This window comes from Hibiscus syriacus, unplaced genomic scaffold, assembly GCF_006381635.1.
Source record: "Hibiscus syriacus cultivar Baekdansim isolate YM2019G1 unplaced genomic scaffold, ASM638163v2 tig00117016_pilon, whole genome shotgun sequence".
In the NCBI taxonomy this organism is placed as follows: Eukaryota; Viridiplantae; Streptophyta; class Magnoliopsida; order Malvales; family Malvaceae; genus Hibiscus; species Hibiscus syriacus.
In genome coordinates, this window is record NW_024063525.1 from 551,819 (window position 1) to 623,907 (window position 72,089).

General features: G+C 34.9%; 2 protein-coding genes and 1 pseudogene across 2 annotated transcripts; 2 read left to right on the forward strand and 1 right to left on the reverse strand.

The window, feature by feature from the left end:
* The first annotated feature begins 7,359 nt into the window (after positions 1–7,359).
* On the forward strand, positions 7,360–8,641 carry LOC120195590 (protein bfr2-like). Its single transcript, XM_039197567.1, has 3 exons — positions 7,360–7,539; positions 7,936–8,161; positions 8,271–8,641. Exons 2-3 carry the CDS (start codon positions 7,959–7,961, stop codon positions 8,614–8,616), a joined length of 549 nt encoding a protein of 182 aa, XP_039053498.1. The 5' UTR covers positions 7,360–7,539; positions 7,936–7,958; the 3' UTR covers positions 8,617–8,641.
* A 167-nt stretch (positions 8,642–8,808) lies between these two features.
* On the forward strand, positions 8,809–10,281 carry LOC120195591 (GATA zinc finger domain-containing protein 14-like). The gene has a single exon (XM_039197568.1). It carries the CDS (start codon positions 8,809–8,811, stop codon positions 10,279–10,281), a length of 1,473 nt encoding a protein of 490 aa, XP_039053499.1.
* Positions 10,282–12,739: 2,458 nt separating this feature from the next.
* Positions 12,740–45,921, reverse strand: LOC120195495 (annotated as a pseudogene).
* Between the last annotated feature and the right edge of the window lie 26,168 nt (positions 45,922–72,089).

The window sequence follows — 72,089 nt, forward strand, 5'->3', positions numbered from 1 at the left end:
TGTTTTAAAACTCCAATAACCGATCATATTTCATCAAACAATTTAAAAACCAATTTTATTAAATCTTTAATAAATCATTAATCTCTTAGTTTTAATCACTCTTTAGCTTCAATTAAGCTTCTATATCACTTAAGGTTTCAAAACCAACCCATAAACAAAAGGAAAATCCAACTTGATGAAACCTTACCTTTGTTATGGAGAGCACTGGGACGACGGGAAGAAGAAGAGAACCAAAATTTTCAGTTTTTCCTTTTTCCTCCTATTCACTCTTAATAAATAACCCAATTTAAATTAATATTAAATTCATTCCTTCTAAAAATCAAAATAGTCACCCTATTCTTCCATTCTTAAAAATAAGTCTTAAACACAATTTCCTAAATCAATCCTTGTAAGTTTCAATTTATTCAAATTAACCCACCAGATTTTTAATCCTTTCACTATGGTCACCAGCCCTATATTTGGGGTATTACACACCCTGTAATCGTGTTGGACAAATGAATTATGAAATGCAATAACCAAGATGTAAATCAATTTTTGATTAAGTGCACAAACTTAGAAGTTGAGAATACTACTTGGGAAAACTATATGGGAAAACTATATTGTGTTGAATTTTAATCCTTGGGGACAAAGTACAGCAGTAGTAAGAGGCATTTTCATGACCATGAATGAGAATGATGGAAAGAAGAGTATAGGGATTGAGAAAATTAAAAATTTAGGTTCACACAATTGAAAAAGGGAGAATAGGAGATTAAGGTGTAGAATAATGGATTGTCTAGGGAGGAGGAAGAGAATTAGGTTTATACAAAACGAGAGTTCAGTAATAATAATGTAGATCAGGCTATTATGTGAGTCTAGTAGTGCCCAACACTGTCAAGCAATGCCTAACATACTCAATGAGCTAATAATAGCCATAGAAACAGGACAAGCAAGACAGATCGTTGAAGGTTGTTAAGCTTGTCAACAGAGAAGACAACTGTCAATAAATAATTTGTAATAGTTATAATAGGGTATATAGAGAATGTATATATACTCTGAATAATCATTTTTTATGAATGAATTTACATATCCGAGAATCAAGGCATATTTTTATTGGTCAGAGTTAAAGATTATGGTCATTACTAATGTCAACAAATGTAATGTTTGTCAACGGATGAAGGATGGGCACTTAGTTAAACCTGGTCTTCTACAACCCCTCTCAATTTCTACGCAAAGTGATTACCGTGAATTTCATCGAAGGTCTTCTCAATTCTATGAAATATAGTTGTATCCTAGACATTATGGATAAATTCACTAAGTACGGGCATTATAATGTTGTGAAAATAGTTTAACACTACCTTGAAAAGGTCTATAAGCTACATGAACCCCCAAAGATAGCCATTTCAAACAGAGATAAGAATTTTCACAAGTCTATTTTAATATGAGCTTATGAAATAGTTGAGTTCTTCTACCATATTTGGTATTGCATACTATCGAAAGACTAATAGACATTCTAGGATGTTGAATCAATGCCTAGAATAGTATCTTAGAGGACTATGCTTTTTAAATTCTAGAGCCGAGAAAAATGACTAATACAGACTAAGTGGTGGTACAACACAAATTACCCTACAATCATAGGTACCACCCCTTTTGAATCTCTTATCGGTATAAACCTCCAATCAATAACTAGATTAGAGATTCAACAGTGTAGGGTATGTAGGAGATAATTCAACAAGAGCATATTTGGCTAAGTTATTAACTAAAAAACTTCAGCGTGCTCAACATAAAATGAACCATTATGCGGATAAACGAAGAACTGAAAGAAATTTGGACCAGGAGACAAGGTCTACCTAAAATTACAACCCTATTGTCAATCATGTTTTGCCTAGAGAAAAATTAAGAAGTTTTCTGCCCGATACTATAGACCCTAAAAGATACAAGAGAAAATTGGGTTAGTTTCTTATAAATTAGATTTGCTTGTAACATCGAAGTTCCACCCAATATTTCATGTGAGCTTAATGAAGAAGAATAAGAAGATTACAAGAACATTACAACAATAGATCATCTATAACTACCATCAGATAGTCAATTACGAGTGCACGCTGTAACACCCAATTCCCGTATGCGTTTCCGTACACGAGTCACAGATGTCACATAACTTTTAAACTTTCCGCTTTTGAAAAACCAGTAAAATTTTGTTTCTAATCATAAAATTTTTTAATGTAATAATAATAAAACGTTCATTAACTTATAGTATGCAAATAAATCTTAAATTTCAAACATATTTAATTTTACATCATCATAAGTAAAATACTTTTCAAAGCATTATCATAAGACTATTACATGCCAGCTAACAACAATAAAAGTAGGCATAGTTGTTGTACAGTTACTGATGAGGCAACCCTTGATTGGCGATGTCAGATGCACTCCTTACTCCACTCGCTAAAACCTACGCGTGAAATCAACACACGCTGAGTATTTACTTAGTGAGATAATACTAATAACGAGGCGAAATTAATACATAAGTATATCATAGTTATCAAAATACGAATTTATTTACTGCAACTCATTATAAGTTCTATAGGGTGCACACGTAGTGCCGATACGATCATTTATAAACTCATTATGAATTCAGTGGGTTGCACACCTAGTGTCGATACGATCGTTCATAAACTTATTATGAATTCTGTGGGTTGCACACTTATTGTCGATACGGTCGTTTATAAACTTGTTATGAATTCTGTGGGTTGCACACTTAGTGTCGATACGGTCGTTCATAAACTTATTATGAATTCCGTGGGTTGCACATTTAGTGCCGATACGGTCGTTCATAAACTTATTATGAATTTCGTGGGTTGCACACTTAATGCCGATATGGTTATTCATAAACTTATTATGAACTTTGTGGGTTGCACACTTAGAGCCGATACGGTCGTTCATAAACTTATTATGAATTCCATGGGTTGCACACTTAGTCCCGATATGATTGTTCATAGACTTATTATGAATTATGTGGGTTGCACACTTAGTGTCAATACGGTCGTTCATAAACTTGTTATGAATTCTGTGGGTTGCACACTTAGTGTCGATACATAAAAAAATGCAACATATGTATTAACCAACATGCACTTATAACTCTCAAAGTACATAATAAATGCACTCATCTGGTCTGCCTCACTATTATGACTTACTGATGTCTGACTATTTGACAACTTTGTCCTTGTCTCTCTGTTTGCTTGACTCGGGAGATTGATTACAATCTACACAAGCATCCATAATTACACATACAATACAAATGTTAATATACTTTCTAACATTTATACAAAATAATAATATTCAAAAGTACTATTATTCTCAAATTCTATTAAAGTTCATCCTAACTTAAAATTACAGGTTGGTTAGTATCGGTACCCATTCTATGATATCGATACTTCTATACTATGGTACCGATACTCCCTTCAATATCGATACCATTTTTACATTGTGGAATTCATTTCTCAATAATAGTATTGATACCTTCCTCTTGATATCGATACCCCACTTTAGTACTAATACTAATTGCATAAGTATCAATATTGTTCATCATGTTCGTCATTTTTCCTCAAATTTAACCCTATAATATCAGTATTATTCTTACAGTACCGATACCCTTACCCATATTTTACTTATTTTACTTCGATTTTTACCCAATTTTTTGCTTAAATCTCTTACTTTTGTCTACAACCATACCATTAAACTCATCATCACTTAACCCAACTAACTTACATCCATAAATCTCCTTATAACATCCAAAATCTCCAAAGAACACTCAAAACTAAAAATCACACCAACTTTTCAAACATGTTTTTAACCACTTCTAAGGCTTTAAATCTCTTATTTACTTCTTTGGCAAGTCAAATATGCTTTAAAACTCCAATAACTGACCATATTTCATCAAACCATTTAAAAACTCATTTTATTAAATCTCTAATAAATCACTAATCTCTTAGTTTTAACCACTCTTAAGCTTCCCTTATGCTTCTATATCACTTAAGGTTTCAAAACCAACCCATAAACAAAAGGAAAATCCAACTTGATGAAACCTTACCTTTGCTATGGGGAGGACGAGGCCGACGAGAAGAAGAAGAGAACCAAATTTTTCAGCTTTTCTCTTTTCCTCCTATTCACTCTTAATAAATAACCCAATTTAAATGAATATTAAATTCATTCCTTCTAAAAGACCAAATTGTCCCTCCATTCTTCCATTCTTAAAAATAAGTCTTAAACATAATTTCCTAAATCAATCCTTGTACGTTTCAATTTATTCAAATTAACCCACCAGATTTTTAATCCTTTCACTATGGTCACCGACCCTATATTTGAGGTATTACACACCCTGCAATTGTGTTGGACAAACGAATCATGAAATGCAACAACCAAGCTGTAACTCAATTTTTGATTCAGTGGACAAACTTAAAAGCTGAGAATACTACTTGGGAAAACTAGATGGGAAAACTATATTGTGTTGAATTTTAATCCTTGGGGACAAAGTTCAACAGTAGCAAGAGGCATTTTCATGACCATGAAAGAGAATGATGGAAAGAAGAGTATAGGGATTGAGAAAATCAAAAATTTAGGTTCACACAATTGAAAAAGGGAGAATAGGAGATTAAGGTGTAGAATAATGGATTGTCTAGGGAGGAGGAAGAGAATTAGGTTTATACAAAACGAGAGTTCAGTAATAACAATGTGGATCAGGCTATTATGTGAGTCTAGTAGTGCCCAACACTGTCAAGCAATGCCTAACATACTCAATGAGCTAATAATAGCCATAGCAACAGGACAAGCAAGACAGATCGTTGAATGTTGTTAAGCTTGTCAACAGAGAAGACAACTGTCGATAAATAATTTGTAATAGTTATAACAGGGTATATAGAGAATGTATCTGTACTCTGAATAGTCATTTTTTATGAATGAATTTACATAATTTGTTCTTTCTCTATTCTTCTTCTTTAACCTAAATTTTTATTTCTGCTATCGATTTCCACATATTCATAATTATTTTTCTTAAATCATTACACATAAAAACTTAAATCTCAAATAAAATATTTAACGATGAAACCCTAAAATCACCTCACCGTAAAATTTTAAACCGATGATTTAAATTAAAAATCATATATGATAAAATCTGAGAAAAACTTATTTTGTAAAATTATTTTTCTTCTATTCTAACATGTCGTACCATATAAGGATAAACGCATCATACAAAATATATTTTCTAAAAGATATTTATAACATTTATAACAAGACACACTCACTCTACATAATATAAAATAGGCTTAAGGGTAACATTTCCACCTCTAATAGATCTAATTTATCATTTTCGTCTCTATCGTATTTCTCGCATCAATTTAACTCTTAAATTTGTTTAATTGTATCATTCTATACCCTAATTCTAACTTAAAATCCTAAATTATAAATCTTAAGTTAGGTTTTAGGCTTAGAGTTTTTGTTTAGAGGTTATGATTTAGCGTTTAGAGTTTATAATTTAAGGTTTTAAGTTAGGGGTAGAGTATAGAATGATGCAATTGAATAATTTTGAGGATATAATTGATTCGAAAATACGATAGAGGCGAAAGTGATAAATTGAATCTACTACCAGAGCAAAAATTACATTTTTGCCTATAAAATATAAAAGAATATCATGTCTATAAATAATTTCTGAAAATCTCATAAGCTAAAAATTTAGTATATTCCAATAATAAATCCTTCATATGCAAACTAATATATAATATTAAAAATCTAAACTTTTACATATTTTGGTGTAATGTATGTAAGAACCATAACCGAATCATAGAATTAACGATCACCTATCTTAAGATACGGGTGTTGACATGTGGCTTGTTATCTGCCATTTATGGAAACAACTCAATAATTTTATTCACTTTAATGTTTAATAAAATTTGCCTCTTTTCGATGTTCACTGCTTTCCAAATTGACACATGAAACCACACATCTTAATATTTTTATGTAATTATAAAAAACATCCAGTTTAAATTAGGCGTGTAGTACTTAAATGATCACTTTTAATTTATTTTCATATTTATTTTTTTTTATTTTTTTAAAATGTTTAATTTTTATTTTATTTTAATACTCGTCGTTAAAAACTTAACGAATGAGCTCGTCGACTGGCCGCTACGTCTATAGTCATCGTCTGCCACATCCATAAGCCAATGAAGCCCAAACTTTCGAGTCTATCCCTTTTCGACCCCCTGAATATAATTCTAGTCTTCGTTTCGTTGAAAATTGCTTCAATATCTCCAAATTGATGAATGACTCTTCGACTTCTTCATCCTTCGATCTCCATCGTCAACCGTTCGATAGGCTTGAAATTGGACTATGTTGGTCGATTCGTCATTATCTCGTGATCCACCGTTCGGATTGATAGTTCTTCCACTAGAGCTATGTGCGGCAATTCGTCTGTTAATTTTTTAACGACAAATACTAAAATAAAATAAAAACTAAACGTTAGATATGATTTTGAAAAAAAAATTAAAAATTTAAGTACTTAATCAAATCAAAAAATTAAAAATTTAAGTACTTAATCAAATCAAAACTGATAGCTTATGTATTAAACACATAATTTACCCAAACATTTATGTATATAATAATTGTTTGTTTATTTAATAAAATGAAATATTAGTTTATCAATTTAAATTCAATTTTCTAATATTAATATTACAACTAAATAAATTAAATTAGAAAAAAAACTGTTTAATAATAATTGTTTATAATACTTAATTCAAATTAATTAATTATATATATATATATATATATATATATATATTCAAGAGGATGAATACATAGAGAATGAATGAGAGATTATCAAAGATTGTTTATAATTTAGAAAAACTACATATAAAATTGTTGATTAAAATATTTAGATGATATTAAATATTTTTTTTAAAAATTTAAAAATGAATAGTAAGACATATAATGTCCTTCAAACACCATTTGTAAAGTTATTTTGTTTATACTAACAATGTATCAAATAACAATTTCTATAAATTATTTAAGCAAAATTTAAATATTTAATTTATATTTCGATAAATTATTAATTTTGATATAAACTGAGAAAATCCAACTCAAAATGTTTTAAATAAAAAAAATTAAAGTATGCTAGAGATATGGACATTTAAAACTGATATTTTAATTAATTACTAGTATTCGATCTATTAACCAACTAATTCAAATTAGATATTACAAAAACGAGTGCGACACTCCCGATCTAACCTTAATCCTCTGTTTGTTGGTTTTAAAATTGATCTTCCTTTCTGAATTTTGATTTCAGTAAAACAAACTTTTTAGGAGCACTCAATTATACATATGTGGTGTTGAAGCCTGTGTTTCTCCATTTCCAGATCCGATCTCATTTTTGCACCGACACGCAAAATTTCTAGTCCTTCAAGTCAAAGACTTCTTCATTTCCTTTTCTTCTTGTTAAAATTCCTGGAAAGCCGTCCGTTCCCGGAATTCCCTAAGAGAAAGTAAAGTGTGCTCTGTTTGGGATCATTCGGATTCTGGGTAAGTCTCTATCAAAGCTTTCTCATTTTAATTTTCAAGTGTTTAAAATGGGTTTGCTTTGACATGCAAGTTGTTTCAGATTATATTTCCACTTGTGATCCTGCGTTTTATTTCTTTCCCACCACTACCACTTGAACAAAATTGCTATTTTTCTTTTCTTTATTGATGGAATTTTCGAGTTGCAACTTCTTTATCGTATCCCATCATAGCATGCATTTTGAACTTGTTTTGTGTGATTTCTGACCTTGATTAGTAGAAAAAAGTTGGATTTATCAACATCGGAGTTCTTCAACGGATGTAATTGTTATATTGTGGTGTTACTAAGTTGAATTATACGAATATGTGGGATTATACATCCGTTGAAGAACTCCGATGTTTTCTGGTGTTTTCCGGTAGGTTAATTGGAAAGGAAGTTCGTCATGTTTCGTGTTTCGCCTAGTAGGAACCAAAGATCGAAAGGGTTGAAGGTAAAGCATGCTCTTCAGATATGTGTTCTTTTAGGTATCTGCATCTGGTTGCTTTACCAAGTTAAGCACTCTGGTGAGAAGAAAGCAGCTTATGGACATCAGGGAATGAAGTCGTTAAGTTGGGGAGAAAGGACTTTCCTCGATAGGAAGGAATAGCTGTTACGGATGCACGGCACAAGGACGATGAGGAGGAAGAAAGCAAGAATGGAGAAGAAGATAACAAGCCTGAGGTAACTGAAGATGAAGGCAAAGAGAATGAGGATGTAACGAAGGTGATAACGAGAAACCTGAGGAGGAAACGGAGCGCCGACAAGATTCATTGGATGGATGGAAGGAAGAGGATAGTGAAGAGAGCAAAGAAAATGGAAATAGTGGGAGCCAAGAGGACACTGAAAACAAAGGGAATGAGGAGGCACACGAAGAGAAAGAGACAGAAAAGAGTGAAGGTGAGATAGAGAATTCAGGTGCCTCGGATGACCGGGTTCGGGATGGAGTTGACCAGAACAATGAAGAAGCAAGAGAAGAACATTACAAGGCGGATGATGCTTCCAGTGAAGTAGTCCATGTTGTCCAAAATGTTGCAGTTGAGAATGAGACAAGTGGTTCGTAAAATTCCGATGTGTCAGAGAAGTTGGAAAACAAAGATAAGAAAGATCAGGACGAAACAAATAGCAGTGAAGCAGACGATGTTCATCGTGATGAGTCAAATGTGCAAGAAAATGAGACTACTGAGAACCAACAAGAAAGCAGTAATGGGAGTAATGAGGCTGAGTCAAAAGAAGATTCACAAACTGATAAAGCTATGGAATCAAATGAGAATCAAACAGGTGGGGAGCAATCTGAGAAATCGGATTCAAGTAGCAGTTGGGAGCAATCTGAGAAATCGGATTCAAGTGGCAGCGGGGAGCAATCAGACTCAAATGCAACTCCAACTTCAACTGAGAACGGGGATGGAACAAATGGAGATTCCACAAGCTCTGCAAGAAACTCTGAATCTATTGAATCAAATGGACAGACTGAAAACTCCAATGCATGGACCAGATCAGACAGCAATCCAAATGCTGTTCAGAGTGAAGAATCAAACAAGAATTCTGGAGGAGAGGGGACACAAGAAAATATTCTGTCGCTAAACACGAATGAGAACTCAAATGCTAGTGAGAACAAAGATGGCGAAACATCCTCAAACACTGATGATAATGCTGCTTCAGGTCAGAATGGAAACGATAGTGGCAATATGAACAATGATGGAAATGCAAATGGGAATGGCAGCAGCACCGACAATCAGAGCAATGCAACAGACAATGCAGCTTCAGATGTTACTCAAAAGGACAACAATTTGAATGAAAATGAACATGCTGCTCAGAGCAACACCGAAAACAATGAAAATGCAGTTCAGAATGAGAACAATGCCACTCAGAGCAACACAGACAATAATGAAAATGCAACTGCAGATGTTACTCAAAAGGACAACAATTTGAATGAAAACGCTGCTCAGAGCAACACCGAAAACAATAACAATGCAGGTCAGAACGAGAACAAGGCCACTCAGAGCAACACCGGAAGCAATGACAATGAAGGTCAGGATGAGAACAAGGCCACTCAAAGCAACACCGGAAGCAATGACAATGCAGGTCAGGATGAGAACATGGCCACTCAAAGCAACACCGAAAGCAATGAAAATGCAGGTCAGAATGAGAATAAGACCACTCAGAGCTACACCGACGGCAATGACAATGCAGGTCAGAACGAGAACAAGGCCACTCAGAGCAACACTGATGGCAATGATAATGCAGGTCATAACGAGAACAAGGCCACTCAGAGCAACAGCAACAGCAATAACAATGCAGGTCAGAACGAGAACAAGGTCACTCAAACCAACACTGACAACAATGAAAATGTAGGCCAGAATGAGAATAATGCTTCTCAGAGCTACGACGCCAATAACAACAATGAAAATACAAGTCAATATGAGAACAAGGATGCCGTTCAGAGCCATACCAACAGCGATGAAAGCTCAAATCAGAATGATAACAACAATGGCATTCAGAGCTTCAATGACAGCAATGGAAATTCTAATTACGATGCAAATTCAGTGCAAAACAAATCAGTGGATTCTTCAAATTCAAATGGAAACACAGATGCAAGCCAGAGTAATCCCGATGGTTCTTCCAATGCTTCAACGACTCTAGAAGTGAAAGAAGCTCAAACAGGTTTGGGAACTCTGCCAGATGCCTCGAATGAGGGAAATAACAGTGGGAATGCAGCTGTAGAATGAAATCGTAATGGTTTGTGGTCCACTATATGACTCGTTACTGTCACTAAATTTTTGTTTTCTTCTTCCAGAGGTGGGATCAGGACATTGTATGTGTCTTAGCTACTTGTGGTTTATTGTGATATTAGTGCTGAAAATATTGTTTTTTTACTTGTAGATATCTATTTATAATAATTGAAGTTCCAAGTTTTCGTAAGTCACATATACTGCTTTGAATGGTGTTGCTTCCGGAAAATATGTAAGTTGTAGGTTAGATTCAAGTTTTTTATGCAAATGGGTCAAAGTTGGTTTTTAAACCATCAAAATGACATAGAATCGCCAGATTTTTTTTTCTTTTTAGCGGAATCCATGAATTTGCAGAGCATTAGGACCAGTGGGGTTGGCGAAGATGGTTCCATAACACCCAATTTTCTTTTGAAAACTCAACCCTCCACCTTATTCTTTTGACATCCTAACCCCCTCTTTGCCATATATTTTCGAAATGACTTGACAATTCATCACCCCTCTTTGTCAGATATATTTTTAATTTACTATCGGCATTATATTTTATTTTAAACTTGAATGTTGTTATTTTTAGAGGATGTTAGTTCCAACGGAATATATTTGTGTTATCTATCATTAAAAAAGATTTTAGATTGATAGTATTATATAATCACCAGATTATTAAAAATAATTAAAATTTAAATTGAATGAATTTTATTATAATTTTAATAGTAAAAACTTATTTAAATTTATTTGCACGAACTAAGTGACCTCCGTGGTAAAGGAATTATTGTTATTTCTGAGGACCCAGGTTCGAATACCATAGATGCCCAAGAGTGTGAGTGTTCAATTTTAAACAGATATTACATTGTACTTACCCCATATTATTTTTTTTTTTAAAAAAGAGAAATAATTAGACTTATTTAAGTAAAGGTTCTTTTAGAGTAATGATCCTCAGTTACTAAATATATATTTTTTCATAAATATAAAACTTTTAATCTTTAGAAATAATGAGAATTATTATACAAATATAATCTTTATTGGATGTATAGTTAAGATATGAGTTTTGTAGGAATAAGAAGAGTTTGATAATATATTGGGTTCGTAAAATATATTAAATGTGTGAGATATACGAAGTTTCATGTATTAGAATTATTTATTATCTTTATATTTATAGTTGATTGTTTTTTATTATCTGTGGAAGTAAATAAGATTTAGACATATTAAATTTACTTCTTGTATGTAATGTATTTTATATTAATTTCATTTTGATTATTTTTATGTTTACAAATTTTTATTAAGTTTATTAGAGTTACGCTTAAAATTGTGGAATTTTAGAGTAATTTGTTGTTACAAGTTCTTTTAGTGATATTGAAGACATGTAAAGTAAATTTTGCTTCAACGGATATTTAATTTTAGTAAGAATTGAAATGGTTAAAGACTTAGAGATATATGGCTTACGTTAGTGAAGATTTGAAGGTCAATGTTCAGATAAAATTTGTGACAATGAGCAGATTGTTACATATTAACTCAAATTTCAATAGATAATTAAGTCAAATTCTATTATAATTTTAGATTACATATACAAATTTGACAATTGGCTCTATCGAAATTATTTTTATTAAACAAAAAAGAAGTTTTATTTCATGATTATCTGCCAAATATGAATTTCCAAAGGCACCCTCTGTATAAAATTCCCTTCACCATAAACAAGTAAACCCCATAACAAGAGCGGCATAATGTTTTGAAGGATAACGGTACACATAGCATTATAGAAACTGATGAAAATTTGGCTTCTTGACATGTGTCATAGATTGTAATTTAAATTTTGTTTTGGTTTAATCTGAAAAGAAAAAATCGAAAGAAAAAATAAAAATTATAAATGATATGATATATATATTATTTTAGAGTTTTAAGTGTTATAAATATTTGCTTATAATTTTTAGTTTTATGAGAGAATGCTCTGTACTATATTTTAAGATTGAACCTAAAAGAAAACTGTATAAAATTTAAGGTTGATTATCTTGCTGGATACGCAAATCCTTCAAGGTTTGGAAGGGACTTGCTTGACATGATTATTCCTTTGCAATGAATACCCAGCTTAGTTGGAGGATATAAATGAAAATAACGATAAGTCTTGGTAGTATTTAAATTAAGTCTAAATTTCACCTAGAGTATCCTAACAAAGGGTAGATTGGTTGAAGTGTAACTCCATGCTAATTAGATGGGAGTAGTAAAAGAATGATGATGATTTGATGGAAGAGACCTCCCATCTCACATTATACCCTAAAAAACACTTCATCTCTTCCACAACAAAGGTGTGAACTGATCCGTCAAAAATATTCCAAAATCCCCCTCTTCCAATTACTAGTGTTTTAACACTCATATCGTTACTAAAGTAATTAACAGCTAAAACTGCAATGAATATAAATATATTAATAATAAAATTACATGCAAAGATCCACAGTGTTCTGATTGATTTCTCTGACAAATCACAAGAATGTGTGGAACTCGGAAAGATACGAGTCAATTAGGCCATCGGTTGCCCTAGTGGTGCTTCTTCACCTCAAACAGGCCATCTGGTCCTGAATACAAAGATAAATATATTGAATCAACCTACACACACACGAAAACACAAAACCAGAACAAAAAACTTATTTCATCCACTTGCAATATTATACCAAATAGGTTTATCATTCAAAACAAGCAATGCTTACTTAGTCAAGGAGAATCGAACCAACTATGCTAACTAATGACATCGACAGGGCCAAAAACTCTCCAAATAGCAATGCACTTGGAATATTACTCTGTGAATAAGAATTGCATAGTATCTTTTACAGTTCATATGCAATATCATTGTGAAACTCTCCAACAGCAAGAAAAAGTAATTAAAATTTCTATTAGCTTGAAAAAATGGAAAAAGAAATTTACATTTAGTTTTTGTACAAAAAAAAATACACAACGGAACAGGAACACAAGCATAAACTTGATTAATAGATCCCTAGGTTGGTACTTAGCTGACAAGATAAAAAAAATATAGACCAGCTAAATTCAAAGAAGTTCCTGTACAATGATTGAATGAAATTAGTTTTAGACCACATCTTATGCTGAATCTAACGCTTGGCAATTTATCAAGGAATTATTAGGCATGAAGAGACAACATGGCAAACAAATGTAAGATAGGCTGAAAGGGAATTTCAAGTAGAATTCGGTGTAGGACAAAAACTAGTGTAATAGTTTGTAAAATATAATCTAACATAAACAGGGGGAAGTATTCGACGTATAACACCATTTCTACTTCACATCGGATATAACATAAGACAGTGAGTGAGCGAGCGAGAAGAAGAATCAGAGAAAAAAATACATTTTTAGTGGACAGATAATGGAAAACTAGTACTTATCAGTAATTAAACTGAGTAAAAAAAAAAAGGGATAATTGGCTAACCAAGATTGGTTGGCAGATGGCATGTATTTCCATATTATTATACGTGAAAAATATCACAATGAGCTGGCAACTTTTAAGGCTCCATATAAATTATCTAAGAATTAAGATAGCGTTTTGGATGCTTAAAAGAGCAATTATTTTGAACAAAATATATAGGATTTACTACAAATAATCAACGTCAATATAAGTGTATTTTTTTTTCTGGTTCCGAACAGAACCCATCTTATCTAAAATTGTCTAGTATTCCTTACATTCGTTGATTTCTAAGCAATTGGCATAAAAGGAAAAGAAAACACAGCTATGTTATCAGCTATAATTTCCATGGAAAGACCTAATAGAGCCTGAAAAATAAAATCTAAATACAAAAAAAACATTCAAATTGAATCAAAAGAAATTGAAACTGGCAACAATAAGAATAACATACCCCATGGGAACTCCTTGTTGCGAATGTGCAAATATGGGTACGCCTGCAAACATTCACGCATCATAACAAATCCAAGAATCAAAACAAATAACAATAATTTTTTAAAATTAAATACATATAAATAAATTAAACCGAGTAACCATAAGTTTACAGGAGGCTCTTCATGGTGGGATGACCTTTTGATAGATTGTAAATGGCTAAAACAGTGCATGAAGCAATACCCAAATATGTTATCTTTTCCCAATTTGCCGTTTCATCTAAAAAGGCAAAAAGATAAATTCATGTTACAAATAATTATATCTGATATTTCTAATGTGTTTGGAGTTTTAAAGAGATGAATTTTTCCCGATTTCCAAAACTTCATTTTTTTAATAATCTAAATTTATTTTACTTATTCTATCTCTAACACATATTCGATTAAAATCAAATTTAAGAGATCGATAGATTGATGTATATAATTGATTCAAATCAGACATAATAATAATAATTCGTACGAGTTGTGTAACCGTCCTTCGGGTAGGTCTGAAATCGGATTCTAACTTAAATTTGATATGATGGAGCCGTCACCGATAATTTAAAATTAGGTTGATCGGATACATTTACCATTTTATCTGATCTGCTTTGAATTGGATCGGATTGGAGAGTAGATTACAGTCAGGGAGGGATTAGCACCCCTGTACTTAGGGATGGCAAACGGGCGGGTCGGATGCGGATACCCCTCCCCCATCCCCATACCCACCTAATATTTTTCAATCCACCATCCGCCCACCACTCATAATGGGTACAAATTTTCAAATCCACACCCGCCCACGCGGGTACATTTTCAAATCCATCCCCACACCCACTACCCACTAGCGACATACCCATCTAGATCCCCCTGACAGCAAACTAATGGGATGTTGGAGTTGGTTCCCAGACAGTTCGTGATGGGGTAGCAGAGCATGCTTCAATTTGTCAGAGGAGTAGCTCTACGAATGTTATGAAGACATATTGTAGGGAGCATGTAGTCGCAGAGCTGGATTGTTGAGTTGCTTTCGATGTTAATGCTCATAATGCGCCTAATATGGGTTTTGAGGGACTAAAGAACATGGAAACTGCTGTTTTTGATGTTAATGCTTATAGTACGGCTAATTTGTGTTTGTATGGGCAGCATGAGCTAAAGAACATGGAAAATGACGTGGTTAGTGGGATTATGAGTTTAATTAAAGAGCCGAATATTTCCCTAATTAAAGACCAGATTAAAGACTAAATATCCTTAATATTTGGTTAAATTATATGTTATATATTATACAATATTAAAATTTATAAATTAGTCTCTAAAATTACACCTAAATTCATTATGATCCAAAATTTAATAGATATTTAATTGGGCGGGCAGATGTGGGGCGGGCGGATGCGGGGCGGGTAATGTCTCAAATCCATTACCCGCCCACCACCCACGACGGGTACCACTTTATAAATCCACACCCGCCCACTACACGCTAAAATTATACCCATCCCCGCTCCAATTGGAGCGGATGCGGTGCGGTATCCACGAAACTGTACCCGTTTGCCATCCCTACCTGTACTGCCCTTTCGGTATTAATTTAATTTATCAGTTGCCTTAATTGAGAAAATTAAAGGTTAAATTAAAATTGAAAAGTTCGATCCGAATTACTTACCATTGAAGGGTTTAAAATTGACCTAAAAAACATAAATCAAATTAATGCTAAATAAAAAATAAAATAAACAAAAGAAATAAAATAGAGAACTAAAAGAAAATTTGAATTAAAAGGACCAAATTGAAAAGAATTAAAAATCAATTATCAAATTATAATTAATTAAAGATTGCAAGAAGAAAATAAGAAGTTATGGGGTCAAATTCCATAAATATAAAAAAAATATAAATAGGGATTAAATTGAATAAATTTGAAATTTAAGGGAAATTTTACAACAGGTGACCAAAATGAATTATGCATCAAAACTGCAGGGATTGCGGAAATAAATTAAGAATTTCATCTTTACACAAAGGTCCTCCCTATAAATACTCCTAAATAAAAAAAAGTAGCATTTCACTGATTTCTCCCAAAATCAAATAATCTCACTTCTCTCTAAACTCTTTTTCAACTTGCCTTCAACCGGCCACGAGCCGACCACCTACCGATGGAGCCCCACCGCCTGGCCCACCACTCCGGCCACCGTCGATGGTGGCCAGAAAACTCTAAGCCTACCTCAAAAGTTTCCTCTCCACTCCCCAAACCCAAAACTGAAGCCTAACTACCCGAAATACACCCCAAACAGAGTAGATCTAACAAAAAAAGGTTTCAACTTTACTTTTTTCAATGAGATTTCCAACGATTGTTGCCTTATCTGAGCCTAAATCGACATTCGCCTCAGCCCCTTTAGATTTATTTTGATATTTTCGAATGCTATTTGCTTCTTCTTTTTTTGTGTTTTGGCTATATGGTTGCTTTCGGTTTCTCTTGGTCGAATATTATTTGGGTTTTAGGTTGTTCTTGTGGCTTTGATTTACTTGGTTTGGTGTTTCGATGCTTTTTCAGTTGTGTTTCTTCTCTGCATGGACAGAGGCTTTTATAGCCCCATAACCGGTCGTTATGGTTCCGAATATTTCGGGGTGTTGTCGATTCTTCCGGGATGGTTCAGTCCCAATGATTTTGCTTGACTCTTATATTTTAATGGTTGGTGGAACGTCTTGGTTCTGATTTTCCTGCGATTTTGGCTTAGAGTGCCGAGGATTTTGGCTGGTTAGTGACTTGACAGGCGTGTGTCTTCCACGCGCTGTTACCGGTCATTCTCGATGGATTTTGATTATTGGATCAGACGGCCATATCTAATTGCCCTTGTGTGATTGTGCATTGGTATGTGTTTCTAGGGTTTTCATAACCCTAACCTGCTTCAATCGTGGCCCTTGATTCATGTCTTGACCTAACAGCTTAAAAAGCGCGACGCATTTTGCTAAGATCTGAAACCCTAGGGGAAACTTGGGCTTCTTTAACTGAGTGGGCTTGCTGGGTTAGGCCTGCCTGCCCGGTTGGAAACCCCACCCCTTATTGGACCTAGACCGAATAAAAATGAAATTAAAATATAATTTAAATATATAATAAAAATAAAAAAATATAATATAATATAATATTTAATAAAAACTATATAATATTATATTTTCAAAAATAATATGTTTTCGAAAATTATATATATGTTTTCAAAATATTTTAAAAACTCTATATATGTTTTCAAAATATGTTTTCAAAACTATATTATATATGTTTTTCGAAAACCTTTTTTTTAAATTATATATTATATGTTTTCAAAATTGTTTTAAAAACTATATATTATATGCTTTCAAAATTATTTTTAAAAAAACTATATATTATACTTTATTTTAAATATTTTTAAAAATTATACACTATACTTTTTCAAAAATTGATTTAAAAACTATATATTATGTATTCAAAACCATTTTTAAAAACTATATATTATACGTTTTCAAAAATACGTTTTCAAAACATATACTATATACTTTCAAAAATTACGTTTGAAATTATTTTATTTATATTATATATACTATATAATAATAAAAAGCCCTTAATGTTCCAGAAGAAAATGGGTGTCTACAGTTGTCCTTTTTTGCTCATTTATCGTGTAACAAAAAAATAGGGCAAAGATAAAAGGACATAAATTTTCGTTCGGTAAGAAGAGAGTCCAAAAGTAAATTTGCTCCTATGATCTAATATCTTTCTCTGTGATTGAAATCCGACTCAATTTCCGTTGACTCTGTTATCGAATATCTTCTGTCGTAGAGTTGAAATTCGACTTGAAAATTCTTAATATATCATGGCTTCTTACTGTTGAGCTAAATTATGAGTGACTCATTCATCATGAAGTTGAGTCGATCTTGGATAGTTTGAAATCTAAACTGGAAAGTGGTTTCTTGTTACCAAATCATAGTTAACCTTGGTCTTCTTCTTAGCTTAAAGACCTCGTTTGAAAATTCGACTGAAAAGTAGTTTCTCCTTACTACCATACGATTGACATACCCTCGAGCTGAATGAAATCGAACTCGAAAGTTTTCGTTGACAGATATCTCTTCTCGCCTTGAGCTATGATGTAAATTAGGCTGGGAGATTGTTTCTAGTTGTTGCAGATGACTCATTTGTTGTGAAGTTAAGTTGATCTATTGGGCACGATATCCTTCTTCGTGAAGTTGAAATCATGGGTGACTCATTCATCTTGAAGTTGAGTCTATATTGAATAAATTTCCCTTGGGCCAGATGTCCTTCATTGTGAAGTTGAAATCTAACTTGGATAGGCTGCATTGTTTTTAATTTTGAGGTTCCTTTGAATTCAATATTCTTGAAATTGACTCTGTCAAAGATCTGTAAAATTACGCATATATGTGATGTTATGGATGCAATGTTCTTATGTATACCTAAATTGCATATGCAACATATGTTATTTTATAGTTTAGAGAGAAATCTCAATCTCTTGATGTCATTCTGGATGGCTCTTGGTTCTTTGCCAGTCTTGAATTTTTGACCCTAGATTTGGACTCTTCAACAGGCCTTGATCCGATATACATTCTATGAACTTACAAAAAGAAGGTTTACTTATAGTCTTTATTTAAACAATGCCTTTCATTAAACTAGAACTTATTATCCCGAGTATGGTGCAAAAAACCTTTGTCGGCTTCTGAACACCTATAGTTTTAGGAAAAACTTTGTACGGTAAGTAATACGCAATTATCTTTTCAAAAGTGAATAAATCATTCCTTTTTAAATTCAATCTAAGATGCTTGAAAAGAATTGAGTTTTTAGAGAAATGACCATATTTATTTATGAGGAAAAAAACAAGAGTATATGGCAAACATTCTGAAAATTCAATACATAAAAGAAATGAAAGTAGATACCCTAGATATCGACAATGTCGACGCCTTTGAACTGACACATCGTTAGATGACTTTTGAGTACAACTTTTGTCAAGGGGACTTCGAAGATGTGAAAACATTCGGGAGAGTGCAAAGTTCCTCCGAATTGTTAAGTCTAAAGAAGACTTGGATGTCGTGATGCTTTACTGCCTTAATCCGGGGCCTTTCCCACATGTGAATCCTGGATCATTATCCAAGTCTCCCTTTCGGGTTTTCAACTTGGATCCATCTTTGGTTTCAAGATGCACTTTTCGGGTTTTCATCTTGGACCCGCCTTATTTTTTTGTTCTTGTTTGTTTTTCAATTTAGAGCGCCCTTTTGGGTTTTCACTCTAGACATTTTTTTTTCTTCAACTTAGGGCGCCTTTTCGGGTTTTAACCCTAAGCAAAATATTTCTTGACTGCATCCGAATTAACGAGATTATATAGTTTTGACCCGTCCATTTCAATCAAGATTAGTGCTCTTCCGAAGAAGGTCATTTTTACGACATAAAGTCATTCCCAATTTGGCATCCATTTTTCTCTGAAGTCTTTTTGAATTAGCCAAACCCTCTTTAGCACAAGATCTCTTTCACATAATACTCTTGGGCACACCTTATTATTATGTGCTCGAATTATTTGTTTTTGGTAGAGTTGACCGTGGTGAATGACCTTCAACCTATTTTCTTCTATTAAGTTCAATTGATCATATCGAGTTTGCACCCATTCTGCATCATCAAGTTTAATTTCCAAAAAAACTCAGAGAGATGGGATCTCCACCTCAATGGGCAACACTGCCTCCATCCCATATGCTAAGGAAAATGGGATTGCCCCAGTCGAAGTTTGTACCGAAGTTCGGTAAGCAAACAAAGCAAAAGATAATTTCTCTTGCCAATCTTTGTATGTCTCATTCGTTTTCTCCACTATTTTCTTGATATTTTTGTTTCTTGCTTCTACCAATCCATTTATCTTTGGTCCATAAGAGGTAGAGTTATGATGCTTTATGTTAAATTGTTCACAAGCAGCATCCATAATCTTGTTGTTCAAGTTTGTTGCATTATCAATGATGATTCTTTCGGGTAAACCATACCGACATATGATCTCCTTTTCAAGAACTTGCAAATAGTGGACTGAGTGACACTGACATATGACGCACCTTCCACCCTTTTAGTAAAATAGTCAATTGCTACAAGAATGAACCGATGACCATTTGAAGCTTTTAGGTGGATCTGTCCAATAACATTTATGCCCACATAGAAAAGGGCCACGGTGTTGTCATCACATGAAGAGGGTGAGGCGGAACATTAATTTTATCCACATAGATTTGGTATTTATGACATCTTCTATCATAGTTGATGCAATCGCCCTCCAATGTGGACCAAAAGAATCCATATCTCATAATTTGTCTTGGCATCATATGTCCATTTGTATGAGTTCCACAAATTCCGTCATGTACCTCTTCCAAGATCATATTTTCCTCTTCTGCATCTACACATCATAACAAGACTTGATCATTGCTTTTCTTGTATAAGACTTTTGATTGTTCTTTTATCAGTTCCGTGGGCTTCTTTTGGATAGCTTAAGTTTTTAATGTATTGTAGAATGTTGTGGTACCAAGGCTTGGTGTCTTTTATCTCTTCGATTTGGTAACAATGAGTCGGGTACTCATACGACTACAGGTCAATTGACATCATGTCAAACTCCCCGCCAGCCTTGAATGTTGTATCCAAGGTGACTAAGGTATCGACCATTTGATTTTCTTCTCTAGGCATGTAATGGAAAGTGACTTCATCAAACTCTTCGAGTAGATCCAATATGAGCTTTCTGTATTCTACCAATTTTACATCTTTTGTCTCTTACTCTCTTCGGAGATGATATATTACTAAGGTAGAATCTTCATATAATCATAAGGTCTTTGTAAGCACCATTATTTCAATAGCCCATGCTACCCACATGAAGGCTCCACCAGTTGACTCCCACATGCACCCCATGTGAAATGCCATTTCCAGCTCCCATACACTGCTACAATTCCAAGCCTGCCCCACACCTCACCAACTCCCATATTTCAACACCAATGCCCATCACACTCTATTTCACGCAGAAATTTACGCAAAAATTTACGCACAACCATCCCATTAGTTTGTATTTTATATTAAACTCATGAGAATTTGGGCTACAAAAGAAGAAAATCAATGTAAAATGGGGGGGATTCGAATAACAAGAGGAAAGTGAAACGAGGAGCTATTTCTCTTGTTTTTTTTGCAAGAAATAAAAGTTTATTTTGAGGTAGATTTGTGGTTTCACTTTTTACGATTATGTTTTATTTTTCGAAAGAACACAAACTTGTTCATGTTTTTTTTCTTCTCGAATATAAAAGCAAGCCACAATATATATATATATATATATATATATATATATAAATCGAGTTTATTTAAGTAAATAGAGAAAGAAAAAGAGAGGGGAGCAAGCGATTACCTTGTGAGGAGGGAGTGAACCGAGCCACGGTGGCCGGAGTGAATAGAAATCGAAGCGTCGACATAGATTCGGGGGTATTTCCAGGTGGTTCTTGGCGTTTTTAGTCCTAAAATAGATCATAGGGGGTTAGAGCATTGTGTTGGAGAGATTTGGGGTATTTTGGGAATTTCGACCACCGTGTGCGGCTGCCGGTGCAGTGGCTGTTCGGCGGTTGGAGACGAGTACGACGGTCGGCAGACAGGGTTGAGAGAATTCTCTCAAGCTTTTTTCTTTCCTTTTTTTTATTGAGGTTGCAAGTGAAGAAAAAGATTGAAATGTTGATATATATAGGGAAACATAATGGTATAATTACGTCGTAAATGCCTCTAACTTTCTCGTGTTTTTACAAAATGGTCACTGTAAGGGATCGTTTTTATAATTTTTTTCACTTTTGTTTGTATCTTGTAATCTTTGGTAAAACCGCATTCCCGGTCCTCTATGTTTGCCATTTTTTTTTACTTTTTAGTCCCCTATCATTTTCTTTTTTTTATTTTATTTCAAATTACATGTCCTTATCGTGCTATTTCCCATATTTATGTTCAATGTTAATGTTTTGGTTTATTCATGTTCATGTCCTCTAATTGGCTGCCTTTACATTTCAGTCATTATTTCACTTTGTTTTATTATTTATTTTATTCGTATAAGAATTTTAATGAGCATGTATATATGACAAGTATATCTTATTTAGTGTGTATAATATGTATGCTAAGTTTTATTGTTTTTAAGTTTTTACCTGATTAAAGTGTGATGTTACTCTTTTTCCTTATATATATATTATTTGTAATTTTGCATGTACGTATATTTCATTCCATGTATATATGTATATTTTAGGTGTGTAAATTTTTAGATTTTAATTTATGTTTGTACCTTAAATTTAGCCATTTATCCATTTATTCATTTCCTACTTTATTCAAATTTATTTAAAGACATTTTTTGCCTTAAATTCTTTTTAGTTCCCTATTTTTTAAAATTTGACCGTATTATGTTTTTTTAATTTTCCTTTAAAGTATTCGTGAATGATGCATTTTATTGTTTTTTTTTTACTGTTTTCTTATTTTTTTTATTATTGTTATTTTATTATTTCAATTATGGTTATTAATTGTTTTGACATTTTCATAGCTTTATTTCTAGACTTAATTTTAAATTAGATTAATATTTGAATCAAACTCATAAATTAGGATGACACTGCAGTTTAATTAGGGGGCAATTCGAGTTGAGTTTTCGCATTATACGCACGAATACTCTAATCAATTGTTCGATTAAAATTAATTAATGATTAATATTTTCTAAAAATTTTAGTTTAATAATTAGGTTAGTCTCTTAACTTTAAGCTAGAAAAAGCCTTAATTTACTTTTAGTTTAATTAGGATTAAATAAGATTTTGCTTGATTGCATTGTTTTTAAAACTTAAGGCAATGTTCACTTATTAAGGAATTAATAGTATATCTCACGCGATCGCGCTCAGGGGGTGACTACTGGTAATTCCCTAAATAAATCGACATCCTTTTCAAAACCACATCACGTTTTCTAAAAGCGAGGCAATGTTTGGTTATTAGGCACAATAGTTGATCTCCCGCATTTACGCTCGGGGGCGAATGCTATCAGTCTCAATAAACGAATACCCTTTTCAAACTCTGCATCCTTAATGATTTTTAAATTAAATAAAGATCGAACTCAAAATTTCCGATTTTAAATATTAGGTAATCAACTAGGTACCAATTTTTGGGCGCTTGTGGGGGTGCTAATCCTTCCCCACGCGTAACTGACTCCTGAACCTGATTTCTGGATTTTCGTAGACCCTAAATTTTGGTATTTTATTAAAATAAAATATTTTATTAAAATCACCCGGTTTTTATGGTGTTCCAATCTCACATTAAATGATTGGTGGCGACTCCTCACATTTTTAAACGATTTTCAAAGAGAATACCCCCGAGTCGGTATCGGTCTTTCCCCGCCCGGGCAAAAAACGATGTCGACAGCTTGGCGACTCCGCTGGGGACTATTTTGTTTTTAAAACAAATTGAGATTCGAGCCACGAGTTGGTTACCCTATATTTATTATTTTGAGAAATTATGAGTTCGTTTTTTTTTAATTTATAGTTCATTATGTTTAAAAAATGAAAAAGAAAAATAGACTTTCTCTCTGGTTAATGCTTACACTTCTGTGAAATTATTGAGAGTCGAGCCACGAGTTGGTTACCCGGTTTATCTAAGTAGGGAGAAACGTCACACCTTAAGAAGAGCATTGGGCTTCCTTGTGTGGGTCTGACAAAGTATCTCTGGAAAGCACCCTAAGTTGCCTATCCGGATATCAGTTCCGAGATACGCTTTTAGTGGTGTGATCCCCTGAGCTGAACCCGATTCGCAAGTCTGTAATGGGCCAGAATCAGGGGTAACCTTAGCTGGTTGCAAAGATGGCTCTAGAACCTTTGCTAGAACCCCAGCCTCATATAGAGAATTTAGTAAGTCTTCCCCTCTAGAGCCATGTGGATAGCCTAGGAGAACTAGAACGCATGCGGTTAGGATTATTAATTTTCTTTGTATGCCTTTTTTCAGTCTCAACTTTGAGTCATATTTATTTATTTTTACCAAGATTACATCTTTTGACTAATCTTTTCAACTAACTTGTATGCTCTTATTGCATTTTTGCATGAACATGACATATCATTCAAAGGTATTGATCCTTAAATAACTGATCATTTAGAAGGTTCTTGAAAAACAATGTCACAACAATGCCTTTCTCTGGGATCGGTAGGATTTTGAAGATGCTCCACGTAGATCGAGTAGTTAGAAAGAGCCTACCTACCAAAAAAAAGAGCCAGACACCTGCCTGCTGAGGTAACAAGTTAGACTCAAGAAGATTCGTCGCTGAAGCCAATAGTTGAATATCATGAACCAGCTCAAAAAGACTTCTGAAAGAAAGAGGTGAGGTAGAAGCATTGAAGACGATGCAGTACCAGATGCTTGCAGGAGCTAGGCAACTTATAGATGAACTAGATTTTCACTTCCCCAGTGTACCGAGACATTGTCGATTTTTTAAGAATTGTTCTAGAAACAGTTATTTTGGGATCAATATCTTTTGCATACATTCATTTTGCATGACATTTGCATTCACCAATACATTGTCGAATCATGCATTAAACCGTTCATTCATTAAAATAATGATAATAAGATAAGGTTTTCGATCGCAGTGATCTGGGTTTACACTAGTAGCGAGAACGCCTATCATCTGCATGCGAAAGAAAATGCTGGAAGAAATAGAGGTTAAGTTAGCCAAAATTGAGAGAGAACAGAAAGAGATGCAAGAAGAAATGAAAACAAGTTGACACAAATGGAAGCTAGTATCACAAACTCTCATCTCGATCTACTAAACAAGGTGGAAGAAATGTTTAGAGGACATTTGACTACTGGAAAGACCACTATGGAAGACCCCATACATCCTTCGGGTTTCACACATGTTCACATTCCAGAGCACACCTCTTCGCGTCAAGAAATCATATCACCAGGCTACTTTACAGTCGAGAACCCACAATATAAGGTCGGAGCTTCATTCCCCATTGATTTTCCTGATGCGTCTGGGCTGAAGCCAGGTGAACGTTGTACTAATATGGAAGTCCCTGACCTATATGAATTAGCTGAAAGGGAAAAGATTGTCCAAAGAGTGAAAAATATAGAAGAGATGGTAAAATCCAAGAAGATGGTCAATGAATTCTACGGGAGTGACGCAAGGGATCTAAGTTTGGTTTCTGACCTCATATTGCCCCCGAAGTTCAAATCACCAGACTTCAAAAATACAACGGGACCATTTGCCCATTGGCCCACCTCACCATGTTCTGCAGGAGAATGACAGGTTATACTGAAAATGAGAAGCTTCTAATACATTGCTTCCAGGATAGTCTGACTGGATCGACGGTCAAATGGTACAATCAGTTGACTTGATCCCAGATTAAATCATGGAGGGACTTGGCACGAGCATTTTTGGAGCAGTATTGTCACGTCACTGACCTGGTACCTGACAGATGGACGATGGAAAACATGGAAAAGTAACACAGCGAAACCTTCAGGCAGTACGCCCAAAGATGGCGCAATCTGGCATCACAAGTACAACTCCCATTGTTGGAGAAGGAGGCTACAATTATCTTTGTGAATACCTTGAAGGCTCCATATTTAGGGCATCTGGTAGGAAATGCTACTAAGAACTTTACCGACCTGGTCATTTCTGGGGAAATAATCGAGAATGTCATTAGGAATGGTAAGATAAGAGGCTCTCACAATACCGACGTTAAGAAAGGAGTTGATGTCAATACAGTGAGTTATTATTCAGTTAATCGTAGGGCCAAACCTTATAAAATGACCCGAGAGAAGACCCCTATTGGTGAAATTCCAATGACATATGAAGAGCTGCTCCCAATACTAGTTGAGAAGAATCTTGTGACTCCAGTTATGTCTAAACCGAAAGAACCTCCATTTCCTGATGGGCATGATGCTAATGCAGTATGTAGCTATCACATGGGAAGCTCAGGGCATACTACTGAGAATTGTGGGGCATTGAAGCGCAAGGTTCAACACTTAATCGATTCAGGGGCATGGACATTCGAAGGATGATAGAGCATTTTGATGCAAACCGAGAAAAATCATTGCAGCCACTACGAACTTTTGATGTACTAGCATATTGTCTTCTTTGAATTTATTTTCTTTATCTTTTCGTTAAAAAGTTTGTAAGTCACTTGACAATCAAACATTTTAAGTAAAATGCTACCTTCTGAGGTTATGAGCAAATAATAATATTCAGACTCGAAATTCTTTAAATATCCACTGGATTAAATGCTCTTTTAAGAATCAGAGTTATAGATCTTTGATAAATTGACAATATTGAAAACTGATAAAACAAAGACCCTTGACCTTACCACAGATGATACACTCGAACCCCATACCCTTCTCTTACAGGGACCACTATAGCCTTCTCCTCTCATGAGGAAACTACTAAAGGCTTGACATTCAGGTATGAATAGGAGCGGACAACATAGGGCATCTCTTGTGTATGACATTGCAGAACTACCTAGACTACACTTCTGCTGAAGACGTTCAGTGATGATACTAATCTTCACAAATGGAATGGTGGAGTGGATGAATTTAGTTTAGGTCAGTTGTTTGGGAACTGAGCTCTAAATATGGAATTTCCTGACAATCAAGGACACCTAGACTATAACAGGTTCTTCTCGATGAGCTTAAGAAATTCTAAATCTGAATACTCGAAAGGCTAATAAATTATTAATATATATTATATAATAAAGATGAGTTATTTTGCTAAAGCAATTGGTTATAGAGGTAACTCAAAAGCCCTGGCTTTATGAATAGATTACATTCAAACCATGACATTGATCGGATACTTGGCAGTTCGGTGTTTGCACCACTGTGATTGTCAGGTCAAAGACTTTATGATGACATGAATCCTTCAGCTAGCCCAATGAGGGAGATTATAAGGTATACACAATAAAGATGGATTCAGCTAGCCATACAATGGCAAATTAAATCAAATTGATCTAAAAATGAGTTTCGATGAAAATGGACTAAGGGAATCAAGGAACACTTGTTATAGTCAACCTCACACAAGCACGCAGGAATTTTATGTTTAGACTGATGTCCCTGCACTACCTTTGTTAAAGGAAGTCTATGAAGCTTGAACAAATGAAAGATTTTAGAGAACCGAAACAAAAGTGTTCTAGAAAGTCTAGTGATTGATTATGCTAATTGCGTCATTTTGTTTGTATCCGATTAAAATCCCAAGCCAAAGAAGAGGGGCATCTCGTAAGGTTCACAAGAACCGAAGAAGAGAGAACATTTCGATGACTGAAACCTTATAAACTTAAGGGAGCTAACTTGAAACCAACCCATCAATTTTGACACATGTCAAAGAGGTATAACTTTGAAAGATTAAAGGAGTTGTTGATTCTTTTAATATTTACTGAACTTATGTTCTGAGATTTGCTTCAATTGTGAGCCTAAAAGAATGACGTTTTCTTAAATTAACTTTCCATATTTTAAAAATAAAAAAAAAAGAAAACATTTTCAAACAGGATAATCTCTCAGGGGAGTTTAGCCTGGAAATTGATAGAGGTCACGTCCCTCAGACCTAGAAGCTCAAAACCAGAAATTAGGGCAAAGAATTTGAATGTTAGGGAGCCAGGAAAGCAGATGTTTGTAAAGAAATGAGATGGTACACCCTGGTGTGAGAGAAAAATGAAGATGAACATATCAAGAAGAGAACCAAGATTGCTTGAGCACATTTTCACTCCTATTAATCAAGAAGAACATGCATTACACATACATGAATTTGCATCTTTGGATCAAACATCCATCATCAGGATAGTTACATCCATTTACATTTTACAGATATTTCAGGAGAATATGAGATTAAAAGACAACAGGACATCCTCAACAAGAGGGAATAATCATCTTCAGATTCAACATTTCCAATATAAATTTTGTCTCGCTTGAGACAGTCTCATTTAATACAGAAGATTTATCTCATTGGAGATTGTTTTTCTTAAAACGGACTTTGTCTCACTTGAGACTGTTTTACTCGAAAGAAGACATTTCATTTGACTCAAGATTGTTTTTCTTAAAACAAGATTTGTCTCTCTTGAGATAGTTTTTACTCGAAATAATACATTTCATTTCACTCAAGATTGTTTTTAAAGAATATTATATCTCGCTTGAGATAGTTTTCCTTGAAACAGATGATTTTATCTCGCTTGAGATAGTTTCCATCGAAACATAAGATTTTATCTCGCTTGAGATAGTTTCCCTCGAAATAGAAGATTTATCTCGCTTGAGATAGTTTCCCTCAAAACAGAATATTTTGTCTCACTTGAGATAGTTTCCCTCGAAACATAAGATTTTGTCTCGCTTGAGATAGTTTCCCTCGAAACAGAAGATTTTGTCTCGCTTGAGATAGTTTCTCTCGAAACAGAAGATTTTTTCTCGCTTGAGACAATTTCCCTTGAAACAAATTTTGTCTCGCTTGAGACAGTTTCTCTTGAAACACAAAATCTTTGAATATGTTTCTCTTGAAACAAATTTTGTCTCCCTTGAGACAGTTTCTCTTGAAACAAAAATCTTTGAGACCGTTTCCCTTGAAACAAATTTTTTCTCTCTAAAGACAGTTTCCCTTGAAACGAGTTTTGCCTCTCTTGAGACAATTTCCCTTGAAACAAATTTTGTCTCTCTTAAGACAGTTTCCCTTGAAAGAATAAATGTATCTCACTTGAGATGGTTTTTCTTAAAACCAATTTCGTCTTGCTTGAGATAATTTTCCCTTGAAACAAGAAATTTTATCTCACTCGATAGAGCTTCTCTTAAAACATATTTCTTATTCATTTTCATCCAGATATTGAACATTTGACATGAATTCCAAAGTTAGCGAGGTTTCATTGCACAATTTCATGTTGAAGAAGATTTCAGCAAAGAATCAATTCACGTCTTCATCTTTGAAAGAAATATATCTCAACAAAATTCGAGGACCTCTGGGTCAATACTTTCGGGTAATTCAAACACCAAATTACTGACACATGATAATCTTTTGCAAGTTTGAAAAATCTTTAAAGAGAAGATAAACCGATCAACATTTCCAGTAGAGAATTCATAATGAATAGATATATCAACTTTTTACTCGATTTTATCACAGAAAGAGATAGATCAACACCGACGTCTCGTTCGATTTCCATCACAGAAGAAGGTGGATCGATATTTTTATTTCGCTCAAATCCATCGCAGAAGGAGTTGGATTAGCGTCAATTTTTTGCACGATTCTACCACAGAAGGATGTAGATCAGCATCGACATCTCGTTCGATTCCATCATAGAAGGATGTGGATTGACATTTTTATTTTGCTCAAATCCATCGCAGAAGGAGATGGATCAGCACCAATATTTTGCTCGATTCTATCATAGAATGAGGTAGATCAGCATCGACATCTTGTTTGATTCCATTACAGAATGAGGTGGATCGACATTTTTATTTTGCTCAAATCCATCGCAGAAGGAGTTGGATCAGCGTCAACTTTTTGCTCGATTCTATCACAGAATGAGGTAGATCATCATCGACATCTGGTTCGATTCCATCAAAGAAGGAGGTGGATCAACATTTTTATTTTGCTCAAATCCATCGCAGAAAGAGTTGGATCAGCGTCAACTTTTTACGCAATTCTATCACAGAAGTAGGTAGATCAGCATCGACATCTCGTTCGATTCCATCACAGAATGAGGTGGATCGATATTTTTATTTTCACTCAAATTCATCGCAGAAGAAGTTGGATTAGCGTCAACTTTTAGCTCGATTCTATCCCAAAAGCAGGTAGATCAGCATTGACATATCGTTCGATTTCCATCACAGAAGGAGGTGGATCGACATTTCTATTTTCGCTCAAATCAGCGTCAACTTTTAGCTCGATTCTATCACAGAAGGAGGTAGATCAACATCGACATATCGTTCGATTTCCATCACAGAAGGAGGTGGATCGACATTTTTATTTTCGCTCAAATCCATCGCAGAAGGAGTTGGATCAGCGTCAACTTCTTGCTCGATTCATCACATATGGAGTTGAATCAACAACACCTCTCTAGAGGGATCAACATTTCCAGTGGAAAGACCAGGATGAGAAGAACCCATAATCAGAAGAACTGAAGATGAAGACTCAACCAAGAGAACGAAGCAAAGATGACATCATTTGCAGCAAGGACCCGATGAATTTCGCAGGAGGAGAAGAATTGACATTCTCTGTGAAGAGTTTGCAGTGCGACAAGAAGAGACCAAGATAAAAAAAATGGTGCTTTATTGTCTTTCCTCCATTCCTGTTTCACAGCAATGAGCAAAGAGGGGCAGCTGTAAGCACTATTATTTTAACAGCCCATGCTGACCACATAAAGGCTCCACCAGTTGACTCCTATATGCACCCCTTGTGAAATGCCATTTCCAGCTCCCATGCACTGTTGCAATTCCAAGCCTGCCCCACGCCTCACCAACTCCCATATTTCAACACCAACGCCCATCACACTCTATTTCATGCAGAAATTTTCACACAACCATCCCACTAGTTTGTATTTTCTATTAAACTCATGAGAATTTCGGCTATAAAAGAAGAAAATCAATGTAAAATGGAGGGGGATTCGAATAGCAAGAGGAAAGTGAAACGAGGAGCTCTTTCTATTGTTTTTTTTGCAGGAAATAAAAGTTTATTTTGAGGTAGATTTGTGGTTTCACTTTTTATGATTATGTTTTATTTTTCGAAAGAACACAAACTTGTTCATGTTTTTTTCTTCTCGAATATAAAAGCAAGCCACAATATATATATATATATATATATATATAAATCGAGTTTATTTAAGTAAATAGAGAAAGCAAAATAGAGGGGAGCAAGCGAATACCTTGTGAGGAGGGAGTGAACCGAGCCACGGTGGCCGGAGTGAATAGAAATCGAAGTGTCGACATAGTTTCGGGGGTATTTCCAGGTGGTTCTTGGCATTTTTAGTCCTAAAATAGATCATAGGGGGTTAGATTTAGGTTAGAGCAATGTGTTGGAGAGATTTGGGGTATTTTGGGAATTCCGACCACCGTGTGCGGTTGTCGGTGCGGTGGCTGTTCGGCGGATGGAGACGAGTACGGCGGCCGGCAGGGAGGGTTGAGAGAATTCTCTCAAGCTTTTTTCTTTTTTTTTTTTTTTTGATTGAGGTTGCAAGTGAAGAAAAAGATTGAAATGTTGATATATATAGGGAAACATAATGGTATAATTGCGTCTTAAATGCCTCTAATTTTCCCGTGTTTTTACAAAATGGTCACTGTAAGGGATCGTTTTTATAATTTTTTTCACTTCTGTTTGTGTCTTGTAATCTTTGGTAAAACCGCATTCCTGGTCCTCTATGTTTTTTGTGTTTTTTTTACTTTTTAGTCCCCTATCATTTTCTTTTTTTTATTTTATTTCAAATTACATGTCCTTATCGTGCTATTTCCCATATTTATGTTCAATGTTAATGTTTTGGTTTATTCATGTTCATGTCCTCTAATTGGCTGCCTTTACATTTCAGTCATTATTTCACTTTGTTTTATTATTTATTTTATTCGTATAAGAATTTTAATGAGCATGTATATATGACAAGTATATCTTATTGAGTGTGTATAATATGTATGCTAAGTTTTATTGTTTTTAAGTTTTTACCTTATTAAAGTGTGATGTTACTCTTTTTCCTTATATATATATTATTTGTAATTTTGCATGTACGTATATTTCATTCCATGTATATATGTATATTTTAGGTGTGTAAATTTTTAGATTTTAATTTATGTTTGCACCTTAAATTTAGCCATTTATCCATCTATTCATTTCCTACTTTATTCAAATTTATTTAAAGACATTTTTTGCCTTAAATTCTTTTTAGTTTCCTCATTTTTTAAAATTTGACCGTATTATGTTTTTTTAATTTTCCTTTAAAGTATTCGTGAATGATGCGTTTTACTGTTTTGTTTTTACTGTTTTCTTATTTTTTTTATTATTGTTATTTTATTATTTCAATTATGGTTATTAATTGTTTTGACATTTTCATAGCTTTATTTATAGACTTAATTTTAAATTAGATTAATATTCGAATCAAACTCATAAATTAGGATGACACTGCAGTTTCATTAGGGGGCAATTCGAGTTGAGTTTTCGCATTATACGCATGAATACTCGAATCAACTGTTCGATTAAAATTAATTAATGATTAATATTTTCTAAAAATTTTAGTTTAATAATTAGGTTAGTCTCTTAACTTTAAGCTAGAAAAAGCCTTAGTTTACTTTTAGTTTAATTAGGATTAAATAAGATTTTGCTTGATTGCATTGTTTTTAAAACTTAAGCCAATGTTCACTTATTAAGGAATTAATAGTATATATCCCGCGATCGCGCTCAGGGGGTGACTACTGGTAATTCCCTAAATAAATCGGCATCCTTTTCTAAACCACATCATGTTTTCTAAAAACGAGGCAATGTTTGGTTATTAGGCACAATAGTTGATCTCCCGCATTTACGCTCGGGGGAGAATTCTATCGGTCTCAATAAACGAATACCCTTTTCAAACTCTGCATCCTTAATGATTTTTAAATTAATTAAAGATCGAACTCAAAATTTCTGATTTTAAATATTGGGAAATCAACTAGGTACCAATTTTTGGGCGCTTGTGGGGGTGCTAATCCTTCCCCACGCGTAACTGACTCCCGAACCTGATTTCTGGATTTTAGCAGACCCTAAATTTCGATATTTTATTAAAATAAAATATTTTATTAAAATCACCCGGTTTTTATGGTGTTCCAATCTCACCTTAAATGATTGGTGGCGACTCCTCACATTTTTAAACGATTTTCAAAGAAAATACCCCCGAGTCGGTATCGGTATTTCCCCGCCCGGGCGAAAAACGGTGTCGACAATCTTTATATTGTATCCAATAATAGTTTGGGTCCCTAAAACACAAGTTTCATACTCTCACATGTTGTTAGTGCAATCAAAGTTCAATCTGCTTGTGAACTGATAATGATTTCCTTTGGGTGAGACTAGGATAGCTTCAATGCCATGTCCTAACGCATTTGATGCACCATCAAAATGCATTTTCCAGGAGTCACATGTGGAAGTGTTCGTTTCTTCTAAAGAGATGGCCATCAAATCTTCATCTAGGAACTTGAAGTCTAGGAGTTCATAGTTTTCAGAGGTTCTGCTTGTCAAGAAGTCAGATATAACACTTCTTTTTATAGTCTTTTGTCTCACATATTCGATGTCGAATTCAGATAATAACATCTACCATTAGGCTAACCTACCAGAGAGAGCAAGCACACCGATCATGTACTTTAGTGGATCTAACTTGAAAATGAACCAAGTGGTGTGGTACAGCATGTATTGTCTGAGCCTTCGTGTAGCCCAGACTAAAGCGCAATAAACTTTTTCAATGGGTGAATATCTAACCTCGCAATCGGTGAATTTCTTATTCAGGTAGTAAATGGCTCTTTCTTTTCTTCCGGACTCATCATGTTGTCCCATGACACATCCCACTGAATTCTCAAAGATGGACAGATATAAGAATAAAGGTTTTCTCGGGATGGGAGACATTAAGACAGGAGTGTAAGATAAATACTCTTTTATTGTCTCGAATGCATTTTATCAGTCCTCATCCCATATTTCAGAGTTGTTCTTTCGAAGAAGGTATAAAATTGGGTCGAACTTGTCGGTCAACTGAGATATGGACCGCGCAATATAATTCAATCTATCCAGAAAACCTCGAACTTCTTTTTGTGTTTGTGGGGGGAGGTAAATTCTAGATGGCTTTGACTTTATCCAAATCAATCTCTATGTCTTTCCTGCTAACCATGAAGCCTGACAACTTTCCATATGTTACTCCGAAGGTACACTTGTTGGGATTCATTCTCAACTAGAACTTTCTCAACCTTTGGAAGAGTTTTCTCAAATTTTCAACATGTTCATTTTCAGCTTGTACCTTGACAATCATGTTATCAATATAAACGTCAATATTTTTATGCATCATGTCATGGAATAAGGTCACCATAGCTCTTTGGTATGTTACCCCAGCATTCTCTAATCCGAAGGACATCACCTTGTAGCAGAAAGTTCCCTACATTATGACGAATGTGGTTTTTTCCATGTCATCTGGATGCATTTTAATCTAGTTGTATCATGAGAATTCATCCATTAATGAAAAGAAAACATTTCCTGTCGTATTGTCCACCAGAATATCTATGTGCAACAAGGGAAATTTATTTTTAGGACTTGCTTTGTTAAGGTCTCGTAGTCGACACACATGCTCACTTTTCCATCATTCTTTGGTACTGGCACTATGTTAGCCACCCACTTCAGATACTTGGACACTTGAATAAAACCAACATCAAACTGTTTCTTGACCTCTTTCTTTATTTTAAGGAGCATTTCAGGTCTCATCCTCCTGAGCTTTTGTTGTACGGGTTTGTATTCTGGCATGATGGGTAATTTATGGACTACCATATCTGTATCTAGCCAGGCATGTCTTGAAAAGACCATGCAAGCACGTCCTTGTACTCTTGGAGTAAGTCTATCAGGCTTTGCCTTGCTTTAGATGAAAGTGCTGTACCAATTTTAACTTCTTTCTTTTCGTCTTCTGTGCCCAAATTCTAAACTTCTATTTTCTCTTTATGTGGCAATATTTGTTTGTCTTCTCTTTCCACCATCCTTAATAATTCAGAAGGTAAGTTGCACTCTTCTTCATTGTCACATTCATCAATTTCCCAAGACAATTGAGTTGTTCAAAATCCACCTCTGGGTTAGAATCATCATTGTCTGCATCATTAATATCTGGGGACTATGAAAGAAATTTGAAAACCACAGGTAGTTCTTCAGTCGTCCATTTGTTAAGCACAAACCCCGGTGATAATAGACGGGTTATAGATCTATCAACATTTTCAGTGTTTTTCGTTGTTATGGCATTGATGCTCAAGTTTTTCAAAGCAACCTCTAAGTCTGGTAAGGTCGTTCAAACACATAGCCATCAAATATAAATGTATCTTGAAGAGGAGGGAATATCATTGGTTCCCACTGAATTTAATCCCCAGTCAATCCGGTCAATTTTTTTTCTTGGCGCTTTCGAATTTTTTTCCTTTTCTGCTGGTGAATGGGCTGAAACCCAAGCCCAAATTGATCTAGCTTTGTGACAAGAAAAATGGTGTCAATTTTTCCCTACAAAAGACTTTCAAATCATGTTTCTATCTCAGCACCTTTTCCCATGGTTTGCTTTAGATCTATCTTGGAGCATTCTAAGAACCTAGGTCTGGAAATCTTTCCACCTTCAGCCACGGATGTGGCATTTACGAACTCCAATGAACGGAATGAACATTCTAAAGCGTCTTCATCCGCCTCAATGTATGGGGAATCAGTGGTCACACTTGCCACTATATTTTCTTCAGCGTTGATGATGATAAGTGTTCCATCAATGACAAACTTCACTTTCTGGTAAAGTGTTGATGGCAACGCCCCAGCTTGGTGTATCCATAGCCTTCTTAAAAGGCAGTTGTAGAAAGGTATAATATCCATCACCAGGAATTCGATGTTGTAAATGGCAGTTCCAATGGTTAGGGGTACTTCAATCGTGTCGATTACCTCCCTCTTTATCCCGTCAAATGCTCGGACCACACTCTGACATGCTCGCATATGGGAGGTATCCATTGGTAGTCTTTTCAAAGTGACCAAAGGCATCACATTCAGAACAGATCCATTGTCGATTAACACACTTGGCAAGGCATATCCCTTATAGTGAGTTGTAATGTGTAATGATTTAGCCTGACCTATTTCTCCGGATGGGATTTCATCATCAGAAAATGAGATAAAATTGTCAACCTGAATGTTGTTGACCAGTCTATCCAGCTTGTTGACTGGCATGTCTTGTGGTACAAAGGTCTGATTTAAGACCTTCAGCAGTGCATCTCTATGTGTCTTCGAATTCAGTAGTAGTGCTAACATCGAAATACGTGCTGGCAAATTGTGTAGTTGCTCCACAACACTATATTCATTATGCTTTAGGAATTTCAGAAACTCCGTTGATTCCTCCTCTTTAATAGTTTTATTTACCACTGATTCATCTCCCTTGAATGGCTCAAGTAGTCTTTGGTGGATGAACTTTCTGGGAATAACACTTCCCACTTCCAACAACACGCCCCGCTTTATGAGCACTTTCTTTCATAGTGCGGCAATCGTATTTCCAAGGCACTTGTCGATCGTCTTTATAGGGAAAAGGTATAGGTACTATAATCATTACCTTTTCTGGTGCCTTCTCTATCGGCTTCACCTTAAGGGTGACTATCAAAGGGCGCCTTGCGCCATATCCTTGATCATATATTTCTCCAGTTGCACAAATGTCTGCTTCCAGAGTGTTCTTATTCTCTTCATAACATTCCAGCTCTTTTCTGTCCATCATCAGTTGGATCAAGGCTATAAATTTTGGATATTTTTGTAACATCCTCAATAGCGGGTTAGTGCATAAATTGTAAAAATTCAGAATTTAGTGATTAAAGTAGAATAATTGAATAGTTCAAGGACTTATATGGGAAATATTGTGTAGATTGAATTACAAAGAATGGGGAATAGAAGGGAAAAATGGTCATTTAGTAAAGGAAATAATTAAATTTTATTATGGTTATATTAAACCCACGTGGATGGAAAGAAGGCAAAAATCAAAGTTCCAGAGTTATCCTTCTTCTTCTTCCTCCATACGTGAAGGTCATTGGAAAGATGAGTTTTCTTATTAGCTGATTATTAGTTAAAGTTAAGCACGGGTTTTGATCATTAGATGATACTTAAGCTTAAGGAAAGCTTAAGTCATCTTAAAATCAAAAGATAAGGAAGTTAGGAATGATTAAAGATAAGAGGGGAATAAGTGAAATCTTAGAAAAGGGTTAGTAAATAAAGTTTGAAACAGAAATTGACTTGTCATCAACCTAATTAAGAAATAGTAAGTGTTAAAATTGAAAGTAGAACATATTGAAAATTTGGTATGATTCTTGAATTCCATATAGAGGATAGAACTTTGAAGGTAAAGATGGAATAAATGAGTACAAATGGGTTTAAGTATGTGTATGTGAATTAAGAGTATGAAAGGGAATGAAACATGAAGAATTTAAGTTGATATGGATGATTGTTCAGGCTTAAAAAGTGATTTCTGGGTTATGGGTATCAGTACTGCTTTATCAGGTACCGATACTTCAAGAGTAAAATAGATAATGAATTCATGAGGTATCGATACCTAAAGAACAATATCGATACCAAAGGGTACCGATACCATAAGGATGGTATGGATACCATCTTTGAAACATAAATTATAGAATGCAATATGGGTATCAATACCTAGGCATGGTACCGATACCACAACTAGGGAAGTATCGATACCCTACAGGGGGTACCGATACTACTTCAAATAGAAAATGAAAGTTAGCATTTCCTTTAGTTTAAGAAATGAAGAATCAGAGTATGCTATTTGGAATACTGATATGTATAAATGTATGATTATGTAGATATTGAACATAAACCCATTCCGGAACAATCAAAGATTTAGAAACGGTCGAGAGAGAGATAAAGTTCTAAAATTGATCCGAGTCAAGTAAGGCTATGGTGAGTGCATACCATAGTTAGTATAAATATTGTTTTATGGAAATAAGAGTTATGATAAGTCTATTTCCTAGAGTTGAGTTAATGATTTCAAATTCACGTACATGCATATGTTATGATTATAATGAGTATGTGTATAATTTATACCTGTTTTGATATGATATAATATGTGATAAATGCAACTATAAGAGAACAGTTCTAAGTATTGTATGAAAAGATAAATGGTCATATATGTACATGTGATTTGTTTATATGAGAAGTGACTTGAAATTTTAACAGGCATTCATATTTAAGCCCATGTCATATGATATGAGAGTTGTAGATATAATTGGAATGCCAAGAGTCGAGGGTTATAAATGGTCATTCGGAACATAGTGGTCATTCGGACAATTTTAAGTGCCCCTAGTGGGAATTTATTCGAGCCGTGGTGACAACATTTGTGCATAACCTCATTGTACTCACGTACCTCCTCTTCTCAACAATGTACATGGGCATCCAAAGATAAATTGAATTGAAACTCTCATAAGATTGTGCATGTCATGATCATATGTGTTACAGTTTATTAGTTACATGTAAATTGTAATGTCATGATGGAATGATAGTAGTGCATGTGTCATGAATTCATTGTTACATGTGTTATTATGCCTCACTAAGTCTGTGACTTAGCGTGTAAGTGGTTTACACGTAGGTACCAAGAAGCAAGAAGACCCGAGTTAAAGTATAGGAAGGTAGCATGAAGTGATCAGATCAGAAATGCTTTAAACAATATGTTATTTTGTTGTAAGAATTATGTTGGCATATAATTACGGTTTAAATCACAAATGCTCTAATAGATTTTTGTAATCATTTTGATAGTATTTATGTAAATTATTGTATTGTTATTTTAATAAAAGTTTTAAATTTTATAGGATTTTGTCAAAGTAAACATTTTGAAAAGTCAATGTGACACCTCTGATTCGTATCTGGGTCGGATATAGGTTGGGGGTGTTACATTTTTGCACATCATGCCCTTCTTCGTTGTGATAGCAGCAATAACTACTACCTGTATACTCTGTTACACTGGGATGTGGTGCAAGAAGTTCTGCCTTCACTATTTGTCTCAACAACCAAGCCAAATGAGACTCAACTTCAAAAACACTGGTTTTAACTTTACTGCCTTTCTCCTCAGTAACTACATTAATCCCAACCTCTTGATGATTAGGCAAAGGATTTTGTGCGACATTTGGTGCTCTTGAGTTGTTGAAGTGGATCCAATTCCTATTGCGCATTCTCTGCACAATTCTCTTGAATGTGAGGTAGTTTTCAATAGTGTGCCCTGGAATACCGACATGATAATCGCAATGTGCGTTCTCATCATACCACCTGGGGTATGGGGGCTTCATAGGTTCTATCGGATATGGTGACACTACATGAGTGTCAAAGAGTTGATGATAAAGTTCTTTGTAAGTCATGGGAATAGGATCGAAATAATCTTTTTCTTTTTCTTTCCTGGGTTCCCTTGAATCTTGTCTAGAAGTACCTAACGGTACAACTGTAATTGATTTTGGTTTAGAAATTGTAACACCTTTGTTGGCATTGGCGTTGGCGTTGTAGGTATTGATGTTGTTGATATCTCTATCCCTCTTCTTAATAGGAGGTTTCTTGTTGGACACCCCTCCTTCAATCTAGCCATGTTTTATGGCCATTTCTATCATCTCCCAAGCCATAACCAAGTCAAAAAAAAATCCAGATGTGATTGTAACCAGGTGCCCGAAGTAAGGAGGCTTCAATGTTTGCATAAAGAGCTTTCTGGTTTCCTTCTCATCCAAAGGCGGATGAACTTGCACAGCTAAATCCCTTCATCGTTGTGCATACTATCAGAAACTTTCGTTATGATTATTTTCCATGCACTGTAGCATAACACGATCCAGTCTCATATCATTTACGTTCTTGTACTGGTCCAAGAATGACTTGGTGAGATCTTTCTATGTCTGGATATGCGAGCAGTTCAACTGATTGTACCTCCTGATAGTCGAACCTGAAAAACTCTCTTGGAAGCAATAAATCAGGAGTTGGTCATTTCCTACGTGTCTTGTCATCTTTCGACATAACATGGTAATGTGAGCTGAAGGGTAACTGTTCCCATCAAACTTTTTGAAGTCTGGGACTTTAAATTTTGGAGGAAGAATCAAATCTAGGACTAGGCTTAACTCCAAGGCATGAACTCCATAATAGTCATTGTCCCCTTTAACTATTTTCATCTAATCTTCCAGCTGCTTGATTTTTTCCTCCATTTTCTTTGCCTCGTCATCTTCATCAAAATCTGGTATATAGTAATCATCCGAATTATTTTGAGGATTAGATACATTAGTTTGTAATTTTATAGCAGACGAGGCTTGTGTTTTCGCAGCGAATGAGTCCCCTTGAAGTCCTGGTAGGATTTCCGGTGAGATAACCACCTGCGGGGTAGGTGGCACAGTTACTCCTTCAAATGTCCCTGCCCTAGGAGTACTTGCCTAATTCAAGGCAAATAACTTTGTGACGAATTGATGAACCAAGGACTTTTGTCTTTTAGTGATCGATTCCAGAGTGCTTTGATTATTCTGACTTATTTTTTCTTCAAGTTCCCTTGTAACCTCAGCATGTTCTCTTCGAGTTAAACAATCTTAGCTTTCATTTTCTTTTTCTTTGAACGAGTATTTTGAGGATGAGGTGTGTCCAATGCTTGGGGTGGTATGTCCTGTGTTTGTTGCTTTTTTGATGAGACATTTTTTGTTAGTTAATGTGAATGTAAAGAAATGAAGATAAAAAAATTAAAAATGCAAAGTATGTAAAAATGCATGATGCATGTACCTTTCAAGGCACTAATCCAAAAATGTGTATATTATTATAATCTTTATTAGGACAAAAGTGTTAATTCTTAAGAGACTAAAAACATCTCAAAGGTATATTCTGACTAAGTCTTCTAGACCCCAAACGACTTCTAACAGGTTGACAAGTCTTTTTCCTTCATCTGTCACCAGCGGAATACCTTGTTAGACAACTCTAGCTTCTTTCGCCAAATCGTGCAAGTGATGTGTCGCTTTCTGTACTTGTTCTAAGAAGTCTCGATTGACCATATCTCTGGCTTTTACCATTTGTTAAGCTTGCTCCCAACGAAAACACCATTGAAATCCCCCATCAAATGGAACTATCTGAAGCTCACTTGTTCCATAAATTTGTCCACAATGGCCTCCAGCTCTGCTATAGTTTTGCCATCTTATTCTTGATGTCTTTGAAGAGACCTCTCCATATCAGCTACCTTAGTCTTCAATCATTTGTTCTGGTGTTGTCTATCTAACAAACGTCTTTGGGAAGTTTTTAACTATTCTTTTAATTTGTCTTTTTCATCTTATCCTTCGAACTTCCTTTTCAGGCTACTAGCTTTACCTTTCTAATATTCGGAAGATCTTTTCAGACTGAAATTGTTCTGAATTTTCTCATGATACCCCTTTCTCAAATATTCCAACTTAAAGCAGACTTTCTTTTGATCTTTTTCTAACTTGTCTGTCCGATCTTTTTGAGTATCAGCATCTAACTTTCATTGGAATCTTTTATCCTCAAGTTCTCTTAGCCTTTGTTTTAGCTCCTCCTTTTCAGCTTCAAATTCTTTCTTTGCTATCTCCAATTCGGAGGGGACTGTTTTAAGATGCTCTTTCATGGTATGAGTATCTTCATGATCTTGTATGAGAATGGTGTCATTCTTTTTTAACTTCCGTCATTCCAAATAAACTGGAGTAAGCATGCCTTTTGCAGCCAAAATATCTTCTTCCATGACCCAGCTACATCTTTTACCTTCTTCTTGTAGTTGTCCTCATGGTATGAAATTTTGATCCAAATATTCCATGTGTAGTTGGGAGAAACTGGAGTGCCCCATACTGCCGAAATGTCAAAAGTGGAGAATATCTTACTCCTCTCCACAATCCAAGTAACATTATGATTTCTGAGTCTTCACATCGATAAAGGATGTCACTATGGGTTAACCAAGGGGCTCTCCAGACAATGTGCTTATCTTGAAGGTGCGTGAATACCTTTACCCATTTTTCTTTTGGGATTCATTCTTTCTATTTTAGTGTAAGGAATTCCCCTAAAAAAGAATAAGTGGTGCTGAATCGGCGGTAAGAAATCCCGTCAGTTTTCCTAAAGTGACTATAGACCCAGACCTGAAGAATCTATGTGCACCTTATAAATCTTCCTCCCCCCCAGTCTTTCTGCATCAGTTGAGAGAACGAAAAGTTTCAACTAATATTGTTGGTGTAGGGTTCACTCGCTTCAGTAGTTGTTTGAACAGTTTCACCAGAGCCGCCTCGATGTATCCCAAAGTTTTTGGGAAGATAACTAAGCCATAGAGACCTAGTGCGAAAAACTCTATCACCTTTCATTCATCTGAATGATTCTTTATTAGTTTCTTGATATGGGTCCAAGCAATTCCCTCTCTTTTACCCTTGTGTTGAATCCAGTCAGTTACCCACTTCTCATCTACCCCTGCAACCTTTGCCAACCCATTCTTGAAAGGTTGACTTTTTATGTGCTTAGTTTAGACCCGATCCATTTTGATTCATTTACAATGTAGTAAAGTAGTATACTCTTCGATTGTGGGAACCATGTCTTCTTGATTAAATGTAAAACAGTTGTACCCCGAATTCTAGAATTACACTAAGGTTCGAATTAGGGGCTCATATATCTTGACATAGAGTAGAAGCGCGATATCATCATACCGCTAGCAGAATTTCTGTTTCTTGTCATTTTTCTGTCCCAAATGCTCCGCAATTCTTGAACAGCGTTCTGCTTAAGGCTGAAAGAAACATAACCAACCAGATCTGATACATAATCGTCTTACAAATTGTCTCCCTTTCCCTTCTGAGTCTTCTCTGACACTAGTCGGACCTCTTTATTTTTCACATCTTGCCTTACAACCCCTTTGTCCATTAATGCAAATTATTTGTGTTTAACGAACACTTTTTTATGGATGAATCACCTCTTTAAAATGATGTGAATGAAAAAAATTAAAGAAAACAAAAAATTAAAGGGAAACACGTTACTAAGATAAAAATAGAAATCAAAATAATAATGAAAGTAAAAATTCCTACCCCACATTATATCTACCCCCACATGCTTTTATTCTTACCTGGACATGATTTATATCCTACATGTTAATTTTTGAGCAAGTCCTAACCACATATTTTCCAGTTCGCATACTTTGAACAGAAAATAAAACAAGAAATAACTCAAGCATCCTAGGTTTTGAAATGGAGTTTCGAAGTGGGCTCTAATTCCTTACAGTTTCCCGGTTTAGGTTCTAAAAAGGGTACCCGAGTTCTTGCTGGTGCCCCTTGGGCTTGCTAGACCCTCAGTCCTAAGCCCATTACAAGCTTATGTGGACCGAGTTAAACTCGAGATGACACATTCCCTTATGTCTGTACGAAGAATTAATTCACACGAAGACATAACGTATATGAATCCCGAAGGTTACTTGTTATGCATATACACAGAATAAATTCCCACGAAGGCGTCGCTTTCACCCCCACTTATGAAAGGGTTTGGAGCTCGGGTATAGAGCCTGAGATAAATTTTTGAAAAGCCGAAAATATTAGAAATAATCAGTACGACTATTTATTTGAAAAATTATAATTAAAGGTAAATAATAAGGATCGAAAAGTTAAATTAAAATTTAAAGTTACAATTTTCACTTAAGAAGACAACCGAAAATTAATTTTAGCCTGACTCACTTACCTGTCCCCAGCGGAGTCGCCAAGCTGTCGTAATTGTATTTCTGGTGAGCCCGAAATCAGGTTCTGACTTAAATTTGATGTAATAGAGCCGTCACCGATCATTTAAAATTAGGTTGATCGGATACCTTAATTTACCATTTTACCTGATCTACGTTTTTACCAGAATTGAATCGAATTTGGGAGTCGATTACAGTTACGGAAAGATTAACACCCCTATACTGTCAATTCGGTACTAATTTAATTTCTTGGTTGTCTTAATTGTGAAAATTAAAGGTTAAATTAAAATTTAAAAGTTCGATCTGAATTACTTACCATTGAAGGGTTTAAAATTGACCTAAGAAACATAAATCAAATTAATGCTAAATAAAAAATAAAATAAACAAAGGAAATAAAATAGAGAACTAAAAGAAAATTTGAATTAAAAGGACCAAATTAAAAAGAATTAAAAATCAATTATTAAATTATAATTAATTAAAGATTGCAAGAAGAAAATAAGAAGTTATGGAGTCAAATTGCATAAATATAAAAAAATATAAATAGGGATTAAATTGAATAAATTCAAAATTCAAGGGAAAATTTACAACAAATGACCAAAATGAATTACGCATCAAAATTGCAAGAACAACGAAAATAATTTAAGAATTTCATATTTACACAAAGGCCCACCTAATATATACCGTCCAAATCACAAAAAAATAACATTTCACTTATTTCTCTCAAAATCAAATCCTCTCCCTTTTCTCTAAACTCTATCTCAACTTGCCTTCAGCCGACCACCTGCCGATAGAGCCCCACCGCCCGGACCGCCGCTTTGGTCACCGACGAAGGTGGCCAAAAAAACCTAAGCCTACCTCAAAAGCTTGCTCTCCACTCCCCGAACCTAAAACTTAAGCCTAACTACCTGAAATACACCCCAAATGGAGTAGATCTAACAAAAAAGGTTTCGACTTTACCTTTTATGGCGAGCTTTCCACCGACTGTTGCCTTATCTGAGCCTAAATCGACGTTTGCCTCTCCCCCTTTGGATTTAGTTTTCTATTTTCGAATGTTATTTGTTGTTTTTTTGGCTATATGGTTGCTTTCGATTTCTCTTGGTCGAATATTATTTGGGTTTTTGGTTGGTTTTTTTGCTTTGATTTACTTGGTTTGGTGCTTCGATGCTTTTCCGGTTGTGTTTCTTATTTGCATGGCATGAGGCTTTTATAGCCTCGTAACCGGCCATTGTGGTTCCGAATATTTCAGGGTGTTACTGATTCTTCCGGGATGGTTCAGTCCCGGTGATCGTGCTTGACTCTTCCGTTTTAATGGTTAGTGGAACGTCTTGGTTCTTATTTTCCTGCGATTTTGGTTTAGAGTGTCGAGGATTTCAATCGGTCAATGACTTGCATGTGTATTCCACGCCCTGTTACCAGTTGTTCTCGATGGATTCTGACCGTTGGATTAGATGGCCAGATCCAACAGCCCTTGTGCGGTTATGCATTGGTATGTGTTTCTAGGGTTTTTATAACCCTAACTTGCTTCAATTGTGGCCCTTGATTCATGTCTTAATCTAATGGCCTAGAACGCGCGGCGTATTTTGCTAAGATTTGAAACCCTAGGCAAAACTTGGGCTCTTTTAACAGGGTGGGCTTGTTGGGTCAAGCCTACCTACCCGGTTGGGTACTCATACCCTTGCTGGACCTAGAGTTAGACCTGGACCGAATAAAAATGAAATTAAAATATAATATAAATATATAATAAAAAAAATAAAAATTAATATTATATTAATATAATATATAATAAAATCTCTATAATATTATATTTTCAAAAATATTTTAAAAACTATATATACGTTTTCAAAATATGTTTTCAAAACTATATTATATATGTTTCCAAAAACCGTTTTTTTAAATTATATATTATACGTTTTAAAAACTGTTTTAAAAACTATATATTATATGTTTTCAAAATTATTTTTTAAAACTATATATTATACTTTTTTTTAAAATATTTTTAAAAACTATATATTATATGTTTTCAAAAACCGTTTTAAAAAACATTTATTATACGTCTTCAAAACCGTTTTTAAAACTTATATATTATACGTTTTCAAAACTATTTTTTAAAAAAATTATGTATTATATGTTTTCAAAAATACATTTTCAAAACATATACTATATACTTTCAAAAATTACGTTTACAATTATTTTATATATATTATATACTATATAATAATAAAAGCCCTTAATGTTCCGGACGAAAATGAGTATCTACACGAACAAAAAAATAGATAAAGAATAGCCCGTATACAAGCATCGTCGTGATGAGAAGAGGAAGCGAAGCCCAGTTGGGAGGAGCAGTTGGCCGAGATCCGCCGCGAAGGGCTGATCGGAGGAGACAAGATCGCACGCTCGCCATCGCCATTTTTGTCGATTTATATCGGTTAAAATGTGACTTGAAAACCCTTGTTTTCTTCTCTTATTAAAGTAGTCAGCGATTATACTTTTGTTTCTTAAGAGGTATGTCAGCGATTATACTATATCAAAGCGGAAGGGTTTCGCACGTGCGAAGTGCGTGGCTCTTACCCCAGTTCTTTTTAGGGATAAATATCAGACTTAGCTGAACATGGGCCAAATGTGGGTTATTTTCTCTTAAAAAAATTATATTACATTTAAAAGTTTATTTTAATCTTTCTATATTATATTTAAAATTATTTTAATTCTTTTTATTGGAAATTTTTTTTTTATTTCTACACGTTAGAATACTGAATAGTGGACATTTTAATCTAAAATCTTAAAATTATAATTAGTTATTTTAAATATTTTGATTTAAATATTCTTTAAGTCTATATGAATTTTGACTTTGAACAAATTCATTTCTCTTAAAAAATAGAATAATTTATTAAACTTACATTTTAAAAGTGAATAGACGACGACAATGTTGATATTTCTATCAATACATGTCATATATCTAACTTTAATTAGATTTTTTTAAATAAAATAATAATTTTATAATATTATTTCATAATTTTAATTTTTAACAATTTTAATGAAATTTTAAATGTAAATTTTATGATTTTGTATAATTAATTCCAGTTAAACCCTTTGTTTCACTCTAAATTTAAAAAATAATTAAATTTCTATTCATTCGTATTAATAGTTTATTGTTTTATTTATGAATTTTTACATGAATCTTCTTAATACTTATGAAATCTAAACGTGTGTTTAAATTTTAATTATCTTTTAGATTTCATAAATGTTTAAATTTTTTATATAAAAATTAACAAAAAATATTTTGAATTTTTAAATGAATTTTCTTAATACATATGAAATTTAAACGTGTTTAAATTTTAATTATTTTTTAGATTTCATAGATGTTTAAATTTTTTATAAAAAAAATTAATAAAAAGATATTTTAAAGAAAATTAATTTGTTCGAGTACAGAATTGAGAGGAAGCTAAAGAGCATTTAAGCTAAAAAGATAAATCAACTAACAATACTTTTAGTGTTTTTAGAATAAAATATTAATTTTTAAATGTACAGGGACTAAAATATATTTTATAGTATAGAGATTAAAATAAAATAAAAATTTATATATAATACAATGATTAAAATATTCCTTCATAAAATAATGTTTAAAATAAACTTTTAGATATAATACACGAAATTTTAATAAATTTTATCCATCAAACATGTAAATATAAATTTTTAATTAATGCAATTATACATTATTATTTTTTGGATAAATGTGTTTTATTATCCAAGAAAGCAGTAAAAACTGCTACAGAAAACAAAGAAACCAGCAAACAAAAAGAACACCTCAATCCCTACAAGTAATCCGCAAGCTAGAACATAAATCACTATTTACACCATTCGTATCTATACAATTGTGCCTAGTTTTAATTCTAATAACTTCCACAATAGCATTCAAAATCTTAGTAGCATCCTTGCAAGCACTCCTAAAAAGCCTTCTATTTCTTTCATCCCAAGTAAAGTAAACTAAAGCCCTCCTACCCACCCTCAGGATAAAACCAAGTAAAGATTTACCCTTAAGACAAACCACAACCTAGTTTAGCTCAGCATCCCAACTCATCGCATGATGGGCAAGGTTACACTATGCCAAAATAGCTTCCCAAACACCTCTCGAGAAAGGGTACCCAAAGAAAAGATGACCTCTGGTCTCCTCAGCATCACATAACACACTTTGCATCCACCTCAATTCCCACACACAACAGTCTGTCCATAGTGGGGAGTTTTTCCAATATCACCATCCAACCAATAACTGCATATTTAGTGATGTGAAAAGGGAATCACACTACCTTGTGCCAAGGCACCCTATCCCCCGCCTCTCTATTCTTCGACCAAATCCAGCTAACAGTAATAAAATCAAAATTCAGAGCAGATTCGAAAAGAGAATGAGCTTCAATTTTCAGGGCAAGCAACTTCTTGATAATCTAACTTGCAGTCAACTTCCCCTGGACATGCCAAAAATCCACTCCTTCAAAGACGTAAGCCTTTAGCCCAGCCACCCACAAAGAACCTTTACCAGCCAGAATTTTTCGAATTAAGAAAAAAAAAAAGCCTTATTCTAGATCCTAGTGTCTCTAAGCCCAAGTCCTCCCTCATAGCGAAGAGTGAAGATCAGTCCCCAGCTTACACGAGCTTCAGAGGCAGCAGAATCATCCCCTTTCCAAAAAATCTAGAACTCAACTAGTCAATTCTTTTAATAATAGATTAGGGAAGGATAAGCTGCTTGCACCAATAGGCAGTGATACTAAAAAGAGCAATACAGATCAATTGAGCTCTACCAACATAACTAAGATGCCTAGAGCTCCAAAGATTCAGCTTATCCTTAATTTTATCTTTAAGAGCAGAACAATCCCTCTCTGAGAGCTTCATAGTTACAAGAGGGGCTCCCAAATATCGAATGGGCATCATACTTATTTGGAAACCAGTGTGTTGCTTGATAACCTCCTCAATATCCACCAAGACCCTCGATATAAACACCTCACTCTTTATTGCATTCAGCTGCAAACCAGAAATAGAATAGAAAAGATCCAGAATACAATGCACACCAACAATAGAGCCTAGATCACCTTTGCAAAAGATCAACAGGTCATCTACAAAACAAAGATGAGTCAACCCCACTTTCTTGCATCTCGGATGAAATCTAAACACCCCACTCTTAGCGTCCACATCAAGCAATCTTGAGAGGACATTTATGCAAAGAATAAACAGCAAAAGGGAAGGGGGTCACCTTGCCGTATCGCTCTAGCACCTTTGAAGAAACCAACTAAACTCCCATTTAAAGAAATGGAGAATCTCGAAGCAGTAAAACAATCTTGGATCTAAGCTCTGAACTTTAAAGGCAAACCCAAAGCCTCCAAAACTTTGAGAATAAAGCCCTAAAGAACGGAGTAAGAAGCTTTCCTCAAATCCACTTTCAGAGAGCAACGGGGAGAGATATTTCCTGACATACCCTTTGACAAGCTCCTGATCTAAAAGGGTATTGTTAACAATATTACGCCCTTGGAAAAAGGCAGTTTGGTTCAAGGCAATCACTTTCGGAAAGACCTTAGCAAGCCTGTTCACAAGGATCTTGGTAATGGCCTTGTATACAACCGAGCAATAAGATATAAGCCGGAAATCTTTCATCATGCAAGCATTCAGAACCTTCGACGCCAAGACCAAGGAGGTGGCATTAAATGCTGGGAGAAGATAAGAAGTGGAGAAAAAATATTTAATTGTCATAGTAAAATCTCCCCAGAGAATGGACCCAGCAGCCTTGGAAAATAATAAAGTGAATCCATCCAGGCCAGGTGTCTTATCATCTCCCTGACAAAAAATTGAATCCCTAATCTCCTTGGCAGTCACATCTCTAACAAGTAGATCTTCTTCCTCCTCGAGAAAAGAGCAGCCAAAAAAATACCTCAACAAACAAGTATCTCCAGTTACCACATTAGGGTTAAAAGTGCTTACCAGCTAAGAGAAAAACCAAATAGACTCATAAGACATTGCATCAAAGGATTCAAGTCTATTTCCAATTTCATCAAAGATAACTTTAATAGTGTTTTTCTTCTTCTTCTTAGCAACAATGGAGTGAAAAAATTTAGAACCATGATCCCCTCTTTTATCCAATCAACTCGAGCCTTCTGCTGGAAGAATAAAACTTTAGCACTCTCCAAATCAGCCAGTTCAGCCTGCAAAACTCCATTAGATAGAAGTTCTTGCTCAGATCCTCCAACAGATAAATTCTGATGTTGGGCTTTTTCCAGTTTTTCATGCTTCCTCCTTACCAACTTAGGTAAATCATTACAATAAGATTTATTAAAATTCCTCAAGCACCCATTTAGCCTTTTCATTTTCTAAAACAACACCTCCATAGGACACCCCTACACAGGATCTCTTCAAGAGGCAACTACAACATTCAGAAACTCAACATGTCTAACCTAAAAATTAAAGAACCTAAAAGGTTTGGGCTTGCTGCCAGGTAACTCCTTAAAAAGCCAGACCACAATGGGACAGTGATCAGAAGGAGCTTGAAACTCCACAGAAGATTCTGGAAATTGCAAAAACCAAATAGGATTTTATCAAAAATCTGTCCAGTTTCCTGGCTAAGAAGTTTTTAGCTTGCTTATTGGACCATGTGAACAAAGGGCCAATATAAGGATGATACTCCAAGCTAAGCTTCTCACAGCAACTCTGTAAGCCATTCATCTGAGGTAAGTTAAGGACCCACCAAAATCAAAACTCTCCTCAGACTTGGCAATAATGTTGAAATCCCCTCCCACAACCCAATGGAGGGAACCAACACTACCCCCATATCACACAGCTGCCTCCATAACTCTTTACGTTCCACACCAGTATTTCTTCCATAAACAGAAGAGATATACAAAGAAACACCCCTGACAACAGTCTTCACATTGACCACCTGATCAGTAATATGACAAAGATCAAGAATAAGGCATTTCCTGCTACAAATTCAAATCCTTCCATTTACCGAGTCAGTGTGGTTAGAAATAACATTCCAGTTAGCAAAAGCCTTTGCACAAATAATAGGAGCGTTATAACCCCTTACCCTTGTTTCAAGCAAACAAAGCACACCCATATTCAAATTACCAAGCCTCTGTAAAATCCTTATCTGTTTTATAGGGCTATTGAGCCCCCTGACATTCCAAAAGCATACGTTCATTAGGAAGATAGGGAGGAAGAAATACCCCCACTACTGCTAACACTACCAACAACCTTCTTATGACTTTCTATAGCATATGTTTTTAGTTTTTAAATCCTGCAGAAGTTGTGCAACTCCAAGAAACGCTACTCGAGTTTTACGAGGCTTATCTGGAATAGGCTGCTCACAATCCATGTTTGCTAAAGCATCAAACTTATTATTCGAACTAGCAAAACCAACTCCCCCAGCTTTTGATTTAGTCTGATCCCCTTTAGACGAGTTTGGCTTACCCCCAGAACTGCAAGCTAAGTCTTTGTTGCCATCATGTTTTAATGTTGAGGCAACATTTGAAACACAAGGATCAGAACCTACCACAACCTCAGTAACAGAAGATACATCCCCCACCATTGAGGCCCTAGAAGAAACTTCTAACCCCTCCACATTTGTCTTTGAAACATCATCATTCACCTGTGGATCTTTAGTCGTAGCCACATAAACTTGCAAATTTTAATTTTTTGTTGTTGCATAGTTTTAAAAAATAAATTTTTAATTATTTTTATTAAAGCATAGAGGGCCTTGGATAAACATGTTCATGCAAGGCACCAAGAGACCCTCGAGGAAAAGCCTTCGCCCTACGACATATACTTTCGCACAAAGCATTGAGAAAATAAGCATATGTTACCACTCCTCAAATGAGAATAAAATATTTACACAAAGCATCATTTTCTGTATAAATAAAGATTCCAGATAAAGTGATTAAGAATCTTGATCGGAGTAGCCTCCGTAAAAGTATCCAGAAAAAATTTTGCCTGCTAACTCTAGACGAGTATTAAACAACTTGGGGCAAATAAACCTTTTCTCTAAGACAATGGCCCGCGTAAAGTGGTGAAAGATATATTAAATACATATAAATATTATTAAAAATAAATAAATAATAAAAAATATAATTACAGGCCCAATTATAATTGGACCGGCCCAGTTACAAACCAACCAGAGCCGGTCCAAATCCAACCAGAAACCCTAAATATTTGGGTTTCCAGTTAGAGTTTCTTAACCCTAATCTAGCCAGCCGCCATCTTCAATCTCAACCGTTGGATCTGGTTTGATCCAACGGTCCACCATTTGCCAGAGAAAACCCTAGGGTATCTATACCCTAGGGACACGTCCCAGCGCCGCCGCTGCTGCTTCCAGAAGCCCTCACCGCCTCCGCCGCTGCCACGTCCCGAATGATGCTTCCAGAGAATCAACGCCAGCCGTCCATGCAAGGCTACGGGGTGAGTCACCACTGGTAGTCCGGTGACTCACCGAGGACCCCCTCTTCGGACCGGTCTGAGACGAACACCGGTGGTGGCTTTTACCACCCATCTGCAAGCAAAAAAACCAGAGAGACAGAAACCAGGGACAGAGACAGAATAAAAAAAAAAAAAGAAGAAGGAAAATAGAGAGAGATATAAAACTACCAACGATCTCAGCAGCAAAGAACCAGAAGAAAAAAAAGAGAGAAAAAGGAAGAAGAGACTTACCGAGGAAGCGTCGACCACCGGATCTCGTCAGAACCTTCGAAACATCGAAGGTATTATTATAAGATTTGCTCCGATTAGGAGCCTTTTAAAGGAAGAGAACACCGGGACCGTCCTTAGGACGGTCCGATCTATCTATTCGTATAAAAATATTTTTTTCCGGCCACCGGATGCGGTGGCCGGCGGTGATATTCACGGCGGCCCACGGTGGCCGATCGGTAACCGGCTTCCCTCTGATGAGGGAAGCTAGAGAGAAGGCAGAGAGTTTAAAACTCTCTCAGTGAAGAGAGAGAGAAGAAAATGGAAAATGAAGGTTGGCCCTTCGGGCCAGCCGGTTTTGAACTCTTATAGTCCTTCCCGAACGACGTCGTTTCGGGAAGGACTATGCGCGTAATTACAAAATAGTTAAATCCCGTCCGTAGTCCTCCCAACTTGTAAATTTTATATTTTGGTCACTAAACTGAATTTATAATAATTTTAATTCAGTCTTTGAATTTTAATTTTGTTCATTTTAGTCTTTTTTATTAAAATAATATATTTAGGATAAATGACAAATTTAATCCCTTAATTTTAATAAATAATTTTTTAATCCCTAATTCATATTTTTAATTTAATTTATTATAAAATTCAAATTTTAGATAATTTTATTTTGGTCATTAAATTATTAAATTAGAAGATAAAATATTTAATCCCTATAATTTCAATTAATTAGGAATCAGATTTAGTTTTATTTTAATTATAATTTAGTTATTTATTTTATATGTCTTCATTTATTTTATTGTTTTTAAATATATTGTTTTAGTAGTATTTGTATTTTTATTATTAAATATTTTATTAAATATTTTTATAAATATATAATAATAGTATTTTTTTAAATATTTATTTTTAATATCGAAGAAAAAGGACAGTCTTAATACAACTGGATGTCCTATTCTGATATTTTAAAATTAAAAAGTAAACAATATTATTTAAATTAATATTTATCAATATCAAAGAAAAGAGTTGTCTTAAGGCACCTAGAAGTTCTTTTCGGATATTTTTAAATAAATAAATATTTTTTATATAATTTTGAAATAATAGGATTATAAATTAAATATATTTTTAAATTTTTAAATTTTAATAATAGAGACAATTTATAATTAAAAAGTACCAATTTTGGGCGTTGTAGGGGTGCTAATCCTTCCCTAAACGTAACCGACCACGAATCCCTTTTTATTATTAAAAAGAACGAATTTTTGGTTATAAACGCAGATCAGTTCATTTTTTAATTGATGTTTTCTTAAAACTCTTTTAAAAAATAATTTTTAGGTATTCGACCTACCTGACCCAAAAGGCCGATGGCGACTCTCAAATTATTTTCAAAACCATTTAATCACATCAATTTCCCCGCCAAAATTATAATATTTCGTGCCCGGACGAAAACCGGTTACGACAGCTTGGCGACTCCGCTGGGGACTGGTCAAACTTTTAAAAAATCAATTATAAATTGTCTCTATTAGTTAAAAATTAAAAATTTATATATTTAATTTTTAATTCTTTTTTTCAAACTTTTTATTTATTTATTATTTTTATAATATTTATATGTTTTATTTTCTTTGCAAGTATTTCATTTCATTATTTATTTTTCTAAAGTTTGAACATTTCTCCTCACACACAACACTTGCATTGCATAACATAAAGCTCTATAATTGAGTTGTCCCTTTTAAGTGAAAGTGAAAGCAACGTCTTCGTGAGAATTTATTCTCCGTGTCAGACCTAGCAAGTAACTTTCGGGGTTCATATGCTCTATGTCTTCGTGAGAATTTATTCTCCGTGTCAGGCATAGAGAAATGTATCCCCTCGAATTGAACTCGATTCACTTTAGTCTGTAATGGACTAGGATTGAGGGTTAGCAACCCAAGGGGGCACTAACAAGGACAATTCGGGTACCTTTATTCTTAGATCTGAAACCTTGCATATAAAAAACCTTAGAAACTCTTCCGATCCGAAGTCATGCCAAAATTTTGTCCAAAATAGGTGTACACACAGGAGAAATGAATTCTGTCTTTTCTGTTAATTTATTTATTGTTTAAATTACATGTTTATTTAAATTATTTAAATTCAGAAAAGCATGTTTAAATAAAGAATATTTATGTAAATGTTATTATTAAATTTCTTTATTATGTAACTAATTTATTTTCTTTTTGTGTGTTCTTTATTTTTTCTGTTTGCATTGCATCATACAGGATAAAAGACATTGATCCTTGTGTTAATTATCTCATTGGAAAGCCTTCATCTATGGATAAAAAGTGTTCAAGTCAAATAATTCTAAACTCAGAAGTAAGACAGTGGGCTGAGGATTTACAAAGACAAGAAGGAGACAGTCTGCAGGATGATTATGTATCTGACTTGGTCAGTTATGCTTCAGTTTCACTAAAAAGAAATGATATGCAAGATTTGCGAAGCATTTGGGAAAGTTGGGATTCAAACAAAAAATTGCAGTTTTATCAGACTTACGGAGACATCCCATATTTGCTCTATGTTGAAGTTGATGATGAATTACTCAGAGCCCTAGTTCAATTCTGGAATCCAGGGTACAATTGCTTCACTTTTAATAAGGAGGACTTGGTCCCTACTATTGAAGAATATACAACTTTGTTACATCTTGAAGGTGCTTTGGAGAATCGAATATATTCAAAGTCAATTAAAATTCAGCCCTTTCGAGTTAAATTAGCAAAGATTGCTGGGGTACGAGAAGAATGGGTAGCATCCCGTACAAAACAAAAAGGCGAAAGCGAAGGCATTGCTTGGACCAACATTAGAGAGCTTATTCAGAGTCATCCAGACGCTAAAGTACGATTCGATTTATTCGCTCTGGGTATATATGGTATGGTCATATTCCCAAAAGTATTGGGGTATGTTGAAGCTGCAGTGGTAGACTTATTTGAACAGCTACCGAAGAAGATTAATCCAGTTTCTGCCATCCTAGCAGAAACCTTCAGATCGTTAAATGTTTGCAGAAGGTTAGGAGGTGGACGATTCTCAGGGTGTACCCAGTTGTTATATGTTTGGATCCGTAGTCATTTCTGGAAGACGGAAAAGGTTTCATACCGACGCTTCAATACAGATTATTCACCATTAAAGGAATTTCTGGAGCAGGAATGGCCAAAAGAAATTAAGAAAGAGATATGGATTAATGCCTTTCGAAATCTGCAAAGCAATGACGTTGTTTGGCGAGCCCCGTGGCAAATACAAAGGGAATTCATTTACAGATGTGGTGATTACAACTGGATAATGCTGCTTGGATTATGGGGAGGAATTGGATATGCTCCACTTCTGGTTATAAGACAATATGAAGGTCGTCAATTTGTACCTGTAACTGCTGGACTACAGTCATCTGAGTTCGCATTTCACAGCAAAAATTATAAAAGAAATATCATGGAAGCCGTTACAGCTTGGAAAACAACTTTTTGTATTCGAGCTAAAGCAGCAAAAGAAATGCTAACTCCTGATTATGAAGATTGGAGATCTGTCAGAAAAAACGAAAATATTCCTCTACCAGATCAAAATGAGGATATCTCTATGGAAGATCGCATTAAGGTGGTTCCATCAGAGATTGAAATCTTGAGAGCTGAGTTTGAAGCAGAAAGAGATGGCTGGTCGAAAGAGTTAGAGCAAATGAGACAAGACAAAGCTATGTTGGGGGTTGACATTGACTTTCATTCATCACAATGTGCAATGTTGAGAAAAGATAAAGAAAAAGGTGAGGATGAGTACAGAGCCTTACAGAAAAATTACCAGGAGTTATATAAATCCCGAAAAGCATCAGGACCCAACCAATCGACGGTACAGATGACCAGAGAATTGAACATTGAGAAAAGACGAGTTGAAGATCTGAAAGGAAAGAATAGCCGTCTACTCAAAAGCCTGGAAAAAGGAAAGCAAAAAATGCAAGATTTCGAGGTCGACAGAAGAGAGCGAATTATAAAACACAAGGCTGAACACCGTGAGATCATGAATGAAATGCAAAGAGAAAGAGATCGAGCCAAAGATTTAGAAGAGATGAAGAATGACATCTTTGTTAAATTTGAAAACGAGAAAAGTATCATGTTCAAGGGATTTGAATCTGAAATGAACCAGTTGATTGTTGAGCTTGAAGTCAGAGGCCAAAAGATGGAAGAATCCAATGTGGAAAAAGAAAAACGGGAGTTAGAAAGAAAAAATTTCAATACCAGACTTGAGGTAGAGCAGGAGGTGGCTAGCAATTGGATGCAAAGATGCAGAAACAAAGATGTTCAAATCCAGAAGCTTAATCAAAGAACGCAAGAAGCACGAACAAAACTTGAAGAGGATCTGGATCAGTCTAGAAACAAAAACTCAGAGTTTAATGCTTACATTTTGCAACTTGAGGAATCATTGTTTCAAGAAAAGGTTCGTCTAGGACCTAATGATCTCAAAGAAAGTAATGAGGAAAATGCTTCACTGCGAAGACGCATTAGAGATCTTGAAAAAATTCTGCACAATTGTCAAGTCAGAATCACTGAGTTAGAGCAAACTCTTGAAGGAACAACTGAACAATGGAAAAAGTCAAATGAGTTCTATGTCGAAAGAAGTGAAGAAAGAAGCAATATGGTGTTCGAGGCCATGGTACAAATGAGCGAGGTTGCCAGATATGTTGGGGAACTAGCTGTTGAAGCTGAAATAATTGAGCATCAAGTTGATCCAGTTTCTAAATGCGGAAAGAAGGTGTCATGGTTAATGAAAGAAATTATAGAGCTTAATAGGAAAGCTACGCCTTATCTGTAGTTATGAACTATTATAAAGAAACCTTTGTATGCCGATGAAAGTTGTTCTATGACAGTTAACTTTTTTGGGATCAATGTTTTTTACATACATGCATTTTGCATACATTCATCATTCATTTCATAATTTTCGATATGAATTATTTTATTTAAGTTAAAATTCATTAATTAAAATTTGAAAAAATAATATTAAAAGATTTTTCGATCGCAGTTACTCTGGCCAAAAGAGAAATACTACATCACTACGGTACTAGACAAGCTACTAAGAGAATTATGGAGGATAAAATACAGCGTATTGAGGAACAGCATCATAAAGAACAAGAAGAAATGAGAATGAAGTTGGAAAAAATTGAAGCCAGTATTGCAAATTCACAAGACAGTATGATGAAGAAGATAGAGGACATGTTTAAAAGGCAGGCTATCAGTGGAAAAATGCATGAAAATCCTGTATCTTTTGACCAAGAACCCATATATCCTCTAGGTTTTCCACCAGAACCAATTTATCATTCTGGTACTACACCTATACAAATCAATGCTCGTACATATGCATTACAAGAAGTCAAACCACATGAAGATCAACAAGTGGATCCTGCATCTTCAAGTAAAAATCCGCTTATATCCGATTTGAAAATAGGGGATCTTAATACTGAGCATTTGATCCCAGATTTGAATGAGCTGAATGAGAAACAAAAAGTAAATGAAGAACTGACCAGACAGATCAAGAACTTAGAAGAACGAATGAAATCAGTAGAAATAACTGAGTCATTCTATGGGTTTGATGCTAGTGAGTTAAGTTTGGTTCCAGACCTAATCCTCCCCATCAAGTTCAAAGCTCCCGAATTTGATAAATATAACGGTACTACATGCCCTTCATCCCACATCACTATGTTTTGTCGAAGAATGGCAGGGTATGTGAAAGACGAGAAATTGTTAATTCACTGCTTTCAGGATAGTTTGACAGGACCGGCTTTAAAATGGTATACTCAATTGACCAAAGCCAACATTAGATCTTGGAAAGATTTGGCTAAAGCATTTTTAGAGCAGTACCGCCATGTGACAGACATGGTCCCTGATAGATAGACTCTCCAAAACTTGGAGAAAAAGAATAATGAAACATTCAGACAGTATGCCCAAAGATGGCGTGACACTGCGGCCCAAGTTCAACCACCTTTGTCAGAAAAAGAGGCCACAGTGATGTTTGTCCATACATTGAAGGCTCCTTATTTAAACCATCTAATGGGGAATGCAACCAGAAATTTTGCAGATTTGGTCATTTCTGGAGAATTAATTGAAAATGTCTTGAAAAGTGGCAAGATTGAATCGAATGATGGGTCTAGTTCCAAAAGACCTACATACCGGAAAAAGGAGAATGAGGTCAACAATGCAAATTCTTACAGCAAGGATTCATCGAAAAGTGTTACAATAACCCAGCCAAGGGTTAAGAAAGAGGAAACAAACACTAATCGAGTAGAGTCCAGAGGATCTCGAAAGGAAAATGAAAGGTTATCTTTTACACCTTTACCAGTACCATATACAGAGATCTATGATTCGCTGTTAAAAGCAGATGTTATAAGGCCCTATCCTTTGGTTCCCATGCAACCACCATTCCCTCCTTGGTATGATACAAAGGCACACTATGTTTACCATGAAGGAATTACAGGACATTCTATTGAAAACTGTCTAGCATTCAAAAGGGTGGTTCAAAATTTGATCAACACTGGGAAGTTGGAATTCAATACACCATCCGCATCAAGTCATCCATTGCCGAATCATGGAGATAAAAACGTGAATGCAATTCAGGAAGAGAACAGAAAGAAAGCAAAGACTGACATTTCTGAAATTAAATCTCCATTTGTTTGGATATTCCAACAGCTTTCTTTAGCCGGTATAATTCTACAACAATTCAGGCCAAAGCAGAATGAAGGCAAGAATTATTGTGAATATCATCAGGAGAAAGGGCATAAAATTCAACTATGTCCTGAGTTTAGAGATTTGGTGCAAAAATTGATGAACAACAGAGAAATAGAATTCTTTGAAGTAGAACCCGGAAAAAAAGAAGATGATGTTTGCTCATCAGAAGATTCTAAACCAAATCAAAGAATAAATGATCCTGTGATCATTAATGTGAAATCATCTACGGCGATTCCTACACCAATAAGGCCAAAAGTAGTTATCACCACTCCTCTACCATTTCCATACAAAGATACCCGCAGGGTACCTTGGAATTATACTACCAATGTTTCAGTGGTAGGAGGATCTGTTTCTCTAGATAAAACAGAAGAGAAAATACAGAGTTTGAGTACCACATGGACGTCTGAAGCAGTGAGCGAGGTCGGTTTCTTTACAAGAAGTGGGAGATGTTACTCTCCCGAAACATCCAATGCTTCAGAACAAGTGAAAGCAAAAGGAAAAGCCATGGCAATACCTCAGAAGGTATTTGAAGATGAATCCCTTCCAGCATTCAATGAACCTGTGACAGAAAAGCAAGCTCAAGAATTTTTGAAATTCTTGAAACATAGTGAGTATAGTGTGGTTGAACAACTACACAAACAACAGGCAAGAATTTCTATTCTTGATCTTTTGATGAATTCAGAAGCGCATAGGAATGCTTTGATAAAAATCCTCAATCAAACATTTATCCCCGAAGATATATCCCTCAATAAACTTGACAGAATTGTGGGACATATAGCCGCTGACAATTACATAACGTTCACAGATGATGAAATACCAGAAGGCGGAATGGGGTCAATAAAAGCTTTGAACATCACGACACATTGTCATGGTCATGTGTTGCCAGGATTATTGATTGACAATGGATCCGCTCTCAACTTGATGCCCCTAGTTACACTTCAAAGAATGCCTCTGGATCAATCACACATGAAGAGTTATCAGAATGTGGTACGAGCATTTGATGGTACTCAAAAAGAAGTGCTTGGGAAAATGGAAATACCTTTGTTAATCGGCCCAGTCGTGTACAATATTGACTTTGTGGTGATGGACATCCACCCCATATATAATTGTCTATTAGGGAGGCCATGGATTCATTCAGCAGGAGCCGTTTCTTCTTCATTACATCAAAAATTGAAATTTGTTGTTGATGGACAACTAATATGCGTTAGTGCTGAAGAAGAAATCATTGCGTCTGTAACAAGCGATGTTCCATATATCGACACCAATGATGAGGCTCTTGAATGCTCTTTTCGAGCTCTTGAATTTGTAAATGCAACCTATATTGCAGAAGGAAGCAAAATTCCATATCCCAGATTGTCTGATTGCACCAAGATGACGGTACAACAAACTTTAGGCATCGGAGCTAAAGCTGGGAGAGGTCTAGGAAAGAATCTTCAAGGAATTTCAGTTCCTATCAGTATAAAGATGAAAAAAGACCGTTTTGGGCTGGGATTTAAGCCCAATCTTCAGCAAAAGAACAAAGAGATGAAAAGAAGATGTGAAGACAGAAAGGCAAAATTGAAAGGGGGAGAAATCCTTTGGAAACACATGTCTTTCCCACAGTTGAAGACCATATTCAGATCAGGGGGAACAATTAATGTAGAACAGCAGCTTGTTGAAGCCTTTAAAGAAGAAAAGTTGATAAAAGATCAAGACATAGTTGAAGAAGCTATGAATGGATTATTTATCAACATGATCATAAATGACAACAAGACTGGCAAGTACTTGGATAGGATTCGACCATGTCTTCCTGGAGAAACCCTCACCAATTGGACCACTGAAGATCTTCCTATAGTTTTTAATATTAATGCAGAGTAATATTCAGAACTAATCTTTATGTTTAGCTCAAAAATATGAAAACTTTTTGTTATCGTGTAAAAGAAATTATGTTAAATATAAGAAGTTTTCTTTAAAATTTTCATATGGCAATCATTCTTTACATTTTCTTACATTTTTACATTTATTTATTTTCATAAATTTACTATATTCTTTCGGAAATACGTCCGATTTAAATTTGCAGGTGTCACAGTGTTAATAGCATGTTTATTCCTAAATTTAATCCAGTGATAAATTTAGAGCAGCCTGTATGTCTGGAAGAAATCAATGGTTGTGAAGATGAACTAGAATGTGATGTTCCTACTGAACTATTAAGATTGGTAGAAAAAGAAGACAAACAAATTCTACCCCACAAAGAAGAGGTTAAGACTGTGAATTTGGGAACAGATGAAGAAAGAAAAGAGGTGAAAATTGGTACTACTCTGACAGTCCAGATAAAACAAGAATTGATAAATCTCCTTCAAGAGTTCAAAGATATCTTTGCATGGTCTTATCAAGATATGCCTGGTTTGAGCACAGATATAGTGATACACAAGCTTCCAATCAATCCAGAATATAAACCGGTTCAACAAAAGCTCAGAAGAATGAGGCCAGAAATGTTGTTGCAAATCAAAGAAGAAGTGATGAAACAAATCAATGCAGGTTTCCTACAGGCATCTAAATACCCAGAATGGGTAGCGAACATTGTTCCCGTACCAAAGAAAAATGGAAAAGTTCGAATGTGTGTGGATTACAGAGATCTCAACAAAGCTAGTCCGAAAGATAGCTTTCCATTACCCCACATAGACACATTGGTGGACAATACTGCAGGGCATGCATGGTTTTCATTTATGGATGGCTTTTCAGGATATAATCAGATAAAAATGAATCCTGAAGACATGGAAAAAACAACATTTATAACCATGTGGGGCACATTCTGTTATAAAGTGATGCCATTTGGATTAAAAAATGCAGGGGCAACATATCAAAGAGCCATGGTAACTTTGTTTCATGACATGATGCACAAAGAGATTGAAGTATATGTAGATGACATGATTGCCAAATCCAGAACGGAAGAAGAGCATATTCAAAATTTGAGAAAGCTTTTTCAGAGGTTGAGGAAGTATCAATTAAAGCTCAACCCTGCTAAATGCACTTTTGGGGTAACTTCTGGAAAACTCTTGGGATTTGTGGTCAGCAAAAAAGGAATTGAAATTGATCCAGATAAAGTCAAAGCAATTCAAGATCTTCCACCACCCAATACAAAAAAAGAAGTTCGAGGCTTTTTGGGGAGATTAAATTATATATCTCGGTTCATTTCTCAATTAACTGACAAATGTGATCCAGTGTTCAAATTACTTCGAAAGAATAATCCTGAAGTCTGGAATGAAGAATGTCAAGAAACTTTGGATATTATTAAGAAGTATTTATCCAATGCCCCCATTTTAGTATCACCAATACCTGATAGACCATTAATTCTCTACTTGACGGTCTTCGAAAATTCGATGGGATGTGTACTAGGACAGCATGATGAATCAGGAAGGAAAGAAAAAGCTATTTATTATCTGAGCAAGAAATTTACCGATTGTGAAGTTCGATATCCACCAATACAAAAATTATGTTGTGCTTTGGTGTGGACTACTCGAAGACTCAGACAATATATGTTATACCATACTACTTGGTTGATATCCAAACTTGATCCTTTAAAGTTCTTAATGGAATCACCAGCTTTGACAGGCAGAATGGCTAGATGGCAGATGTTATTATCTGAGTTTGATATTGTATATGTCAACCAAAAAGCGATAAAAGGAAGTGTCATATCTGATTTTTTGGCCAGTCGTGTATCAAATGATTATCAGCCTTTGAACTTCAATTTTCCTGATGAAGATTTGTTATGCATATCCATGAATGAAGAAGTCAAAACAAATGATGAATTTGCATGTTGGAAGCTTTACTTTGACGGAGCATCTAATGCTTTGGGATGAGGAATTGGGGCAGTGTTAATTTCTCCAGAAAATATTTATTATCCCTTTACAAGTAGACTGGAGTTCTTTTGCACCAATAACATGGCGGAATATGAAGCTTGTGTCATGGGATTGAAAGCAGCTATAGAAAGAAAAATCAAATTTCTCAATATATATGGAGATTCATCGTTAGTGGTGTATCAATTGCGAGGAGAATGGGAAACAAAAGATCCCAAATTATTGGAATACCGAAATTTTACACTCGAATTAGTGAAAGAATTTGAGAGAGTTACCTTCAATTATCTCCCTCGAGAAGAAAATCAAATGGCAGATGCTTTGGCTACATTAGCTGCTATGTTTCAGGCAAATAAGAAAGTTGATATGATGCCAATCAAATTCCTGCACATTGTTATAGTGTGGAAGAAGAGGTAGATGGTAAACCATGGTATCATGATATCCTGCAATATATCAAAAATCAAAGTTATCCACCAAATGCATCAGAAATTGATAAAAGAACCTTGAGAAGAATGGCTGCTGGATATTTTCTTGATGGAGAGATTATGTATAGAAGAAGCAGTGATCAAATGCTGTTGAGATGTTTAAATACCAGTGAAGCTCGAAATGTCATTGAAGAAGTACACAGTGGAATATGTGGAACACATGCAAATGGTCTTTCCATGGCCAGAAAAATAATGAGATATGGATACTATTGGGCTACTATGTACACAGATTGCATTGATTACGCAAGGAAATGTCATAAATGCCAGATATATGCAGACAAGATTCATGTACCCCCATCACATTTACATGTAATGACAGCACCCTGGCCATTTGCTATGTGGGGAATAGATGTCATTGGAGCAATCACACCAAAAGCATCAAATGGACATTGTTTCATCCTTGTGGCAATTGATTATTTTACCAAATGGGTTGAAGCTGCTTCATACACTAATATTAAGAGGTCCACAGTCTGCAAATTCATAAAGAAAGAGATAGTTTGTCGATATGGCCTACCAGAGAGGATCATTACAGACAATGCTTTGAACCTGAACAACAAAATGATGACCGAACTTTGTGCACAATTCAAGATCAAACATGCAAATTCAGTGGCATATCGTCCAAAGATGAATGGGGCAGTTGAAGCAGCAAATAAGAACATCAAGAGAATCATTACAAAGACTACTGAAACTTACAAAGATTGGCACGAGAAGTTACATTTTGCTCTATATGCATACCGAACTACTGTTCGAATATCTACTGGGGCAACGCCTTTTTCTTTAGTCTACGGGATGGAAGCAGTCTTACCAATTGAAGTTGAGATTCCATCGCTTCGAATATTGAGAGAAACAAAATTGGATGAATCTGAATGGATCCAAGCTAGAGTTGATCAATTGAACCTTATTGAGGAGAAAAGATTGAAAGCTATTTGCCATGGACAGATGTATCAGAAACGGATGATAAAGTCTCATGACAAAAAAGTACATCCAAGAGAATTCCAAGAGGGTGATCTAGTACTAAAAAAGATCTTGCCTATACATAAAGACTTCCGTGGGAAATGGATGCCTAATTGGGAAGGGCCATACGTTGTGAAAAAGGCCTTTTCCGGAGGAGCGTTGATCTTGGCAGAAATGGATGGAAAAATTCTGAAAAATCCAATAAACTCGGATTCTGTCAAGAAATATTATGCTTGAAGAGGAAAAAAAAAAGAGAAGAAAAAGAAAGGGGGTCAAGGTGAAAACCCGCAAAGGGCATCTTGTAACCAAAGGAAGGATTTGAGTTGAAAACCTGAAAAGGCGGCTCAAATGCAAGTTGATATTAGGCATCTGGCAATTGAACTCTCTTAAGATTTTGACAGTTTGGAAGAAACTTCACATCCACAAGCATTTTGACAACGTTTGAGATCTTCCATACAAAAGTTTCCATCATTACTCTAAATTGTGTCAACTGGATTAATTTAGAAATACTTATGCTTATAATTTGTTGAGACATTTGAATTTTTATCATTCTTATGCTTGCCATAACTTTGAATACAATTCTATCTATTTCAAATTCAATTTATTTGAAATTAAATTTATTTTTGGAAATTCAATTTATTCTTTTCTATTGAATTAACATAATTTTGAAATAATTTAAAGATTTCTGAATATCACTTTATGTTAATACTTTTAAATACATGGAATACAAAGTAGGTAAATCATCACTAGCTTAAAGCCATGAACATCAAGATTATTACAAGTGGTGCTACCGACAACAAGGTCGAATACGCCAAATCTACTCATCAATTGCTCCAACCGATCACCATTCAGTTCTTGCACATCTGTTTTCAAAGATATACTAAAACAGTAGAAGATGATCTTTGCAGTACTGATTCCAGCAAAAAACAAGACATTGATATCACTAGGAAACATGTTTCTATACAGATCCTTGTATATGGTTTTTAAGGAAACCTAGAAGCATTTCCACCTCATCAGGTTCAAGTGGAGTAACTTTATTCTTTCCAACCCATACTAGATTCCATTTTCAGCACTCATCAAGAACATACTTCTGGACACTCGAAGGATTCCAAGAAAGCCATCATTTCTTTGTCAATGGAAAAGCATCAGCACATGGATGAAGCATAATAAGAGAAACTTTGTTTTTAATTGGCAGAATTATATAGCCCTTTTCAGTGTAATAGCATGGAAATGCTTCAAATCTACAAAATCTGGCTTTACATCGAATAAGTACTATGATATCCCAGTCCAAACATTAAATAGAACAAATGAATTTACCAATAGCATCTTCTGGAAGTGTTCTTTGAGTTATCTGATCTGGTTTGACAAATCCAATCATTGAATTTGGAAGATGAATGTGCCAATAGCATCTTCTGGAAGTGTTCTTTGAGTTATCTGATCTGGTTTGACAAATCCAATCATTGAATTTGGAAGATGAATGTGTCCATAGCATCTTCTGGAAGTGTTCTTTGAGTTATCTGATCTGGTTTGACAAATCCAATCATTGAATTTGGAAGATGAATGTGTCCATAGCATCTTCTGGAAGCGTTCTTTGAGTTATCTGATCTGGTTTGACAAAACCAATCATTGAATTTGGAAGATGAATGTGTTCATAGCATTTTCTGGAAGTGTTCTTTGAGTTATCTGATCTGGTTTGACAAATCCAATCATTGAATTTGGAAGATGAATGTGCCAATAGCATCTTCTGGAAGTGTTCTTTGAGTTATTTGATCTGATTTGACAAAACAATCATTGAGTTTAAAAGATGAATGTGTTCATAGCATCTTCTGGAAGTGTTCTTTGAGTTATCTGATCTGATTCAGTAGGAACCCCAGAACCAATCGTTGGAATTGAAAGATGAACTACATGATTATCTTCATTAAGAAGCTCCTTTTTAAGCTTCCTCTGCTTCCTTTTCAAAAAAAAACATAGCCCAAGTTTCGCCTTTGCTTGTAATTAGGATCATTGCATAATGACTTCCTATTTTTTTACCAGAAGAAGTGCATCAGCAGCCTTAGTCATTTGAGAAGCACATATAAAATTTGCCAATTCTGCAATTGATGAATCTGGACCACATTTCTTCAGGGCTATTGAAGTTTCAGCCCATGAGAATCTCATTTTTGTCAAGTATAACAGTTTATTCTCCTCAGAATTCAAGATTTCTCGGTATTAGAAGAACTATCGATATCTGTGAAATCATCTTGAAAGGTCACTTCATAATCAGATAAGTTGTTATCAGAATCAACATGTTGCCAGAATGCAAGCTTTTCAAGAGCCTATACTATTGAGTTTTATTCTCAAGAGGTTTTGTGACATTATATCTACATCTACATTTGTCAAAGATGATAGATTCTTTGTTTTGAAGAAGACAGATATATTGGGTTTTTACAATTGAAGAAATACTCAATTCACCCGTCTAAAATCAAACAACTTAATATTCATGCATCATATTTAGGCATTTGCAAAAATAGATGCATTTTCATTCATTTTTGTTGAATTTCTAACAGGAATTTCAAAAATTTTAGCAAAGATTCAAATTTATCATTTGAAGGATCAGCTTTTCCAGTTCGAGTTCATAATGAGAAGAACTCATCTGAAGAAGGAAGAAGAAGTTCATAATGAGAAGAATTTGTTCAACCTTTTACTTGAATTCATCACTTGATGGATCATCTTTTCCAGAGAAAGTTCATAATGAGAAGAACTCATCTGAAGAAGGAAGAAGAAGTTCATAATGAGAAGAATTTGTTCAACCTTTTACCTGAATTCATCACTTGATGGATCATCTTTTCCAGAGAAAGTTCATAATGAGAAGAACTCATCTGAAGAAGGAAGAAGAAGTTCATAATGAGAAGAATTTGTTCAACCTTTTACCTGAATTCATCACTTGATGGATCATCTTTTCCAGAGAAAGTTCATAATGAGAAGAACTCATCTGAAGAAGAAAGAAGAAGTTCATAATAAGAAGAACTTGTTCAACTTTTGGCATAATTCTATCACAGAAGGAGATAGATTAACATCAGCCTTTCTAGAGAAAGTTCATAATGAGAAGAACTCATCAAGAGCTTATTCAACCTTTTGAATGACTCTATCACAGAAAGGAGGTTATCATTATCCCCAGCAGAAAGTTCATAATAAGAAGAACTTATTTGGAGAGAGAGAAGAATTTATTCAATATCTCCATTATGATCAAAGTAAAGTCAAATGGATAAAAAATTTTATTATCTTTTCATATTTGCCCTATTCTTGTTAACACAAGAATGAGCAAAGAGGGGCAGCTGAAGATACTAATTTTTTATCCATATTATATTATTATTATTATTATTATTATTATTATTATTATTACTATTATCATTATTATTATTATTATTATTATTATTATTATTATTATTATTATTATTATTTTATTATTATTAAATATATTAAATACATATAAATATTATTAAAAATAAATAAATAATAAAAAATATAATTACAGGCCCAATTACAATTGGACCGGCCCAGTTACAAACCAACCAGAGCCGGTCCAAATCCAACCAGAAACCCTAAATATTTGGGTTTCCAGTTAGGGTTTCTTAACCCTAATCTAGCCAGCCGCCATCTTCAATCTCAACCGTTGGATCTGGTTTGATCCAACGGTCCACCATTTGCCAGAGAAAACCCTAGGGTATCTATACCCTAGGGACACGTCCCAGCGCCGCCGCTGCTGCTTCCAGAAGCCCTCACCGCCTCCGCCGCTGCCACGTCCCGAATGATGCTTCCAGAGAATCAACGCCAGCCGTCCATGCAAGGCTACGGGGTGAGTCACCACTGGTAGTCCGGTGACTCACCGAGGACCCCCTCTTCGGACCGGTCTGAGACGAACACCGGTGGTGGCTTTTACCACCCATCTGCAAGCAAAAAAACCAGAGAGACAGAAACCAGGGACAGAGACAGAATAAAAAAAAAAAGAAGAAGGAAAATAGAGAGAGATATAAAACTACCAACGATCTCAGCAGCAAAGAACAAGAAGAAAAAAAAGAGAGAAAAAGGAAGAAGAGACTTACCGAGGAAGCGTCGACCACCGGATCTCGTCAGAACCTTCGAAACATCGAAGGTATTATTATAAGATTTGCTCCGATTAGGAGCCTTTTAAAGGAAGAGAACACCGGGACCGTCCTTAGGACGGTCCGATCTATCTATTCGTATAAAAATATTTTTTCCGGCCACCGGATGCGGTGGCCGGCGGTGATATTCACGGCGGCCCACGGTGGCCGATCGGTAACCGGCTTCCCTCTGATGAGGGAAGCTAGAGAGAAGGCAGAGAGTTTAAAACTCTCTCAGTGAAGAGAGAGAGAAGAAAATGGAAAATGAAGGTTGGCCCTTCGGGCCAGCCGGTTTTGAACTCTTATAGTCCTTCCCGAACGACGTCGTTTCGGGAAGGACTATGCGCGTAATTACAAAATAGTTAAATCCCGTCCGTAGTCCTCCCAACTTGTAAATTTTATATTTTGGTCACTAAACTGAATTTATAATAATTTTAATTCAGTCTTTGAATTTTAATTTTGTTCATTTTAGTCTTTTTTATTAAAATAATATATTTAGGATAAATGACAAATTTAATCCCTTAATTTTAATAAATAATTTTTTAATCCCTAATTCATATTTTTAATTTAATTTATTATAAAATTCAAATTTTAGATAATTTTATTTTGGTCATTAAATTATTAAATTAGAAGATAAAATATTTAATCCCTATAATTTCAATTAATTAGGAATCAGATTTAGTTTTATTTTAATTATAATTTAGTTATTTATTTTATATGTCTTCATTTATTTTATTGTTTTTAAATATATTGTTTTAGTAGTATTTGTATTTTTATTATTAAATATTTTATTAAATATTTTTATAAATATATAATAAATAGTATTTTTTTAAATATTTATTTTTAATATCGAAGAAAAAGGACAGTCTTAATACAACTGGATGTCCTATTCTGATATTTTAAAATTAAAAAGTAAACAATATTATTTAAATTAATATTTATCAATATCAAAGAAAAGAGTTGTCTTAAGGCACCTAGAAGTTCTTTTCGGATATTTTTAAATAAATAAATATTTTTTATATAATTTTGAAATAATAGGATTATAAATTAAATATATTTTTAAATTTTTAAATTTTAATAATAGAGACAATTTATAATTAAAAAGTACCAATTTTGGGCGTTGTAGGGGTGCTAATCCTTCCCTAAACGTAACCGACCACGAATCCCTTTTTATTATTAAAAAGAACGAATTTTTGGTTATAAACGCAGATCAGTTCATTTTTTAATTGATGTTTTCTTAAAACTCTTTTAAAAAATAATTTTTAGGTATTCGACCTACCTGACCCAAAAGGCCGATGGCGACTCTCAAATTATTTTCAAAACCATTTAATCACATCAATTTCCCCGCCAAAATTATAATATTTCGTGCCCGGACGAAAACCGGTTACGACAGTAGCACAAAGAAACTTTTGCTCACACTTACATCAAAGCACTGATCATACCTCCACTCCTTCAAGCGTTGAGGCATACCATACCCATCGTTCACATTTTGCAACTAATACTTTCTCTCAAACGTCGAGAAACCCTACAACAAGAAGCCTTCGCAAGTTGACTCTACAAAGATGTTTTCGTTCGTCTACATCGTTAAGATTCTTCGTTGACTAAACCTTCATCATCAACCTTTGAACTATTCTACCTTGAAAATTCGCACTACAACGCTACTTAAAATTGCCTCCAAGGAATGTTGAGATTTCCTCCTCACAAACACTAAGACAACTACCGTTCAACAAGGATCTCCGCCCTTAACGGTGAGAACCTTGGCATAAGGAAGCTTATATGCTCGAACACAATAAAAGTGACATCACCCAAAGTGATATGATTTCCCACTGGATAACATTGCAAAGAGAAACTTGTCTACGCGAATGAAGTACCTAAATTTCTCTGAACACGTTTCCACCCCATGATCATTTGCCTAGAAATGGATAACATTCACTCGTAATTGTTACTGAAAGGAAAGGTCATTCCTATTTTCCCTTCATTATCAAACCTTGAGATTCCCTGTCTTGAGAACACCAACGTAAATTACTTGAAGTCGCCTTCAAAGGGTACGAAGACTCATTCGCTTGAACAGACAAGAACTCCCTCATGGAAAACACCTCATACTCTCGCTCACATAACTAAGAGATACATCCAGATAATGCTCAATCACCTTAATTACACCTTAACTGTAGAAATGTTAAGCCACCTCCATACCTACAAAACCTAAATATTGTCTCTAGAGATCAATCGAGCCTATTCAGATGTAGTGAATTACCTCATTCTAGACCAAATGGGAGACAACCATACCACTACAACCCGCTTTTAACGAAAGAATCAAAGTACCTCTGCTACCTCCTACAGCGACTAAACACAAACATCCTCATTCCTATTCTCCCTTTAAAATTTACTACATGAGGATAATCACTCTTGGTCACATATAGAAAAAGGACTCTATGCTCTACTAGAAAATATGTTCGAACATACCTATTCATTTACCCACGCTGAGATGCCCCATGCCACGAGATTCCGTTTCGAAACTAATGAAAAATCGAGAACCTCCACTTTATCAAAATGTCAAGACGTGTGTATCTCCTCTGCCCATACAAGAATTATTCTTGTTCCCTTTATTGGTGTCAAGACACCCCTAACTTCCCCAAAACCTAACAAAGTAATAATAAACACACACTCATCTTAGGAGTAAATTATCTATTACAACTATACAATGTAAACGTGTAACCGTAATTTCTTCCAACCCACCTGTAGATGCTTGATTTATCCGGATAATTCATTACCTACCCTAAATTATTCACCTACTTCAACCAAATTATACCCACCCTAAATGTTATTATCCCACAGAAAATAAAAGGAGAAGCATGCAACCACTTTAAGGAGATTGATGAGGGGAGACTAACGTGGGGGCCCATCAAGAAAAAAGAAAACAAATTTATTTGTAAAGGTCTCTCTCTTTCCTGGAGATGGAAGAAAAAAGAGGAAAAAGTCAATTAATCATACCTAAACTTATCAAAACTTCACCAAATGCAAGGAAATTAAGATGCAAAAGGACAAGTGGGATTCAGTGGAAATGAAATAAAGAAGGGGGCTCGTGGGAGGAGGAGACCATAGACATACGGAGAGGAGGCCAAAACGTGAGAGGAAGGAGAAAAAAAAATAGAAAACAACACTTCTCGTAATCTGTCGGATTCTCGCCGGAGATCAGGATCTCCGATCAATATTCCGAACGGTCAAAAGTTGCGGAAGGCCATCACGAACAACATATTGAAAATTCAGGACGATCAGACGGTGGACGGTGACGGATCAGAGAACACAAATTCGGGCAGTTTTTAGTCTCTTGCCGGTTATCGGAATCTGCGATCAATATTCCGAACGGTGAAAGGTTGCGGAAGGCCATCACGAACAACATATTGAAAAATCAGGACAATCGGACGGTGGATGACGGCAGATCAAAGAAAATACATCCGGACGGTTATCTTTGTATCTTTCCTGATTTTCACACTTTAATTTCTGTTATTTTATTTTAACCTTTTATTTTCTGTTTTTACCATTTTAATCCTTAAGGTTCATGTTTTGCGCTTGGGTCATTTTCCACATGAGTCATTTTCATTTGCAGCTTAATACATTTTAGTCCTTAAATAGGTGTTTTTGTGTTTTTGATTTCGTCTCCATATTTTACGCGTATTCAATTTTAGTCCTGAGTGGTATTGTATTTAGCTTCTGTTCTTTATACATTGAACTGTTAATTTTCGCATGTTTCATTTTAGTCCCTAGGTCGAAGTTTGCATGTTTTTAATTCTGTCTATTTATTTTATGGTTCATTTAATTTTCGTCCTAGTGTTGATTTGTTTATTTTCTGTTGTTTAGATATTTGACCTTCATATT

Excerpts from the sequence above, each read along its gene's own strand:
- LOC120195590 (XM_039197567.1), top strand. The coding sequence starts at position 7,959 with ATGTTTCGTGTTTCGCCTAGTAGGAACCAAAGATCGAAAGGGTTGAAG. Across the intron at positions 8,162-8,270 it reads TTCCTCGATAGGAAGGAATA|TAACGAAGGTGATAACGAGA; the intron begins GCTGTTACGGAT and ends AGAATGAGGATG.
- LOC120195591 (XM_039197568.1), top strand. The coding sequence starts at position 8,809 with ATGGAATCAAATGAGAATCAAACAGGTGGGGAGCAATCTGAGAAATCG.